The sequence below is a fragment of the Ictidomys tridecemlineatus genome, chromosome 15 (assembly GCF_052094955.1).
Source record: "Ictidomys tridecemlineatus isolate mIctTri1 chromosome 15, mIctTri1.hap1, whole genome shotgun sequence".
NCBI classification, from domain to species: domain Eukaryota; kingdom Metazoa; phylum Chordata; class Mammalia; order Rodentia; family Sciuridae; genus Ictidomys; species Ictidomys tridecemlineatus.
This window is the reverse complement of record NC_135491.1, coordinates 3,777,699-3,849,558: the sequence shown is the minus strand read 5'-3', so window position 1 is coordinate 3,849,558 and position 71,860 is coordinate 3,777,699. Positions and strand designations below refer to the sequence as shown.

Sequence of the window (71,860 nt, the reverse complement as noted above, 5' to 3'; positions counted from 1 at the left end):
GTTCTACTTTAGTAACTCTGTGGTTGACATCTGCAAAGCAAAGGCTTTGCTCTCACAAGGGACACATTCTAACTGGCACAATGGCACACACCTGGCATGGTGGTGCACGCCTGTAATCCAGCTATTCAGGAGACTGAGGCAGGAGGATCCCAAGGTCAAAGCCAGCCTCAGCACCTAAGGTAAACTTAGTGAGATCTGGTCTCAAACAAAAAGCTTGGAAGATTTAGGTCAAAGGTAAATCGCCCCTGGGTTATATCACCTGTACCAAGACTTTCTTTCCTGTGGGCAGCACTATTTTTTCCCAGATGTAAGCCTTTCTAAGATTAAAGTGGACCCTCTTTTTATTCTGTTTAGCTCCATGGGCTTCACATGGAGAGGATCCATGAGTGAGCTGCAAGCCCAGTGGAAACAGGGCACTGATGGAAGGAGGAATGGATTACTGACCTCTGACCTGCCAGTGGCCCCCAACTCCTGACCTCCTGAAGTGCACCCCACTTCCCCCCTTAGGTTCTGTCCATTCTGTAGACTCAATGAGACCACCTTCCAGACCTGCACTTGCAACATCCCCTCCCACCTCCACCTGATGCTTCAAGGCCTCCACACCAGCTCTGCAGCACCCTTTGGTTCTCTCCTTTTGCCACACCTGTGCCCATGCACTTCAGGCATCCCTGGTGGGTACTCCTTGCCTTCCATCACCTCCTCCTCTTTTCTCCCCATGGCTCCATATCCACCTTCATTCCAGTGTCCTCAATCCAATTCCTGGTCCTCGGAGGTCCTCTTCAATGTCTAAGCCCTCAAATGCTGTCTCTTTCCCCACTCAATACCCGTTTCTTTCCTCTGGGTCACTGATTCTCTGACCCTATTTCTGTCCCTCTCTGGCCCTTACAAATGCTGGACATACTCACATGATCACACTGCTGCCTGGGTTTTGTCAGTTAGATACAAAATGTAGATTTCCAGGGGAAAATGCTCACTTTTCTGTAAGGGAGCCTTTAGCAGAGACCAGGAGGTGGTCTGAAGTGGAAAACTAGCTTACCTAAGTGAGGTCAGTCCTTTTCCTTCAGCTACTGGGCAGCGGTCTCCAGGCATTGAAATGCGATTTTTGAAGGAAGTGGATTTATTTGCCTGGGGCCTGGCCACCAGACGCTCTAATGATGTGACTGTGCTGGTTTGTGGTCCTTCAGTAAAGGTCAGCCCCACAAGAACTGAGGCTAAATTCAGCTATGGGGACAGGCTCTAGGAACAGCTCTGGGCACCAAGGCCCAGGTGAGCTTGGATATCCAGAAGTGTCTCAATAGTGGGGAAGCAGTGCCACTGTGACCCCACAGGGAGGATGATGGGAACTCCACCCTGGGCACCTCTCCTGGACTCTCCCCATCAGCGTCTGCCCTGGGCTGACTGTAACTTGCATCCCTTCCCTGTAGTGAACCATAACCAGGAGCCTAACAGACTTCTGTGTTTCATGAATTCCCAGAGTTACAAATGGTCAGAAGGGATGGTGAACCTGTGTGGCCTGTGCCCCTCAAACCCACTAGTTGACAATGATAGAGGATAGAGGTCATCCCTGCAGAAGCAAAGGACTGAGCTTGGACCATTGCATTTTATATTTATTCATTATTTACATAGCCTATGTGTTCTCCTTAGTTCCTTAGCAATCACAAGTGCAGATAGTTTGGATAACCATTCATTGCTGTTGGGTTGAGGAGGCAGCATTTCCTAACATGATGCTCCTTGCTGAGCACTTGAATCCCATAGTCAAACCCCCACCCACAACCCTGTCATCCCTCATTAGGAGAAAGGGAAAAGGGCTCACCTGGGAATCCTCAGAATCCAAGCTGTGCACCTGCAGACCCAGTGGAGCCTGCACACTTAAGGTGGCTGAACAGAGATGGGCTTGGCACAGAGGCCAATCTTCCCCTAAGGGCTACCAACCAGGGACACTGACTGGGCTCATAGTGACATCTTAGGTTTTGGTTCCACACTTATCACTTGTTCTGGATGTCAGACCCCAGAGCTGCCCGTTAATGCTGCTTGGAATCATCAGGAAGCCTGCTCTGGTTTCCTGCTTTTTTTTTTTATTGGTTGTTCACAACATTACAAAGCTCTTGACATATCATATTTCATGCATTAGATTGAAGTGGGTTATGAATTCCCAATTTTACCCCAAATGCAGATTGCAGAATCACATTGGTTATACATCCACAATTTTACATAATGCCCAATTAGTAATTGTTGTATTCTGCTAACTTTCCTATCCCCTACTATCCCCCCTCCCCTCCCCTCCCCTCCTTTCTTCTCTCTCTACCCCATCTACTGTAATTCATTACTCTCCTTGTTTATTTTCCCATTCCCCTCACAACCTCTTATATGTAATTTTGTATAGCAAATTATAACTTATTCTAATCAGAATCCTGTTCTTCCTGTTGTCCATGATGTAGAATTTCACAGGTTGAGTTCATATATAGACATAAGAAAGTTATCTTCTATTCATCTACTCTTCTATTTCCACCCCTCCCTTCCTTTTATTCCCCTTTGTAGAATCTAATAAAATTCTATACTTCTCTCCCCTCTCACATGGTGTGTTAGTGACCATATATCAGAACATTCAGCCTGTGGTTGTCAGGAAATGGCTTATTTAACTTACCAAGATAGTGACCAGGTCCATCCACCCTTGGCAAATGCTGACATTTCATTCTTCTTTATGGTTAGGTAATGTTCCATTGTGTGTACATACCACATTTTCTTTATCCATTCATCTGTTGAAGGGCACTTCCTATGCAAAATAAATAAATAAAGAGTGAAGACATTCCCACCCAGACTGACAATTTACAGACATTTTAAGGGGGAAAATACTGGAAAAAAAAAACAGAAATATGGGCTTCTCCCCTGAAAGGCTGATCAAAGGGCTTCAGTACCCTTCAGTGCTAGAACAGCAGAGAGATGAGTGACTCCAGCTCAGCCGAGGCATCAAGGAGACTGGGGACTCAAGGCCCAGCTACTCAGGGCTTTCCTGGTGTCCCTCTCTTCCTGAGAGCTGATCCAGATCTCTTGTATCCTCTGTACCCCATGCAAACTATGACAAGCCCTGGCTCCTGCACCATGTAATCACCCACAGGCTGGTTGTCACAGGCCCTTGGGACAGCAGCTTGCTTGCCAGGGATGCATGTGGCCACATAGTTCTCGTAGTATGGCCTGTTCATCTGTCTTGTCTCTCTAGTGGGGCCAGAATCTGAGACCAGGGTGTTCCTGTGAATTTTCAATCAGCTCATTGACAATAGAAGAAGGACAGCCACTGTCACCAGGACACACTTTATCACAGCCTTGGGTTCCAGATTACCCTCACCAGGGACACTATGGTCAGCTGCAGGGAACAGCCCTCCAGGAACCCCTTGTATTCCACCCTCCCCTGCAGGTATGAGGGTTGCCCACATGTATGCTGGATGGTTGCTTCTGCTGGGCCAGCTGCTATCTATGCTCAGAAGATGTGTCCCCAGCTCGGCCACATGTGTCCTCTGCTGCTGTTCCATGGAGCACAGGTGTTTCATGCAGTCATGATTTATCAGCTCATCTGTGGGCATCTCCAGGCTGCACTGGCTCCTTAAGACTCCATAAAACATATGAAGAAGGCCTTGGTGCACATCCTCTGGGAGCAGGATACTGCACACTCCATACCTCATCACTGAAACCCACGTCCTTCCCAGTGCTGGGGGTAGGTGTCCTGTTCCCAAGCCTCCACCTTCTCCATATGCCCCTCAGCATATGGTTCAAGTGACCCATCCTGTTGGCTACTTTCTGAGTCTTCTTACCTGTGACATGATCCATTGCCAAGAAATGGATGTGATGCCACCATCAGATGTCACAAACAGGAGCACTTACCTTGGTCTACACTCTCCATACCCCAGCCTGCCTGGAGCTAAGGCCACAGAACCACAGGATAGACCCAGTTCCAGGTCCCAGCCTATTCCCAGAAGAAAAGAGAATGGGAAAGAATGGGACAGAAGCCAGAATTAGCAAGATGTGGGGTCAGGAACTCTGGGAACTCACAAGTCCAGTGAGACACACAAACCCTCTGTGGTCACTCAGAGGTCCCACCTCAATATTTCCTGAACCTTCCACAGGAGACACCATCAGCCTTCAGGGAACATGGAAAAGCAACAGCCTCTCCCAAAGTCCTTGACACTTATTTTGAAGTTACTAACAAGGAACTGATAATTGCCTTAGTAATTGTCAAGTATGGAGAAACTTTTTTCAGCCTTGTCCTGGGTTCCCCAGACCTGCACTGTCAGTGCCTCTTCAGGTGAGGTAATAATTGCAGCCCCAAGGGGAAGTGAGGTCACAGGAGTGAAAAACCTTTATCTCAGGGTGCAACTGCCTCCTCCCTGTGCTGCTGTCAGGACCTCACACTGAGCTCAACTCCTTGTTCACAAGAAGCAAGGTGAGTATTTTCTACTTCAGCATCAACAGTCAGGAAAAGAAGTCTGAGGACGTGGTCATGTCTGCAGAGGGGTTTGGGGGTAGAAACTGATTCAGTGAAAAGGTGGACAAGAAAAAGAAATAAACCCTTCACTATGAGCTCAGTAGTATAAGGAGAAGTGTCCCTGACCTGATGCCAAGTCTTCCTGCTGTTATGTTATTTAATAAAATATACCCTGAGGAGGTTTACAGGTGAATAATACCATTGTTAGTGGGGTTTTATTTGAGATGAGCCTAAGGACTGAAGTTAGTCACTAATCTCTTCTTCTCATTACTGTATAAATCATAGAGCATATTTTGAAGTGCTCCATGGCTATTTGTAGTGTCGTCCTGCCCATAGTAAAGGTGACAATGGAACTGTAACACTCACCTCACCCTGTGCAGAGAACACCTGGGACTGTGTCAGAAATAAAAGTGTTGTGTTTTTCCTAACACTACATTACCATCCGCCTAGTGCAGACAGGAATCGTACCTCCCTGAACCCTGTGCTGTGATGGCTGAGGCGAGACTTCTCTCCCTGATGCACACACAAGAGAAGGCTCATTGTAGGGACAGGAACTGCACAGTGGTTGCTGGAATAAATTTATCTGTGGTATTTCCTCTGGTTTAATAATATTTCATCATTAATCACAAATTCATGGCAGTTTCCTCTGTTTTTTTACTTCATTCAGCAAAATATTCACAAGCTCCAGCTTCTACTGACATGTCTCTTGTACTGAAATGTCCTCGGCAAATCCTGCTTCATCACTGACGGTTGCAGTAATGTAGCTGTCATGCCCAGGAGCTCTTAGCCTGATATCAGTGAGGACTCCATTTCTATCCTAAACTATTTATCAGAGATTAGTGTTCCATGTTCCGTTATTCAGGACCAAATAATAATTCTGAATATTTCCTTTTGAAATTCTACTGTCCTTTATTTCTGCAATGACAACAATTGAGTATTTCTGCTCTGGAATTAAACCTTTGTTTACAATGGATATTCTTCCACTTATTTATTTTAAATTTAAAAAGTACATAATTTTGTAACTTTTAGACTGATTCCTCAAAAACAGTTTTTGTTCATTTAATTTTCAATTTATTTTTTAGAGCATTAGAGTTACACAAAATACTAGGCTCATTGGACCCTTTGTTCCACTTCAGCACCCACTACTTTCCTTTCAGTCACCTCATCGCCCCCATTTCCCCTGTTTCCTGTGGAACTGAACATTGGGTCAGTCTTGAATTTACCAACATGGACACTGGCAAACCTGAAGGACTGCATGATCATTTGTCTTATTGGAATTGCTGACCATAGAGGTCAGGATCATATATCTCATCCACTAAGTGGACCCCATCATTTGGCCAAATGTTTGCACCAATTTTAACACCCCATTGCCAGTTCTTGAGATTGCTGGCCTATCTTCATCCTTCCAATTGCAGTATTTCCTAAGATTTTATTTTAGATTCTGGTTGGTGTGCACTTGTACTGAGGAGCTGTTTAAATAACGACGTGAAACTCTCTCCTCCATATTTATTATTTATTTATTCAGTGATGATTTTGCTTTGAAATACCTTTTAAAAATGTTCACCTATCTTTTCTTCTATTATGCATTCTGTAAGATGTATCAGTACTGTATACACCAAACTCACCCAGTGTGTGGCACTTGATGATCAGTAGCCCTCAATTTAACATATCCTAGCATGTCATTTCAACCATATGCTTCATGTGTTTGTGCTGTTTAATATTCATTTTCTAACTAAGACCACAGAAATATTCTTTTTGTTATTATCAATGTCCTAATGCTCACTTTTAAAGTTAGTTCAGAAATTCTCTGAGATCAGTTTTTGTGTAGGGTGTGAGTGGCAATTGAAGTTCTTTTTCCAATGTGACTAGCAAATATCAGTTTTTTCTGAAACTTTAAGTATTAAATTCTTTCTATGAATTGTTCTCACTTTTTATTGCCTCTCCCAGGTGAGCATCACCTGATGGTCAAGGCTCATTTTTCTACACTGCACACTGTTAAATCTCCCCATCAACCTGTGCATCTTGAGGGCTTTGCGATCCCACAGGTTCATGCAATGGAAGTTACTCTTGGCATCAAACATGATTTGAAGATGTAGATCTCATTATGTTGCTCAGACTGGCTTTAAACTTCTGGGATCAAGTGATTCTCCTCCTTCATCCCCACAGCTAGCAAGCAGATACAGGTGCTTCCCCCTGTGCTTGGGCACAACTATTTTCAATGAGTCTTTTTGCTCAGAGGAATGACTGTTGCCATAATGTAAAGGACATTGTGTGAATGACAAAATGACCTCCAGGAATGTGGCAATAGGACTGATGTTCTTATCACAGGTTGCTGTTGGAATTCTGGGAAATTTCTCTCTGCTTTATGATTATTTAGTCCATTCCTGGAATGACTGTACATTGAGGTCCACAGATATGATTATCAAGCACCTGATGATAGCCAACTCCTTGGTCATTCTCTCTAAAGGAATTCCCCAGACAATCACAGCTTTTGGCTTGAAATATTTTCTCAGTGATTTTGGTTGCAAACTTATTTTGTATATTCAGCGAGTGGGCAGGAGTGTGTCCATTTTCATCACCTGCCTCTTGAGCGTCTTCCAGAAAATCACCATCAGCCCCTTGAACTCCTGTTGGAAGGATCTCAAAGGAAAAACTCCAAAGTACATTGGCTTCTCCATTTCCCTCTGCTGGATCCTTTACATGGTGGTGAATTCCATTTTTCCTCTCTATGTGCTTACCAAATGGAGTAGGAAAAACACAACAGAGAAAAGAGATCATGGGTACTGTTATGTAGGTCGTGACAAAATCACAGAATCATTATATGCAGCCTTATGTGTATTTCCTGAGGTTGTCTTTTCCATGCTCATGATCTGGTCCAGTGGCTCCATGGTTCTCCTTCTGTACAGGCACAAGCAGAGGGTTCAGCACATTCACAGCATCAAAGTTTCCCCCAGAAACTCCCCTGAGTCCAGAGCCACCCAGAGAATCCTTGTCCTGGTGGGCACCTTTGTGACTTTCCACACCCTCTCCTCCCTATTAAGTGTTCATATTGCTCTATTTTCCAAACCTACAGGGTGGTTGGTGAACACCAATGAGCTAATTTTAGTGTGTTTTCCCATGGTCAGCCCCTTTATTCTCATGAGCCGTGAGTCCACTGCCTGCACTCTATCCAGGCTCTGCTTTGTCTGTATAAAAACCACAAAATCTTGCTGGGTGCTGTGGAAAACATCTATTATGCCAGGAACCTGGAAGACTGAAACAAGTTGAAGGCCAGGCTCAACTATTTAACAACACCCTGTCTCAAAAATAAGGCTGAAGATGAAGCTCAGTAGCAAAGCATCCATGGGCTTAATCCCCAGTATTAAAATATAGGTAAAATGTAGCCTAATCTTACTATCAGTATATATATATTGCATGTTTTTATATGATGTTTCATCATTTTTGACACTCAATGCACCAATATAAAAATGGATGGGAAAGTCACATGACTTTCTGACCCTAAAAGGCAGTGTGGCCTTCAGCTGGTAGTGGCACCCATGTGGCCATGGTGGAGGGGAGCAGAGCTGGTGATTCTCACCCTATGCAGAGCATCCTACAGGCAGCAATCCTAGTTCATGTTCTTGAGGGAAACAGAATGGAGTCATTCCCAGTTCTTCCTGTGCAGCATCCACCTGGGCCACTCCACACACCCAGACTGCACTTGGCAGGAGAGAGGAAGGCTGGTGGGCAACAGTGCTCCTGCTGCCTGCTGTGTCATGAGAAGGAGCCCTGGCTTATCACCTAGGAATCACACCTCTCCTGCTGGGATGTGTACAAGAGTTGTAGCATAATGTCACACTCAGATTTGGTGAAAAATGGAAAGATAGTTGATCACATCTCTATTTCACTCTTATGAAGTACCAGTTATCACAGCTCAATGGTTATAAATTTGTGTATTTAGGCTAGATTGTATTCTTGTTGGTGCAGGCAGGGTCCTGAGAAGTGCAGGAGCAGGTCCCACTGAAAAATCAACCTGTACCTCAGAGCAAAGCCTGTCCAAGGAGGGGAGTGTGTCTCTTGTCCTTGGAAAGACCCACAGAGCACGCCTAGGCACACACCCACCCTCCTGAGTTTTTGCAAATAACAATAGAGAACTGCAGAACCAGGTGTCATTGACTCTGTCAGGCTAGGTGAGGACCCATAGCAACCTCCCAGAAACCACCAATTTTCATGAGACAGGGAAAATACCTGGGATGCCAGATGACCCTCCCAGGAGTTTATGGTGATTGATAACATGTTGGGAAACCATGTAGTTCAGCACGTACTACACCCCTTGGTGGTTTAAACCAATCAGTTCAAATGAATCCTGCTCTTATACTAACCAATCACCCCTACCCAACTTGTTCCCGCCAGTGAATGTGCTAATCATGTTTTAGAGTTGTTATTTGATTTTCCCGTGGTGTGTGATGATTTGCTAAGAGATGCTATGATGTATGTGAAGTCCCTGCCTTCCCCAAAGAGTGTATAAAACTGCTGCAAACCCTGGGCTTAGGGCCTCTCAGCATCACCAGTTGCTGTGTGCACGTGGAGGACTGAGCTAGCTCGCAATAAACACCTCTTTGCTGCTTACATCGATCTTGGTCTCTGGTGGTCTTTGGGGGTCCCGAACTAGAGCATAACACCACAGGCTGAGTGCCGCAGTCTGGCTGGGCACAAGATCATGAACCACTCACACCTTGGTAGATTCAAACATCAATCCTTTATTCCCGAACTCGCACCAGCCCTCTACAAACACATTCTGGGGAAATCCAAGTTCTGCTGCACAATTCACGTCCCAAATACTTTCTGAATTCCAGGAGAACTCAATGGGAACTCAGGCAGCAGGATATGCCCTATTCCCAGCAGGAATAACCTTAAACCTGGAACTGCCCTAAACCCAGATTGTCTTAAACCGGGAATGCCCTAAACTTGTCTTAAACCAGGAACGCCCTAAACCCAAGGAGCGGGATACTTCCTAAAACCTGCAGGATACACCCTAAACCTGGATCCACCCTGGTCCTTGAGCAGGGTCACCTTTCTCAAACACACATGCAATGTCACAGCGAATGTCCAAGGCAAGTCCATTTCCACGAGTCCTTCCTCTAAGCAACATGGGGTACGCTGGCAAGGAAATTTCGATGCATCATTCCTACTTGGCAATGGCCCTAAGCAGCTGAGAACTGCAGTGGGGGAGGGGAAGATACACAGGGCTTCCTGGGAGCATTCCCCAGGAAATAGCATCGTGGAGGGGCTGTGGGGAAAAGTGATTACTATAGGACATTAGTCTCTTTGCCCTCAGTTGCCCTAGTATCTGTGTTCCTCTGCCACCCATATGCTATCTTCTCAAAGGCCTCATGAGTAGCTGAGGTTTCACTGTGAAAGTGGATTCTTTTAGGAATGTTTGAAGGTGCTTGAGTTTTAAGGCTTTGCTTATTTAAGGCAAAGTCTAATTTTCTGGAGAAGGTAAGACGATTACAGAGGAGCTTCTGATAGGGGAAACCCCTCAGGTATTATCCCAAGGAGTGGAAGTGACTTGGTAAGTACTTGATTTTCAAGGTGTGAAACTAAACCCAGCTAGTATCTGGGTACCTGTGGAATGAACAGACCCTCCCCAACAAAGGACTTTCATGTGATGAGAACAGAGATGAAATAAAGGGAGGCCCAGGGATGAGGAGAGAAGTGGAGCTGGCCCTGCACATCCTGGGGAATGCTCACTCTGGAACCTGCCTGGAGGCTTGCTGAGAGGCCCAGGCCTCACCTTCCTCCAGTGGCTGCCTCAGCACTCCCTCACCTGTGAGCCCTGGCACTCAAGGGCATTTACTAAAAACACCCAGAGCCACTGTTAACAGTGAAGTGTTGAGGGAGGGACAGAGCTCGGCTGTGTGATGGACAAGAGTGAGCACAGGACACAGAGAAATGGATGACAGATGTGAGATGGTGGAGCAGTGAGCCTGGTGCATGAGGTCCAAAGAGCGTGGGCAGGAGAAGCTCCTGGGAAAAAGGCAACAGCATGTGACATCTTGCTCCAGGTTAAGGCCCATGCCAGGCTATGACTTCACAGGACAGAGTGAGCCAGGAAGTCATGGCAAGACAAGAACAGAAGGACAGGTCGTCCAGACAGTCAGATGATGGGGTGGGGCTGGGAAGACTGAGCTGGTGCCAAAGGACAGGAAATGCTAACTCCTGCAGAACACTCCTCCTCCTCACCTGTGGCCAATGTCACCTGCCTCCAGGGAACTGGTCCTTCCAGCAAGGAGTTGTTGGTGAACACCCCTTGGGCATCTCCCCTGTTGGCTTTCTGGGCAGATGTGGGAAATAGGGAGAGGTGCCTCCTGGAGGGCTCTCTCCCTGCCCTTTTGTTCACCAGGTAGGCAGGGTGAAAGAGGGGGCCGGAGAAGAATGGAACTCTGAAATCTATAAAAGGAGCTACAGAAAATGGAAACTTAAAACCCCAAGATTGTGAGGCCTGGGAAAATGAAAAAGAAAGCAATACATTGACAGCTTTCATCCCTCCTAAGATAAAACCTTCCAGATGCTGGCCACAGGAGAAGAGAGAGTGTTCCAGCAATTCTAGAATCATAGCCTCTAGGAAACACTTATCTTCTCCAGGACAATTCCTCTCCAGGTGCTGGCCACTGACCCCCAACCGAACATCTCAGATTCCTGATTGCCCACCCTGACAGGCTCCTAAATCACCTCTGAGTATAACCCCTGTAAGCCTGGTCCCTTTCTTTGTTTAGTGGCTCATTTCCACCAAGAAAGTGGGTCCAACAGATGACCCCATCCCTGCAAACCCTGTTCCTGGTGACTATGTTCCTGAATAAAAGATCTGAATGATTCCTGAAGTTTGCATACATCTGGCTCTTTATTGCCCTTAGGAACAAGACCTGCCCCCCCTCAAGAATCAGCTCTGGACTCCCTTCTCTCTGGAGGAATCTCTCTCTCTCTCTCTCTCTCTCTCTCTCTCTCTCTCTCTCTCTCTCTCTCTCTCTCTCTCTCTCCACCACCCCATTGTTCTATGCTTTTAAAATATGTTTTGCTCTTGCCTTGTCATTTCTTAGATATTTAGTCTTCAACAGTGTGGGAATGAGGACTTGATCCAGATTTTGAAGACTCGTTTCAACAGGCATAAAATCACTGGGTTCCCAGTGGATGGATGGCAAGGTGACAGGAACAAGGGTGTGATTCCAACCCACAGTCACTGGCTAACAGTCTGTGGTCAGGAAAGCATGTGATGGAGACCTGCTGTGGGCAAAGGAGTAGGAGAGGAGGCGTCCACCTTGGTGGACAGTGACTGAGGTGGATCCAGAGTGTAAGCAAAGGACGTGGAGCCTGGGGAGGGGACAGACATGGGGAGGGAGGAAGGATGTGCAGAGGAAGGGAGGGAGCCTGAGGGAGGGGACCCTGGTTGTGAGTGCACTGAAGCACCAGGAGCAAGGGGCAGGGCTGCAGGGTGGTGGGTAGTGGTGAGGGGCAGCATGCACTTCACAGAGGAGCAGAGGTGCCTGGAGGTTGAGCACTGTCTCAGCCTAGACAGTACTTATGCTAATCTCTACTTCTATGACACCCACACTCTTATCTTCCCATTTTCCATATGTGAGAACATATGGGTGTTCCTTTTGGTGATTTATTTCACTTATATGATACCCACTAGTTAAATCTAAAAGAGGAAGAATGTATAATATGTGAAATGTATTCACCTTTATAGCTGGATAATAATATTCTGTTGACTTTTTAAACCATGAGGCAAAAAAAAGACCACCGACTCCAATTTAAATCAAATTAAAGCAAGCTTGTGATTCCAACCAGCCGGGGCTGTGTCTTCTCAAACCTGTGGGAATAGAAGACAGACCTGCAGCTCTCTAGGAGCACAGCTTTATAGCACAGAAATTTACAAAAGGAGGTGGGGGTGCCTTGAGAACTTACAGATAACAGAATTTTGACAAGCAAAACATAAAGGTAGGTGTAGGTTAATGGTCTAAATGCTTTAGCACATGGGGAGTAAATGTAGATCCCAACATCAGAATTCATGAAGCACCACTAGAGTTTCAGAGAGGGTTGTTATCTGGCCAGAAAAGCCAGGCATGGGTGAGTTCAAGGCACTGGCAGGCATTCCAAGCTCTTAGGTGCACGGCAGGCTGAACTAACTTGTCTGCAGGGCAGACTGGATGAATGTTAGCTACAGGATAACCCATGCACTCAAACTCCACTCTCTCTGGTCCTTTCTCACCTGTTGGCTTCAAGTCTGAACACTCAACCCCACTCAAGGCACAGGAAGGGGATTATAGTTCACAATAATTTAAAACTAAAAATGGATTTTTAATGTTCTTAAAGCAAATAAATGATGAATGGTTTAAATAAATAAATGGAATACGCCTCACTGGCAGAGCAGCAAGAGCTGTACTCAAAGCATGAGGTGGACCACTGTTATGGTGTGGTGTTTGAGGGTGTTGGGCTCAGAGGATCCAGGGAATGGGACTACATAGGTAGATAGGGTAAGGGTAGAAAGCAACAGATGCTGGAATTTGCAGGAGGGACTCAGGTGAGTGTTAAGGTAGCTGGTGCAAATATCCACAAGAAACTTAGCTCTAAGTTCAAACAAAGGATTATTGACAGAATATCTGACAGGTTGCCCTTCTGTAAGGTACAGCAACCTACTGGGGAAAAATTCTTTATAAACTAGAGAGTCACGTAAAATGGAGGAGTTAAAAAATAACTCTGTGGTTGTTATTCTGCACCTTTGCTGTGATCTTGATGGTTAGGAACTCTTTCCATGTGGGCCTAATGGGAAGGTCATGCCTGGGTGGACAGACACTGATTTTCAAAATAAAGTTTCTTTGGCCTGAGGACTTAATAGTGAGGAGGATCAGACTTTGGTCTCTGGAATAAGGGGAAAAGGGTAATTTTCTTGTTGTTTTTTCAAAAGGTCACAGAGTCAGTCAACTAATATAGAGTATAAATATTTAGTGAGAGTGAGGAATATTGGAGATTTTATGGATGGAGGGATAGAGGATATAGCAGGGTTCATTAAGGAAATAAACCTCCTGGTCTCCTGGCCCATTTCCACCCAGGGCCTGACTCTAGTGCACACATGCTCACTCTGCAAACAACCTCTGCTTTAGCTCAGCACCAATTGCTCTGACTACACCTGCAGTGGCCCAGGCACAGAGGAGGAGAGACTGCCAATCACTCTGAGGGTCTGTACAGATACCAGCCAAATTCCATTTTAATATTGGAAGCCATGTCATCACAAAGTCATGAAAAGTTAATTTCTGTTTTACTATAAATTACTGTAATTTCTAAACTTGTTTGGAATTCCTACCTGTGCCTTGAATTCACTCATTCCTGGCTTTCCTTGAGAAGAAAACAACCCTCTCTAAAACCTTACTGGCACTTCATAAATCCTGGCTTCCCCTGACCAGATATCAACCCTCTCTGAAACCTCAGCGGTGCCTCATAAATTCTAATGTTGGGATCTAAATTCATTCCCTACCTTGAAATGTTAAGCCATGTAGATCATTAACCTACTATCTGTTTTTGTATTATGCTTGTCAAAATCCTGTTAGCTATAAGTTCTCCAGACATCCCCCTTTGCAACTTGTTGTGCTATAAAACCTTGTTCCTGGAAAGCTGGGGAGCGGGGGTCTGTAGCCACTGATCAGCTCTCTTTGTGTGCACAAACAATCTTGCTTAAATTTGATTTAAAATTGGAGTTGGTGGTCTTTTCTTTGTGTTGGGGTTCAACAAAAACATGCTTTGAGTTTTCATTATGCTTCAGGGCCAGTACCTGTTTGGAAGAGGCCTCCTGACTCAGCCTCTCGAGCCACTGGGAAATATTATTATTATAGTGTCATCTCATGGGAAATTTCCGATGACCGATGGCAGAATTCAGCAATTCCGCATCCAAAGTCAACCACTCCTCCCGCCACTCCTCTCAGGTCACACACAAACAACTGCATAAAACTCAAAGATGAAATCCTTCATGTATAATTCCCATGTGTGGACAGATAATGGAGGAGGATAAATCCATGCTCTTTGTATGTGTTAAACTCTGATGCAGCAAAGAAAAGACCACCAACTCCAATTGTAAACAAATTAAAGCAAGTTTATATTTTGTGTACACAAAGGAAGCTGATCAGTGGCTGACTGTCCTAACATGGGCTAGAGACCAGCAGCCCTAGCTCCCCAAAGAAGAGATTTTATAGCTCAAAAAGTTGCAAAATAAGAGGGGGGGTCTTGAGAACTTACAGCTAACAGGATTTTGACAAGCATAATTCAAAAGCAGAGAGTAGGTTAATGATCTAAACTGCACAACATTTCAAGTTAGGGAGTAAATTCAGATCCCAACACCAGGATTTATGAGACGCTGCTGAGATGTCAGAGAGGGTTGTTATCTGGTCAGGGAAAGCCAGGTGTGGGTGAGTTCAAGGCCTGGCCAGGCATTCCAAGCAAGTTTAAAACATCAAAATAGGGCCAGGCCAAATAGACATCCTAATATTTGACAGAAAACAGAAATGAACTTTTTGTTACTTTTACAAGATGGCTCCAATCTTAAGAGGGAATTAGGATGGGTTTATCTGTGTACACCTATGAGCCTCCTCTAAAGACTTTACATTGAGAAGAAGAAATTTCAGTTTTTGTAATCTTCAGATTTTTTCACAGCCTCTGGGAGGGTTTGAGGGGGATCTGGCAGACCCCAGGGTCAAACCAGAAAGACCCGTAACTTTCAGTACTCCATCCACTCCACTCTTTATTTCTACATTGATGCTGAAAAAAGAGGAATGAGGCACTGACAATCCAATCTCACTCCAGTGTCTTGAGAAACATGGCAGAAATATATTATTATAGGTAAAATATTACATATTTTACTTTTAACTTAGCTCTTGTTTCTTTGGTGTTATTCATTTTTAACATAGAGAATATTATTTCTTTTTTTCCATTAATACAGGTAAACACTTGTGATCTTTAATTGTTTATTCATTCAGGAGTCTACTAGGGAAGGGGCCAGAATCTTGCCTCCTGGTGCATGAAACTCCAGGGCTTCCTGAGGCCAGAGCTTCCTCTTTCCCATGTGAGCAGAGACTTCCCTAGTCTCTGTGTTGCTTTTCAGGTCAGCACTGTCAGGGAGGTTTCGCCCAGAAGTCTTGGTGTGGAAGGCACATGAGTTGACTCTCTTCTGTGAGGAGCCTGCCTCCACTGATGCTCTGTGCAAAGCCATGGACATACTCTGTTATCTGCCCCCAGAAGCCATCCACCACACAGAGGGATCCTGAATTCTGCACAAGCCTCAGCCCACCTTAATGCCTGCGTGCTCAAACTCCTGTCTTCAAAAGATCATGATATGCACATCCTCGGAGTCTCCATCTCAATGTGTTTTTTATTCCAACAAAATCCATTAAAAAGGGGGAAGAGGAACAAGTAAGGGAGGGTCATACTTGAGGCAGTTCTAGAGTTCCCTTACCTGACTTATTCCCTTGAACTTTGTGGAAATATTGATATAAATAAAATCATGTATTTGTCGCAGAGAAACAAAACAAGCCCCACTTGGTAGAGAGAAAGTGAAATGCATGCTGCATGTCACTTGGGTAGAGCTCCTCTCTGGGCCACTAAGTCTCTTCAGAAGGAAGGGAGAGCTCTCCTTACCTGCAGCAGGTGGGTCTCAGGCCGCCTTCTGTGCGAAGGCAGGTTCCCTCAAACATTTCATGCTGCACTGCAGAGGTATCTAGAGCCCCAAAGGGTCCTGAAGGGTGGGAAAATGAGAAAAGGAAAGGTGCACTCACAGGCCTGTCATAATGCCTTGTCTGATGCTACCTACCATTTTACCTGCAGCAGATAATCTTCTCTGTTCTCCATCACAGCACAATCCATTCATTGTATCTACACATGCAGTTTAGAATATCTATCTCACTATTCTATACGTGACCCAAGTACCATCTGCCTTTCTTCACCCACAGAAATTTTGACACTGATACTAAAGCCACAGTCTTGAAAACCTGAAGTTTTCCCAGGTACTTAATTTCTTGGTATCCTCACTGTGTTAACATAAGGCCTCCCTCCAAAGTTTGTCTTTGCTCATATCAACACAGATAGAACTCAGTCCGTGCCCATTAGATCACAAAGTCCATGTATATAAGTAAAGTTTCAGGGTGCCCCACTTAAGACAAGAGCCACGTGGAGCCAGAAAGTCTACCTCAGGCAGTAGATGTGGTCAAGACATGTCCATTAACTCTAACATTTTTCTTGGAAACTTGAATTTTTGCCAGAGCCAATCTGTTTTGTTGTTGTTGTTGTTGTTGTTGTTGTTGAATACACTATTTGTAGTTGGCAAGAAATACGGAGGAAAATTGAAAACGTTATTAGTAGAATTTCAGTTGACATATCTTAACATGTGAATATCAGATCAGAGTCACAGGGCTCAGACTTCTCTTAAGACAGGATCTCAGTAGAAAGTTAATAGCTGACTTTCAAAACAATGTGTTAGCCTGGGGTTATATTTGAGTGGTGGAGAACTTGCCTAGAATGTACAAGGCCCTGGATTCCATCCCCAGTGACAGGGACACAAACAAACAGGGTAACTACATGTGTCTGGTTTCTCAGAAGTCAACATCCTTAGGGGCATCTCTGGGTTAATGATGTTTGCCAGACTCCAAAATGTGAAGCCATAAATCCAAGATTTCTTCACCATATGAAATATGAAAAACCATAATTTGAGAGGAGTTACCACTTGAGTCAGACCTCACCAGACTGAAGGTTCTGTCTGGTCAGCAGAGCATCATCTATATGCTGAGAATATTGGACTTAGAAGGCAGAGATCCACGTGCAAAATACTGATTTGCCCCTCATGCTCAATGCAGGCAGTTTATGTCACTTTTTATGGAGAGAGTGGTGTTTTTCTCCTCCCTGTACCTCACTGAGATAAGAAGGAGATAATGTAAAACTTGAAATTAATCTTTGGTTATTCCTGACAGACAATTTATTATTTGTTCCATGGCCATGATCCAATCACCCCAGATATTCATGTCAGGGTTTTAAGGTTCAAATATGAGTTATCCTACAAATCTTCTGTGTTACTGAGGGAGTGTGCACAGGTGAAATAATTGGATAATCAGAGCTCTAACCGAATAGGTCCCTCCACATTTGAGTGGACTAAATGTGGCAACTCTAGGCATTGTGGACAAGGGCTGGGGGAATGACATCACTGGGACTGGCTTTGAAGATTCCCAAGTCACCCTGCCAATCAGCACCCGCCACATCGCCAAAGCAACCCTTCTTAAGCTGAGGCTGCTGCTCTCTTCCTCTCCTTTTCTTTCCCTTCAGGCAGCCCCCAATAAAATCTCTTGGTTGAATCTCCATCTCAGTTGAATCACTCGCCTTCCATCCCTCTCCTCAGATCCACAGCAATGGAGTTGGCCAAGCACAAACTAAATTTCTGAAACCATGAACCAACATAAATGTTTCATCTTGGTAGTTTCCAGGTATTTTGGTCTCAGCAATGAGAAGCTGGTACTGAGAAGTGGGACAGAAATTGGAACTGAGAAGTGGGACAGAAATTGGTACTGAGAAGTGGGGTCCATGCTGTGACTGGTAAAACCATGTCATTCACAAGACACTAGAACTGCTACATGTAAGGAGTTTGGAAAAGATTGGAGACATAGCATTGTCACAAGGCATCCATGGGCTGTGTGTGTGAACTATGATGCATAGTAGCAAAATGAGGGCATAGGCCTGGTTCTGCAAAATCTGTCAGGGTGTGATTCTGTGATGCATGCGTGCCTCCACCCTGCTCTGCCTAACATCCCACCCAGCACCTGAGATGGGTGTGGCTTGCCAAGATGTCAATCAATCTGCTGACCACAAGACATCAGGAAGCCAACCTCCACCCTTGAATCCTTATCCCTGCCTCTGATGTCCCTGCTATAGAATAAAGAAAACATGGGTTCACACTGTCTTTCCAGTGTGAAAGCTGACCCTTAAGGTCACAGAGCCATCCCAACCTGGTTTAAAAACTAAAAATCAAAGGCCAAATGTTTTCTTTGATATGAGGATGCTGACTCATTATGGTGATGGAGGTGGGGGAGCATGCAAGGAATGGAGAGTCTTTAAATAGGACAAAGGATAGGGAGGAGAAGAAGGGGGAAAGAGAGTAGGAATGGTGGTGGAAGGAGTTAGACATCACTACAATAAGTACACTTATGAAGACACGAATGGTGTGAAAATGCTTTGTGTACAGCCACTGACTTGAAAAATTGTGCTCTATAGATGTGATATGAAATGAATTGCATTCTGCCATCATGTATAACAAATTAGAATGAATAAATAATTTAATAAAAATAAACTCAGTTAAAACAAAACAAGACAAACAGAAAACTGTTCTCTGTGTTGTGTGATTTTTTGCCACTTTCTTAGCTTAATGTTGCAGCCAGCTCTTTTAAACCCAGTTAATCTCATCTGTGCAGATCGTGGTGGAGACAGAATGGAGGTGAAAAATGGTTATAAATGGAGCTGCATGGGAGCTTCTGGTGCAAACTCAGAAGATCAGCATACTGCTAAGAGTGCAACTTAAGGACTGTGTGCATGAAACCTCGAAGGGGAATAAAGAGTGGAAATTTGGCTGGAAGGCAGGTGTGTTACATTCTGTTCATGTCCTGAGTCTTTGTGTGGAGCCAAATTTTATGACGATGTACTATTGAAATTGGTGGGGAGCGTTTCCAGGCACCACAACATTCAGGCATTGGCAAGGGTGTGGCAGACTGGGAGAAGCAGGAGCAGAAAGTAGAATGGAAGGATTTTTAAAACTTGCAGTTTTGTCAGAAAAGCACATGTAAAATTGACACCAGTGAAAATGTGGGTATTGAAGAGATTACTGCCAATAAAGAGAAATTAAGTACTTTGCCAAAAGATAATGAGGAAATTTCTTGAGGGCCTCTTAGGGATTAGTGGGACCCATTCACCATAGGCTCAGGGGTGTGCAAAAGAAAATTATTAAGAAGAGACCATAGGGGGCTGGGGATGGGGCTCAAGCGGTAGCGCGCTCGCCTGGCATGCATGTGGCCCGGGTTCGATCCTCAGCACCACATACAAAGATGTTGTGTCTGCCAAAAACTAAAAAAAATAAATAAATATTAAAATTCTCTCTCTCTTTCTCTCTCTCTTTAAAAAAAAAGAGAGCTTAGGGACAATGTTCACATGTAGGGATTTTTAGGAAGTCATTTTCACAGGATTTTATTCACCATGTTCACTTGTACACATATTTAGAGGCCGTAGCAGCCACAGTCCAATGGGGCCTATCTAAGGCTTGACCTGTTGGAAAAGTTTGGTGTCATCCAAGGGAGAAAGCATGGTAGGAATGCAAGGTGATGGAATTGAGAGATCATGGAGGCACTTACTGAGATTGAAAAGGAAGATATGGGAGGACAGGAAAAGTGTAGCAGGGCTGGAAACCACTGAGGCAGCCCCTGATAGGGCAATGCACTAAGCTGTAAAACTAAGCTGAAGTTGGACTGAAGATCCCTGGATTAGGGGCTGGGGATGTGGCTCAGTGGTACAGCACAACGAAAAAAAAAATATTTAAAAAAATAGGTCCCTGGATTTAGAGACGCCAGTAATGTGCAATGTCTGCTGAGATAAGCTGCTAGCTATGGACAGAGCAGTCTAAGAGAGATCACGTCATCTACAAATGGCAGGTCCCCAAGAACAGAGCTACACCAACCCTTTGAAGATAACCTTTCACTTCCATGTGCCTCAGATACAGAGAAAATGCTTGCCACCTGTGTTTTACTCTCATCCCTTCTTTTTATTGCTGATTTATCCCTTTGGAATGGAAAAGTTTACTATGTGCCATTATATAGTCAACGAATAGGACTTCCTTTTGATTTTCACAGGGGCTCATTGCCACGAGCTGGTCTTGAGTCTGGGATGAGATTGTAGACTTGGATTTTTGATGGTGCTGAAGCTGCTGATTATGGAAACTCTTGGAGGTGAGTTAAATGCACTTTATATTGTGACATGGACATGAGCTCATGAGGGCCAGAGGTGGAATGCTTTTGACTGGATATGAGGCATCTCCCAAGATCTCCTGTGTTAAAGCAGAGGTACTTTAGGGTGAAATGATGAGATTACAAAACCTCTAACCTAATCAGTGCATCCTAATTTTAAACAATTGAGTAGTAACTATTGGGGCTTAGCTGGAGGAAGGAGGTCACTGAGGCATGACTTTGGGCTTCATATTTTGTCCCTGGCACCTTTATCATTCTCTTCTTCTTGACTTCCATTAGACAAGCTCTTTCCTCACCATGCTCCAATATCATGATCATCTGCCTCATCTCTGGCTCACAGCAAAAGAACTGGCCAGCCATGGACTGGACCTCTCACACAGTGAGACCCAAATATATATTTCCTACTGGAAGTTGTTCCTGTCAGGTTTTGTGGTTACATATACCAAAAAAACTGTAGATTAAGGATTATAAGGATATAGGTCTAAATCCACACACACTAATTTAGACTGTCAGAAATGCAGATATGTGTATGCAGGAATCCACACTCAAATACACATATACACTCACATGTTTATGTTCATATAGTCCCTCACATACACAAAGTCACTAGCATGTTCAATCATTTATGCAGACACTTGGCACATACACCCTCACCACTCATATTCACAATACCCCCAATGATATTCACATTCACATTCTTATAACTTATGTAGTCATCAGGCATGTGTCTTGATCACCTGTCCATATACAGAAGAGTTACATAACTACAACTCTGGGTGATAAAGCCCCTGACATCATTTTAATCCTTCTACCCATAAAAAAGTCCTATGGGAATAAAGTAGGACATAACTCTGTTTATCAACTTTCCCTCCCTGTGATGAAGTCCCTGAGATAATCAACTCAAAAAGGGAAAATGGTCATTTTGGCTCATAACTCTGGAAGGTCCATTCCCTGTCCCATAGGTGCCATTACTTTGGCACTGTGACAAGGTGGCACATGATGGTGAGAGTTTATGGCAAAGCAAAACCATTCACCTCAGCAGGCAGGAAGCAGATAGAAAGAGGAAGTGCCAGAATACCACAGTCTTCCTCATGGGCAGAAGCCAGGGACTGAGGACTTCCCACTGGGTCTCCCATCTTAAAGAGTCCACCCCCAGACTCAGGCCTTTAATACACTAATCTGTGGGGACATTCAACATCCAAATTCAGAGATAGCCTTAAAAACTGGTATGAGTGTGAGCACCTAACACCAAGAAATCTGGTGAGAAGGCTGCAGTGATTGCAGGCGAAATACTGCTTTGGTGGAGGACAGTGGAATCCAGAAGGGTAAAGGGACAGTGTGAGTCTGACAGTCTGTGGTATGGCAGCATAGAGAGCAGGAGAGGATCTGAAAGGAAAAGAGATGGTGTTGCATGAAGCTGAGGGGTCAATGTGCATTACAGGGAATGAGGACATGGGGCAAAGTGCAGGGAGGTGACTTAAGGGCATGGAGCACTGCAGATGCTAAGGAGAGGAGGGCAAGATTTTGTGAGAGTGAAGGAGGAAGTGGGGATGGGAGATATTGGGCAAAAGGGTGAAAGTCAGTGGTTTGTAGAAGTCACAGCAGAAGTCCCATGAGGGGTTTAGGGAACAAGGTGTTGCTGGGGTGAGTAGCATATTTGGGGCAAGAAGATCGTGGAAGTAGGCAGTGGTCCAAGGAGGTTAAAACTGTGGGAGGGGGAGATTGAGACAGAGGGAGAGAAGAGACCTGGGCAAGGGGCAACAGGGCAGAGGATAGAGAAGACTCTAGGGGGACAGTGGGCAGGAGTCACCAAGGAAACCAAGAAGGGACTAGGATCACAGAGGTGGTGAATAACAGGTGTTCCACTACTCACCTGTGTCCCTGCCCTGGGTAAATAAAACAACAACAAAGACATAAGAATCAAGGTAAATATATCAAGCTGTATAGTTTAAAATTAAGATTTTTTTATGAAATGTGTACATGGATTTTATAAAAATGATTGGAAGCATTTGGTGGAAATGAGGAGAAATCAACCTTTGTATACGTGCAAGCTGGAGACCCAACTCTTCCAACACTGACACCCAACAAAAAGCCCTGCTGTGTCTCCAACATGAGGTAGACCTTTCATGGCAAGACTATCCACGAGGCCCCAAATTGAAGCCTCACCTTGGCATCAAGGGAGGGATGATTCATTGCTGGAGACCCCCACAGTGGAATCCTGTCACTAACTGTGAAAATGAAGAGATGGTAACAGGCATATGGAAGTTTAAAAGTCAAACACTAAAGAAGTCATGCTGCATGGATCCATCTATACAGATTGCAAAGGGAAAAAAGTGACCATGTAGTTATCTGTCACATCATGGTCACCCAGGGACAGTGACTGGAGAGGAAAGAGGAGGCACGAGTGAGGGGTACCTTGCTTCTTTTGGACATTGGAGCTCCCTGCATAGCTGCAGTCACTTAGTGAAACTCACTGAGCAGACCAATCATGATCCATGTATAAAATTATTTTAAAGACACAGGAGCAATTAAAAGTACATTGAAAGAAGGTAAACAGATTAATATACAACAGTCTTAAATTGTTAAGGAAGAGGCCAAACATTCTAAATATCTTTACGGGGTGACTATCCACATGTGGACTATCATTACTAGGCTGATCTAAGATATACTCAATACACATCATGAAATAAAAAGGGAGAAGTATGGAATTATGAGAACAAATTGCAGAAAAGGAATCAATACAGATATTTAAACATAGAACAAGTGTCATGAAGAGCACAAGGTTTCTTAATAAATCCTTCCCAGGTGTGTCCATGATTGTATCACCTTGAAGACTAACTGTGATTTTAGTCAAATTTAGTTGAGTAAACATATCTGATCATTTTTTTTCCAAGAAAAAATTCGGAGATAAGAAGGTGCCCAGGCACAGCAGTAGCACATCTGAATCCAGAAATAGCTAAGACCAAAGAATTGAATTAGGTTAAAATATATATATATATATATATATATCTCCATGGCATTTTAACCAGTTAACCAACTAGAATGGCAAGACAAACATACAATAAATAAACATTGTATTAAAGCACATTGTCATTATCAAATGAGCATTATTTTACAATCTTGAATTTGTACAACGTACATAAAATGTTCTAATATTGTTTTATGCATAATAAACATCATCTGAATGTGGTCAGACATACTCAGGTAGATGCAGAGACACACATTATAACACACTATGCAAACGTATGTGCGTGTGTTGCACTCTTACACTGTGACTGCTTTATCACTAAGAGTCTGTGGAGATGAGATAGTACAAAACTAAATGATGTATATTTTTCTCACATGATTGGCATTCTTTCTATTCTGCACCCAGGCAGAGTGCATCCTGGATGCACTGGAGTCTCTGCTCATGAGCAGAAAGGGGCTGACAGCTGGGAAACACCCAGAGATGATTGCAGCCGTGCTCACCACAAACCAGTTGGGATTATAAACAACAGCTAAACTAACTTGGAACATGCAGGAAAGTGTGTAAAAGGAGACAAAGGTGCTCACCAGGAGGAGGATGGTTTTGGTGGCTCTGGACTCAGGGGAAGACCTGGGGGAGCTGGACTTATGAACATGCTGCATTCTCCGCTTGTGTCTGTGCAGGATGAGCACCATGGAGCTGCTGGCCCAGAGCATGAGCCCCACACACATGACATCAGGGAATGTTAGCAATGCTGCATGCAGTGAGTGTGTGGTTGAGTCCTGACGAACACCAGAACAGAATCCAAAATCTGTTAGGATTGTGATGTTTTTGTTGCTTCTTCTCCCAGTCATGTACATAAGAAAAATAACATTCACAAGGAGGCACAGGACCCAGCTCAGGTATATGGAGGAGCCAATGTACTTGGGAATATTTAGTTTAAGCTCTGAACAGCTGGAGTCCTCAGGACTAATCTTAATGGCCTGGAAGACACTCAGGAGGCAGGTGCTGCCAATGGACACGCCCCTGCCCACCCTGTGAAGATAGAAAAGCAGCTTGCATCCAGCATCACTGAGGAAAATTTTCACTCCAAAAGCTGCCACTGTCTGGGGAACTCCTCTACACAGGAGAGTTAACAAGTTGGCCACAATCAAGTGCTGAAGAATCAAGTCTGTGTGTCTTACCTTGAACCCAGTGAAGTAAAGGACCAGGTAATGGAGGAGAAGAGAGGAATTGCCCAGAACTCCAACCACAATCTGTGACAAGAAGATGATTCCTAGAGCCACATCACTAGCTGCCATCCTGCCAGTTTCCTACTGTCCCATCCAGAGGGTCCTGCAGGGGACAGGAGGCCTGTACTGCATGTGTCCTTTCAAACAGAACCCAGCATTGCCCACTCCCCAGAGTTCCCACTGTGAAAGCTTTCTTAATGTTTTATTTTCACTACCAGGTTGCAATGAGCCTGGAGTGACTAGCTGAGGCATGAAATGTGTATAAATCCCGGCTGTGAAGGCAGCACATGGTGATTCTGGAGTCTTCACAACATGAGGCAGGAGCTGAGATGACTTTGCTGATGACCAGGAGAACTTGGGCACACCAATTCATCACTGATCCAGGGCAGTAAGGAGCCTTGAAACTGGCTGAGGCTATGTGAACCACCAAGCTTCCCTAAAGCTAGTGAGCAGGGTTCTTCTACCAATCAGTTCATGTAAACTTCTGCTTTTCTGTATTGCTAGTGTCTTCTGAATGAGTGATACTTTAAAGTTCTTATTAGGAAAATGTTTCCACTTGCTTATAAAGATTTATTCTACATGTAATATCAGTTATAAATGAACATTTAGATAGTTTAATAACTGCAGATGCAGTGAAGGGACTTTAGTACTGCAGGCCCTTGTCCCCTGGTGTGTCACAAGCAATGAGGCAGGACAGGCTCCCCATCAGGACAGCTACCCCATGACTCACTTGGGGGTGTATTTGGAGCCCAAGTACAATGATGACTATCATAGGAATTGTGCCACATTCCCAAGCCAGGTCCGGATATTGGGACATAAGGCATCAATATGTGATAATAGAATTTAGAGTGGAAACAAAATATTCACTGGTTTTTAAAGAGATAAATGTAAATGACTTAATTAATATCCAGTTAAAAAACTATTTCAAGGAAGAGAGATGGGTGACGTCATCACACTAGGAGCCTCCAATGCTAACTGGCTTATGTGGCATGAGAACATGTTTATTTTAACATTGAAATGTCAAAATTTCTGAGGTCCTTTGACTGCATAATTTAACAGAGTTCATTATTTGGAGAAATTTAGGTTCACAGAAACTGGAGCAGGGAGGAAAGAGATTTCGTCTACCCCTAGCACTGCATTCTGCTCCACTATAGAATCTTGGCACAGATGCTGAGTTCCCTACAATCAGAAAATTATGGACAGGCATAGATGCACATCTGACAGGTGGTGTTGAAACCTGTAATAATCATGTCCACTTTTCCCCTACTTGTTGTTTCCACATCAGAGAGAAATGGCCTCATTCTCCTGAAATCTGAGGCTTTCAGGATTGGTACAATTACTGTCCCCATTGGCTGCACCATGCTCAGAGTCAGAGAAAACCTTCTGCTCAAGCATCACCATCAGCTCTCTCTCTGCATAGAACTAGAGGATTCCTGTGAGCTGCTCCTACTCCACACAACAGGCAGAGAGAGACTATAGGTCCAGCACTAGAAATCACAGACATTTAGGGTGGAATTCCCTATAACAGAAACGGAGCATGAGTGAATTTCAAACAACATCCTTGCACATTATGAAAAATCACATTTGTTCTTCCCTTGGATTAAACCATAGCAGTCATTGTCAATGAGGATCACATTAAGTTAAATTAGGATCCATCATGGTTTGGCATTGAGGCTGGACCCCATTCATCTTTACTACCTGGACCCCATTCTTCATCAGTTTTTCTACTCCCTTTGTGGCTCTGGCTTCCACAGGTTCCATCCACCCCCACCACCACCACTTTTCTGATGTGATCACTTACCCTGACTCCTGAGCTGGGTCTTCCCTCCCAGATGCTGCTCTCACACTGATTGTGCATTACTCCTCAGGCTCTTTCTCTTTACCAGGATGATGATCCTAGTGCACAGAGCTCTGTGACCAGGAGATGTGCTGCAGGGAGGTGGCCATGTCCTGAGATATGGGTCTGTGACTCTGTGACCTCACCTCCCCTGAGACCTGCAATTATCACTGTGCCTGTAGCAGCAATGGGCATGCAGGCTGGGGACCTGAGGACACTGCTGAACACTCTCTCCCCAGGTGACACGTAGCAAAACAACAATAGGTTTCTTCATAACATGTCTTAAGGGGACTCTGGAGTTTTTGGTCCCTGGAGGGAACAGGAAGTACTGAGGCCTGTCATGTGAAGGACTGGCAGTGAGCTATGCATGTCCCATGGCATTCCTTGCTTCCATGAGAAGTTTCTACCACAAGTCTAGTTGGTTCCTGTTCTTCATTTCAACAAGTGGCAGCATCATTGAAGGTATCATCAGAGAAATGGGGAGAGAAACCTATAGGAAGGATATTAACACAGGAACCAGGAAAAGGAAGAATGTGGTGCTAGTTGTTCACCTTGAAAGACACTGGATTCCTCTGCACAAATGAGAGCCAGTTAATTGGACTCACTTGCTCAATCCAATTGTAACTGATGTCCTCTAGTGTGGATACATGTATTCTCCCAATACTGACCCCCAATCCTGACAGGAGGAGAAACAGACCAACATCCACAGAAGGACTGGAGCAGGTTCTAAATGGGTTCCTCCCCAAAGACAGTGGAAGAACTAGATGGCCTCTCAGGCCACATCTAGCATTTATGCAAATATCCAATGGGCCTGAGGTTTGTCCACCAGGGATTTTGTCTTGGAAGCCTGGTGTCCACTGTGGCCATGTTAGGAGGTGGTGAGGTCTTTATCAGGTGAGGCCTGGTAGAGACAGGTCACTGGGTCGTTCCCAATGAAATGACCAACGTGGATCTCATGGGATCTGGCTAGTTCTCAAGAGGGTTGTTATGAAAGAGAAGACTGGCCCCAGCCTGTCTCTGGCTTTCAAACTCACCTTGTCATCTGACCCTCTCACAGAGAGTCCCATGCCATCTGCTATCCTGAGGACCACAGAGAAACTGATGGTGGTGTCATGCTCAAAACCGCTGAAAGTGGATTTGAGTTAGGGCTCAGAAGTAGAGCGCTTACCTAGCATGCATGAGGCACTGGGTTCTATCTTAGCACCACATTTAAAAATAATAATAATAAAATAAACATTGTGTCCACCTATAAATGAAAAAATATTTTTTAAAAAAAACCCTGAAAGTGAAATAAATAACCATCTGTGCTGTATACTGTATCCAACCTCTGGGGTTTTGTCATAGAAGGACAACTGCTAATACCCAAGTTTTTCAGCTTTACCCATGTGAGTTGAAGTGAAATTTCCCTCTGGGTTGAGAGGCACAATTTCCATATTCCCTCCTTGATGCTCTACTGAATTCAGTATCCTAAGGTCTTCTCTCCATTCAATATGGAATGATTCTTATTCTGGATTTCTGAAGCCTAATGTTTTGGGGCACAGGGATCAAAACATCTGTCCATTATGACATTTACATGGACACACAGCCCCTGAAGTTGTCACGTGTCCAGCAAGCCCAGTCTGGGGATGAGGCAGTGAGATATCACAGGAAACATTATCTGGGACATTGTCATTAGAGTGGGACAAGGTTAGAGTTGGCTTTATCATGCAGTCCTGAGGAGGAGGTTTTTAGGAAGAGAACTCTCCAGGATACTGGCCACCTGTGTGCAGGGTGGAGTGAGCATGGCGTGGTGAATGGAGCCCTTAGATGGCCCATCCCTCACGTCCCTGTGAAGGCTTTATACCTCACTCTCAAGGCTGTTCTCTGTGTAGGTTCAGGATCTGGGGATACCTCCTGCACAGCTTTTCCATGGATCTCCATAACCCTTGATGTGTTGGGAGTTGGTCTTTCCTTCCTGGAGTCTCATTTCCCTCTGTACTAAATAAACATGTTTCTATCCCGTGGTTGATGATGTCTTATAACCCAAAGCTCTCTATCAGGATAAATAAGCACGAACAGAAACAGCACATCCATCCTCCCAGGGGATGTCCACATGCATGGAAAGCCAGAGAGATTTGTCTCAGACCAAGGTCCACTGCCCATTCCTTTCTGTGTCCACTTTTGGTGAATCTTTCCAAGAGCAAACCTCTGATGGAAATGCTTTAATTGCTCAAGTGCTGTCGTAGGACTGATGCGTTTAATTTCTTCAGTCCACATTTGAAGAAGAGTGAAGTGAGGAGGCTTCTGCAAACCAGAGTGAGGCCAGCAGGCTTTATTTACCTCCTGCATTTCTAGGCAGGTCCAACAGGCAACCGCTTATGGTACTTACACGTCTCCCATAGAAGGATCTCTCTTATACATACATTTCTGTATTGGCTTTTACAGAATAATGAGAAAGAAGAAAACTGAAATTTATGCAAAAACAGAGAACATAACATATCTGAAAACAGAGAGATAGGTAGGGAGGAATCTTGGGAGAGTAGCAAGGGGCTCAGAGTGAGAAAACATACAGAAAATGGGGCAGCACATTCACCATACTATCCCCAGCTGGCCAGGCTGGTGATATGAACAGGATTCAAAGGAGCTGGCTGTATCCATAACTAAGAAAATGGTGAAGAAACCACGCAGCACAGGAATGTAAATTTCTAAGGCAGGACAGCTTGGGGACCCAAGGTTCAGCTCTAGCACTGGAAGGAGTAAGAGAACCAGCACCCAGATCCTCTTTATTATTATAGGGGACACAGTGAATGTTCGGTGGAATGTTCTCTCCAAATTGGGCAGGGGAATCAGGTTTCAAGGGGTTGCCCATCCCCACTAGGTGACTCCCAGGTAGGGCTTGAAGCAGGCTTCCTTGCCTAGGGAGGGTAAAGGCCACTTGCCCTACACAGCTTTCACATGTGTGCCAGACCAACATCCCCGCTGCTCAAGAGCAGGGGGAGCAAGCTCAGCCCAGGGGCCACAGGCAGCTCCCGACACCAAACACCACCAGAGACTAAAATGAGCCATGGAAAAGGGAAAGAGGAAGAGGGTGGAAACTGATCCAAAGGTGTTCACCAGAACAAGGGTCCTCTGGGTGGCTCTGCACTCAGGGGACGTGGGAGAAACTGTGCCATGAGTGTTGGATCCATGTGGTGTCAGGATGGAAATGTTAGTAATAAGGATCCCCCCTAAATCCTAGAAGGAAAGCAGGCTCACCAAAATCCTCAGAGCTCAGGGGTTTACAGCACACGATAATCACTGTCTTTTATGTGCCTCACATATGCAGAGTTAGGTTTTCTAAATCCTTTTTGATTGGGAAATAATCTCACATACACAGTTTCTACATAGCCTTAGGCAGATCATGTAGTCCCATCCTACTATCTCATAAGAATGAAGGCAAGATAAACATAGCACCCTTCATCCTCTCAAACTGCCCTTCATTCATGGTATTTTATGTAACCAACAGATAAATTTCACTACTATAATCTTAAGCATCTGAAATCTCATGTCACCATCACTGGGGTGATTGATCATCTCTCCTTCTCAGTGAGAAGTTCATGAATTTATAGTGGGATCCCTGAGGGGCTGCTGTAAGGTCTTGGGCCCTCACATCTCTTACTATCTGCTCAGATGGACAAGGGATATTTTCCCCTGAATCGCTTTTCCAGATGTGAGCACATGTCACACTGACTTTTCTTGCTGACTCTGTCTCTCAGGCTAAACTACAAAACAGAGGGAGCACATTTTGCATCAGCCACCCTCACTCCTGACACCAACTGCACGTTCAAGGATTCCCAAATTACACTCCAGTTCAGCAGTTCCCCAGTAGGGCTCAGGGACAGTTGAATGGTATTGTGCTCCCACTTATGACTTATTACAGGAGAAGGTCACAGGGTGAAATCAGCTGAGGGAAGGAGCAGGCGGGCAGCATCCAGAAAAGGACCCAAGATGAAGCCTCTCAGTGTCCTCCCTGGAGAGTCCCAGACTCGTTGTTCTCCTGGCACTGACACAAGACAATACTTGTCAAGTATGATGATTTTCAAGGAGGAACAGGTCACTCAGGCCTGGTCCCTGGGGATTCCAGGGCCTGGTCAGGTATTCTGCCTGGATGGCCTTCAGGTTCCATCCCTCCCAGCAGTTCAGGCTGGAGGGTCTGGAGAGGGAAGCCAGTGTTGTGTCTGTGTCCTTCAGGTGTTTGGAATCAAAATGAAGTGTGACAAAGCCACTGCCATGGAACAAAATGTCAGAACATTCCAGCCTCCACTTTTAAGAGATGGACCATACCAAGGTTCTGGAAATCACCTGGGATAGGGGTGACAAAGGAGGCCTAGAGGCAGACCTCTACAGGGTCTTTGGAGCTAAAACTATGATTACACAGGGATCCAAATTTCATTTCCTCTGATTGCCCTGGTAACTCTTTCCATTACCCATTTAATATCCTCAAAAAATCCCACATGAGACATAGGTTTTCTGTGAATCTGAATCCTCTGGGGAATATTTGAGAGACCTAGAAATTCTTTTTTTTTCTCTTGGCTTATAAGAAAGTCTAATTTTATATGAAAATTTGATTTGAGTACAGAAGAGATTCAGATATAGGAAAATTTTTAGATATTGGGATAAATTCCTGGAAAAGCTGTAGCATTTCAAAGCTGTCAAAGTGATGTGGCAAAAAGAACATCAAGGAGTGAATCTCGATCTAGAAAGTAGCTGGGATCAAGGTGGAATAAATAGATTTCCCCCAAAGCATACCTTATACATAATTAGAGAATGGAGAAGAATGAAGGGAGGCCCAGGGAAGAGCAGGTAGGTGGGGCTGCCTGCAGGCTCTAGAGGGTGGTGGGTAGGGGTCAGGGGTACACATGCTGTTCATGGAGGAGCTGAGGTACCTGAAGGTTAAGCACCATGGGACAGAGGGTGTTGTGCAGCCAACACAGGGAATGGCTAAGTGTTGGATCTTGGAGTAGATATAGGGCACGGGAATGCCAGACACAGGATATGGAATTTGTGGGGGCAGGTGGAGGTGAGCCAGGTGATTCATTTGAGGTGTACAACAGGAAACTTGATGTGAAGTACACTGCACAGAGATCACCACAGTCGTGTTAGTTAATATACCACCACCTCCATGGCTACCTAGTGTGTGGTGAGGACACTCAGGATCTCAGCAAATTGCAAGAACACAACACAGTTCTACTAGTGCAGGATCCATGCTGTGTAACGGATCCCCAGAGCTCATTTATGTCATAATGGAACTTTGGCCAACCCCCATATCCCTTACTACCCACCTCTTTTCAACCCTCAATCCACTCTGTTTCTGTGGAGTTCTCTACAAGAGTGAGGTCATAGGGCACTTGTATTTAAATAAGGTCACCTCCTGCACCACCCCCAGGTTCATTTATGTCCTGTCAGTGCAGTATTTCCCTATTTAGGAGGCTCAATGATGTTCGCAACATTTTCTGTACCCCCACATCCCCTGGTGGACATGTAGGTGACTTCTATGTTTGGGCTATTATGAATAGTGCTGCAAGGAACAGGTACTGGCAGTTGTCCCTTTGAGATAGGAATTATTTCCCTTCAGTCACACTCCCAGACATGAGATTGCTGCACCACATACATGTTTCATCCTCAATTTTCAGAGAGATCTTTGTGTTCCATGGTGGCTCTACCAGTTCACGTAGTCTCCTACAGGGGACGAGGTGCTCTGTTCTCCATGTGTTTCCCAGTTCTTGTTTTCTCGCCTTTTGGAATCATTCATTCTAACATGTGTGAGGTAACATCTCTGCATGGCTTTGTATATTTCCCTGGTGATTGGAGATTCTGAGCATCTTATTATGGATGTCCTTTTTGCATATCTTCTTTAGAATAGATATCTACCAAGATGTGCTGTCCAATATCTGAAACAAGTAAGTTCTCCTGTGTGTGTCATGGTAGACAATGTGACACCTTAAGGTGCATGGCAAAGTGGTTACTGGGTTGAATGAATTATCTCTCTCAAAGATTTCCATATGCCCCACTTTGACAAAAACAGTTCTAATCTACTTATTGGCAAAATAATAACTAAAATATACTACCATCATGCCAGGTGCAGGGGTGTCCAGCTATAATCCCAGCAACATGGGACGCTGAGGCAGGTGGATTGCAAGTTGAAGACCAGCCTCAGCAACTTAGCATGGCCCTAAACAACTTAGTAAGAACCTGTCACAACAGTTTTTAAAAAGGACTGTGGATGTGGCTCAGTGGTTGAGTCCTACAGTTTAATCACCAGTAACCCCACTCCTCAGAAAAAGAGAAAAAAACTAAACTATACTATCTTCAATGATAACCTCTTGGACCTTAGATCTTCTGAACTAGTTATCTTATATATGTGCCCTTTGGCATGTTTTACATACAGGTCAGGACAGGTGAACTTTCATACAAATCACGGGTTCTGGGAGCCCAATTTTATCTCTAGAATTTGCTTGTTGTAAGTCCAGTCTTCCCCAATGGGTAAGGCCACCCGTCAGCACCAAAACTGCAAAAAACAAGAATTTAGAGCAACCAAAATGAATCCTCTGATTCACAGCTGGCAAAGAGCCTCACACAGAACCTGAATTGAAGGCTACACTGTTAGAAGAGAGCTTATCAGAGAAACCTTCAGGTGGCGAAGCATAGAGCAGAGGGTGGATTCTTTGTCTAACAAATTCAAGGAATGAGATCCACACCCACGGAGGTGGGAGCAAAGCAACAGGGTTTAATAGAGAAACAGAAAGCAAGCAGAGCTCCCAAAGTGGAAGGGTCCTGGGAGGGGTACAGGAGACTGGCTGCTGTCCTGGGGTTGATACAGTCTCACTTAAGGCAGCTGGCTTCCAACCCCATCCTGGGTAAGGCACACAGTGTCCACAGCTCCTCATGGTCCAATCTGGTTACTGGGCCTTTTTTGTGGGGGTGGGTACCAGGCAGTAGATGTCTCACTATCAGGTAGTTCTTTGTGATTTTCCTCTGTTTCCACAGGAGTTGGCCTGGCCTTGCTGGGGCCTGGCTTGTGTCTGTACTTTCTCAGCTCCACTGCATGCAGTCCTGACCTCCAAAGAGCTCAATGAAAATGTCAGTCTTCACCCACATCACACATACGCCAATTGTGAGTGGACTTCCACAGTAAATAATTAAGAAAACATAAACAGTTTTAGAAAAGTCTAATTCAGTGTTCTAAAAATAAGAAAATATTGCATACAAAACACTAACAATGCACAAAATAACAAATTAGATTGTATGAAAACTATGGAGTATTAAAAAAGACACACTTACATACAAGGAGAGACACCCAGATAAAAAGAGTCAGACAAAGACACATAGTAAGAGATAAAGGGAAACAGAGATGCAAAAATGATAGGAAACTAGATGAATGCAAATAATAATACCTGGATCCCGAGATCAGATCTTCCTTTTACTACAGAAGTTGGTTGGTTGATATCTCTCTCTCTCTCTCTCTCTCTCTCTCTCTCTCTCTCTCTCTCTCTCTCTCTCTCTCTCTCTCTCCCGTTGTATTCTCTCTGTATAACAGATGGGGTGGACCTGAGGTGTCAACTTAAGGACTTTCAGTCCCACCTGGGACAGTGCCTTGCTCTGTGCTTGAACAATGAAGGTCTAAATTCTATGTTATATGCAAGTGCTCTAGAATAAGATACAAGTGGAGAATGGGAAAACAGGATCAGATAATGAAAAAGAAAAAGAGACAGTGGCCTTTTGAATTGCAGGTGAGAAAAGAAAGCATATTGTAATGCCTGGGGTGGGTGTGACCTGGCTGCCTGCCTATCAGCAGCTGGGAGAATAACTTGTCAACCAGCAATGACAGCACAGGTCCCTAGTGGACACACAGGGTTCCCATAGCCCAGCCTGTCCTCTACAAGGTGAGGGCAGGCTGCGGAGGAGCCCATACGCAAGGCTGATGACTCGGGGGAGCTGGGCAGTGGGATGTGTGGATGCTGCTGTCCAAGATCCAAAAAAAAACTGAAATTAATTTCCGTGTCCACTCAAGCTGTGTCCTGGAGTGTCAAGCCCTCAGTGTCCTCCAGACAGTTACTGGAGAATCATCCCTTCCCACATCTGTGACTGTGCTGTTGTTGTCTGTGGGGAGACAGAGAGCTGGGGCTCCTACCCACAGTCTTCTCAGGATCCTCTCCCACTGAGGACTTTACACTCCAGGTCTAACCTTGAATGTGTGGTGCCCAGACATTGATAGGACTGAGGGAGTCAGGAGAGGGGGAAGGAGGAGCCTGGACAGGAGTCAGCTCAGAAAGGAAGGGGTGTCATCCTGCGTGAAGCAGTGACAGGTGAAGACAGAGCATCAAAACAACATTCTCAGAACATGTTGAAATGTTTTGTTTACTTTGTAAAACACTAAATCACTACGAATGTATGTAACAAGTAGAATCAGAATGGATTCCTGGTGTAAAATTTAGAGGTATAAGTTGAAGTCTGATTAAAAGAGAGAGAACCCCTTAGAGTCAGGTGTCATGGCAGAAAAAAAAATAAAGAAAACCAGGCCACTCAACATTCTCTTGTTATGCATAGGAACGCCTGGCACCCCTCTGGGTTCCGGCCCCTGGGTGGCCCTCCTCCCACCAACAGGTCCAGGGAGTGGCTTCTCCCACATTTTGCAGGCCACATGCTGTCCCCAGCTCCAGGGCTGTTGCAGTAATTGAGAAGGTCCTTCACAGTAGCATCCAGACACTTGATTCCACGTGACAAGGAAGGTGAAGAGTGCCTATACACACACAGGAAGAGGAGAACCAGCAGGATGTCCATCTTTTCAGAAAACAGGCTGAAGAAGGTGCCACCTGTATAGCGCTGTTCTATCCCCTGCAGCATCTGGGAAAGGGGTAGGTGGCCTACAAGCAGCATCCAGAGCTTGGCAGAGAACGTGAGCTGGCAGATGTCTCTGGATCTGAAGACCACGGTGCTCACCCAGCCTCAGAGCCACATGGGCACTGTACCACTCACAGCTGGCATGGAACCAGAGTTCCTTGGAGAGGGTGTCCAAGCCATCAGGAAGTGGAGAGGCTGGAGTGAAGGTGGAGGGCTGCTCTTCAGGGAGTGCAGAGGCACAGGATGCAGAAGAAGCCATTCCTGAATTCTTGATGCTCATTTGATACCAGGATTAACACAAAGTGCAGAGGAAGAGTAATCTAGAACGTTGCCAACAGCCTTGAACCGAGGACCTCTCGATTCTGGCAGATGTTACCTGAGAGCCAGGGCTGCAGGGGAAGCAGATGGGCACGTAGCTGTGCTGGGCGGACCTGGTGATACAGGTTCACAGAAGAGGGGGACCTTTTATGGCCTGGTGCCATCTGCAGCACAGGCTCCCGCCTCCTTGACACAGAGCTGGGTGTCCAGGGAGGACCATGCTGCACCTCACACATGTCCCCTCAGTGTCTAGCTTTATTCTACTGGTAAATTAGCTCACCTATTTACACAAACACTTGCAAGTTCATATGTGTGTATGCTTTCCTGGGCTCAGAAGTGGAAAAAGTTCTTCAGGTCAGTGAAAACAAAACTTAAAATTGCTTTATATGTACAAATTTTTGAGACCATAACTTCCAGCCTTATTCACAGAAAACATTGGTTGGTTTAAGAAATTTCTAGGACTGGGACTATAGCTCAGTTGGTAGAGTGCTTGCTTTGCATGCACAAAGCCCTGGGTTCAAGCCTCAGCACCACAAAAGAAAAAAGAAATTTCTAAAGTGAAGATCAAAATATCAAATATGTTGGAGTCATCGAGTTGCATACAAAAATAGAAAGGTAGTTTTGAGAAATTACACAGAAGACTGCTATTTTAAATATTAAAAATCTTCAGAAACACTTTTGATAATAATTCGTTTCCTTGGTTCGTTACAACTTAAAAGACTTGCAATGGCTGCATTCCATATTTGCCTCCCTGGGTGAAAAAGACAAAGGCATTCATCTCTGCTTTGGGAGTATAAAAATGAGAAAGAAATCTAATTGGATCTTGAGCAATCCAGTATCTATTACTTCAGGAGAAATGTGCTGATGGTCTGGCGCCCACAGCCAGACGAGTCTCTCAATGAAAAGGAGCCCTGAGGTAGCGGCTCCAGTAGAAACAGTCTCACTACCTAACCACTCAGCCCTCTGCCGCTGGCCCCTTACCACCTGGTATTTGGTGGTTGCCTTTCTAACTGTCTTAGCAATGTTGAGCAAATGATATTCCAGCTTGTATGATTGTGTCGAAGGATACCCCAACAGTATGTGTAACTGTAACCCACTAAAGAAAAGTGTTACAAAGCTGTAGAAGTCAAACAACAAGAAATGGGCATAAAAATAAAAGAGTATCCGTTAATTGCTCTTTACTGTTTTTTGACAATTCTGCTAAAATTACTCCACAACACCAAGAATGGTCATGATGAAAATGGAGTTTTTGAGATGAATCTTGATTCACCTCAATGGGGTTTGTGCAGCTGCAGGCCTCACCAATTCCTTATGTTTTTTTTTTCTTACAAATTTGAAAAACAAAACCCATAGACCATAATGAAGAGGAAAAGTGAGCAGAATGAGATTTAAGTGAGAAGAGACAGAATGCCTACACTGTGGGAGGGGATCTGATGGTATTACAGGGTGGGGGTCTTCCAGGAAACTGAGGCCACTGTGGGAGGGGATCCGATGGTATTACAGAGTAGGGGTCATCTGGGAAACTGAGGCAGCATGAAGACCTCCTCTGTTGAGGGCCACACCAAGTCAAGATGGCACCTGGCAGTTTGCTAGGAGGAATGGTTTGTGAGGCAATGCCACCGAGCCATTAAGATGGTGAGGATTCCTTATTGGCTGATTGCTATATCTAGATGATTCTAATTGAGTCAAGCTGTGTGTAATCAGTTAGGTATATATACCTCTGCTGTTCCGCAATAAAGCGGCTCTTGCTACCTTGAGTACCCACTCAGTTCCTGCTGAGCTCCCCCGCAATAAAGCAGTTCCCGCTTCAACCTTCAAGTTGCTTGTCACCTCCCAGTTATTTTGCCCAGCCGGACTGTGGCACTCCTCAAGCCCCAGTTCTTCTACTTAAGTCAGAACCATTTCTGACATGTCAGTCCAGGAGAGAGTGGGTCCTCTCAGAGAGGAAGAAGAGAGCCTGCTTCTCCTGCTCCCCACTTTCATTGGGGATTCCAGAGAAGTTTCCAGAGAGTTATACCAGCTCCATCCTTGACATTTGACTGACAGCAGGATGACATCAGACTTTTAAGTCCCCTTTGCCATGACAACTCTAGGTCACCTTGGCCCAAGTTAACCAGTTCTAATTGGATCTCTAACTATGCATTCTTACAGATTTTATGGTTAGGAGGAATAAGCCTTATCTCCTGAATTTCAGGATCTGAGGTGTGAAAAGAGTCACCAAAGGCTCCCCCTTCATTGTAGTTTGGGTTCCTTTTATGCACATTACTTCAAGTCTAAATTTCTCCTACAGATAATAGGTAGTGTGCTGAGGAATGTAATGTATCCTTTTCACCTAAGCCAGGAAGGGCTGCTGGTGAATTTCTTCTTGGAAAATAAACCATAAGGGGGTCAGCAGAGTGAGCCCATTTATGGAATTATTCCCTTAACTTTGTGTTCCCATCACTCACATCTGTCGGCCCCTATCAACAATGTGTGACATTTTCTTCACAAATAAATGTGAGAAATATAATTTTATAACAGCATTACACATTCTAGTTGAATTAAAATAGGATTTCATGTTAATTGCATGGTATGATTAATAAAAGAATCTTCTTCCTTAAAAATAAAAACAGAAGCACCTAATGGGTTGAAACTCATATAAACACTCAGTAACATCATTGGCAGTATATCCTAAAGCTGAGTGTGTGTCAACTCTGACCTACAAGGGCACCACTCCATGTACACCCCACAGAAACTCCTGCAAGTGTCATCAAATCATGTTGCAGATCCCACGTGTCAATGCAGATCATGATGCTGTAAACTGAAAGGCACTCATGTGTCGTATTGATTTGTTTCTCCTGCATAACCAAATGCCTATGCAACACCTGGTAAAGAAAATCAATGCATTGATCTACAGCTCTGGAGATTAAAGAATATGGTGTCAGCATCTGCTCAGCTCGGATGAGTCCCTCACAGCAGATGGAATCACAGTGGTGGGAGCACATGCAGAAGAGACCACAGGGCAGGACAGGGAGCAAGACCATGGAGACACCGGCACTTGCTGTAGGACCATCCATTAGTGTGTAAAATGATCTCCATACCCCAGGAGATCAGCATTTCTCCCTCCAAGGGTGACTGCTCCATTACCCAAGCCCCTTCTTCTTGCCTTCACTTTTCAAAGGCTCCACACCCAACACATCACACTGGGGCAAATCTTCCAACACATGGAACTTGGGGAAAAAAACAAAAAAATCATAACCAAAGCAAAGCACATGTGCATCAGGAGAGGAACACTGGGGTTAAGTGATATTCCTGCACTTAATTCTAACACCAACAGGGAAAAATATGTTCTTTAAACTCTTGGAATTTTCAAAGTCAATATACAAGAGTCCATATTGCACTTGTTTGTCTATATAAACTATGAAAGAGGTGAATGTGATCTACCTGTCAGATGTCACCTGTGAGTCACTCTTGGTGATACTTATGGAAGAGGAAAGACAAGGCATATTAGAGAATGAGGATGCTGTTTTCCACACAGGAGCTCCACACTGGGGAGTATGTTTAGTTTCTGTAAGGTAACTGAGGCATACCCATCTTGTACAGAAATTTTACCCATCTTTTACATGTATTTTAAAGATACATGTCAGTGACTTAAAAATCAGCTATAACCAAAATATATTAGTTTTCAATGTCATACATTCTCAAGTGGACAATAAATATATTACATAAATTTACATTCTTATCAATGTAAATTGATAAGATGAAATGCAGCATTATAAAAATTACACAGAAGAAATAGAAAAATTAAAACATCTTAAAATAGACCACTACTAGACCATTGATACCCATTGTGCAAGGGAAAATACTCTTTGAAAATGCTTGCATCGACATTATCATCAAGAGACATAGTTCAAACATAAACATAAGAATAGATAAATGAAAAACACATTCCACATGTTTAAACAAGTTAATCAGTCAAAAGAGTTGGAAAACATGAGTCAATTTTATGGTGAAGGATTTTGCCAACTTGTAGTTTTATATTTAAATCTAAAATTTATATTTGTTATATCTATTGATCCAGAAATATTGCTTGATGTCTGATAAACTTAATCCTAGTGATATGCATGAACATAAGCGTGCACACACAAACACATACACATAGAGTTATAATACACAAATAAATATTTATAAGTCACCATTCTTATGGTATATGACTTTGGATTACTGTTCTTACAATTTTGTGGGTAAGAACAAATAAACAACCTTTAGCAAATGAAACAAGATCATGTGATGAGAGAGAGGAGAAGCCAAGGCATTACGGATTTCAGAGATTACACTCCTGAGTTAATTAACACCTGACTTAAATGCAACTATCTCAAGGAAGCAAGATTGGTGAATGATATCTCAAGAAACCTGGTGCAGTCTGGCACATGTGGAGCATGATGTTGTGCTTTTAAAAATTCAAATGCCAGATTATCACCTGTCATTCAAATGCACATATTTCAGAATTTTCACTTAGAGCCAATTTAGAATCACAGAAAAACTGAGCAGAAGGTGATGTGATTTCCTAACTTCCTCCTTCACTATCAAACTCCTAGACCTAATGTTATTGTGCAAAAGCTTACAATTTACATATTCCTCGTGATATCAGAGGTTTTCCTATTCCTTACCCATGCAAGGCAGAGCCTGGGTGCACTGGAGTTCCTATGCATGAGCAAGAAGGGGCTGACAGCTGGGAAACACCCAGCAAATATTGTGGCTGTGTTCACCAGGAACAAGTTGGGATTGGACATAATACCCACATAAATCTGAAAGATGCATGAAAGTGTGTAAAATGAGACAAAGGTGCCCACCAGGAGGAGGATGGTTTTGGTGGCTCTGGACTCAGGGGAGGACCTGGAGGAACTGGTCTTTTGAAGGTACTGCATTCTCTGCTTGTGCCTGTACAGGATGAGCACCATGGAGCTGCTGGCCCAGAGCATGAGCCCCATGCACAGGGCATCAGGGAATGATACCAATGCTGCAAATAGTGATTGTATAGTTACGTTGTACTGAATGGTAGAACAGTATCCCAAATCTTTCAGGCTTGTGCTGTTTTTGTTGTTTCTGTTCCCAGTCGTGTACATAAGAACAACAATATTTAGAAGCAGGTACAGGAGCCAGCTCAGGTACACAGAAGAGTCAACATACTTGCAAATGGACATTTTAAGTTCTGCCCACCTGGAGTTCCTAGAACTAATCTTCATGGCCTGAAAGATGCTCAGGAGGCAGGTGCTGCCAATGGACACACCCCTGCCCACCCTGTGAAGATAAAAAAGCAGCTTGCATCCAACATCACTGAGGAAATATTTCAAACTAAAAGCTGCCACTGTCTGGGGAACTCCTCTACTCAGAAGGGTTAACAAGTTGGCCACAATCAAGTGCTGAAGAATCAAGTCTGTGTGTCTTACCCTGCACCCAGTGAAGTAAAGGCCCAGGTAATGGAGGAGAAGACAGGAATTGCCCAGAGCTCCAACCACAGTCTGTGCCAGGAAGAAGATGCCTATAGCCATATCACTGGCTGCCATCCTGCCAGTTCCCTGCTGTGCCATCCTGAGAGTCCTGCAGGGGAAGAGGAGGCCTGGGCTGCATGTGTCCTGTCAACCAAAACCCAGCATTGCCCACACTGCAGAGTTCCCACTGTGAACATATGCTTCATGTTTTTGTTTTTCTAGATTGGTCTAATAAGTTTTGTGTAAGTAGTTAAAAGCATGAGGCGTGGGTCAATCCCTGCTGTGCAGGTAGAACATGGTGACTTCTTCAGTCCTCACAATCATGAGGCAAGTGCTGAGATGACATTGAATAATTACAAGAATTCAGGCATGCAGAGGTTAGGTATTTGCCTAAATTCACACTGGCTCAGGGCAGAGAGCTCTTGGAACTTGTTCAGTGGTAACAGAGACAGTACAGTGGAACATCAGACCTCCCTGAAGCCATCAAGGGGGTTTGCAAACAACACAGTTCTAGATTTACTTTTTTTTTAACATTACAATTACCATCTAAGCTAGTGGCATGTATACATTTTTTGTTGTAACAAGTTCCCATTCTCTTGAAAAGATTCATTTTATCAGCCAGTCTATCTTATGAGGGAACATTTACACGTTCTCTTGAAGGCAGGTGAAGTGAGGGAACAAGATCACCGCAGGCACCTGACTGGTTATGTGCATGAGGCCACACTGGCTCCACTTCAGGACCACTCTGGGGGTTAGGAACCAAGTACAATGGCATCTACCACAGGACTGGCCCAAGAACCACAATCCACACCAAGAGCTTTAGCACATGTAACCAGATCACGTGATGAGAGAGAGGAGAAGCCAAGGCATTACGGATTTCAGAGGTGACACTCCTGAGTTAATTAACACCCGATTCAAGTGCAACTATTTCAAGGAAGCAAGATTGTTGAGTGATATCAGAAGAAACCTGGTGCAGTCTGGCACATGTGGAGCCTGATGTTGTGCTTTTAAAAATTCAAATACCAGATTATCACCTGTCGTTCAAATGCACATATTTCAGAATTTTCACTTAGAGCCAATTTAGAATCACAGAAAAACTGAGCAGAAGGTGATGCGATCTCCCATCTGAGCCCTGCACACTCGCTGCCTCCTTCACTATCAAACTCCTAGACCTGATGTTACGTATGCTGCAATCAGGGGGATATGATTAAACCAGTGAAAGCAAGAAGATATTATGTCTGAAAGGTGGTGTTGGAAACCCACAATATTTATGATCCATTTTCGATACATGTTTCTTATCACATTAAGAGGGAAACAGTGTCATGATAATCATAGACTGCTGATGACAGCAAGATTGGTACAGTCACCAAATCCACTAATGATATCAGCCCAGAGTGGATGAAAAATTCCTGCTCAAACAATCACTAGTCAGATGCATTTTCTACCCAGGATGAGGGAGGATTCCCGTCAATTCTTTCTACTCTGTACATCAGGCGTGGGGAGACTAAGGATCAGCTCCAGCAATCCTGAAGGTTTCAGGTAGAAACCTTCTTCTGGAGGCTGAGCAGCACACCGACTGAAGATTCATACACTTTAAAAGTCACACTTCATTTTCACATGGAAAATATGAATCTAACTTAATGTGATGCTCAGTGAATCACATTAAGTTAGATTAGGAGCCATGAGAGACTAGGAATATGGCTGGAACTCCATGCACCTTCACCATCTGATCTGCTCCCACAGAACTGATCTGCTTCCTGGGTGGCTCTGGCATTCTATTGGGATCCAACCAGAATGCCAGAAAGAGGCATTCTGGTTGGATGCCAATAGAATGCCTCTTTCTGACACAACCACTTACCCAGATTCTTGAAGGGGGTGTTCCCTCTCAGACTCTGCTGCAGGCTGACGTTGGATAATACACTGGATTCCTTATTTTACCAGGATGCAGAGCCGCTCTGACTAGGTGGACAGCTCCTGAGATATGAGTTCTTGACTCTGTGACCTCACCTCCCCTGGGACCTGCAATTATCACTGTGCCTGTGGCAGCAATGGGTGTGCAGGCTGGGGGAGCTGAGGACACTGCTGGAAACTTCCTCCCCCAGGTGACACTGATCAAAAACAATTACAAGTTCTCCCTAACTTATCTTAAGGGAATTCTGGAGTGTTTGGAGAGGACCTTATTTATCCCTGGTCCCTGGAGGGAGACAGGGTCTCCAAGGAAGTAGAAGACCCTGTGTCTTGTCAAGTGCAGAATGGGCAGTGAGCTGTGCACATCCCACTCTGTTCCTTGCTTCCCTGAGAGGTTTCTACTTCAAGGGTAGTAAATTACTATTCTTCATTTCCTTTAGTAGCACCATCAGTTACATCATTATCAGGGAGATGGAAAGAGACTAAATACCTGGGGAAAAAAATTTACCAGATACAACTTAAAAAAAATGTGATGGTCATAATTCACCTTGAAGTCATTGGACTCGTTGGCACAAATTCAAGTCAGTGAATTTGGACTCATTGGCACAACTCATTGCCAATCCATGCCAAAATTTTGTGGATAAATATATTCTACCAATACCAATCTCCATTATTGACAGTGGGCAGACCCAGCACATCAGTACAAGATACAGAATTCTAAATGAGTCCATAATCAACAGCAGCAGCAGGAACTGATTGCTGGACAGGACAAAGCTACCCCTTCTATTGTAAGGGTCCAGCGAAACATTGGAGTAAGAGACCACAAGAGACTGTCTTATGCAACAGCAGAAGGGTGGGTTTATTTGGGGACCAGCATGCTGGGGCCCGAGCTCTCTATAGCAAAGAGAGATAGAGCCCTGAGAACAGCTTGAGCAGAGCTTATATACTTTCCCTGGAGAGGGCAGCAAGAGAAGTTACATTTTGTAGTTTGGCAGTTGGGGACAGCTCATTCTGGGAACAAGATTAGCAGACAGTCCACAGTTAGGGACAGCACATTCTGGGAACAAGATTAGCAGACAATTCTTAAGATTTCAACAGTGTTTTGTTAAGCATATAGAGAAACGGAGTGACAAGTACCTATTTTATTAGCCTTTCATTCCCCACTTCTTCTTCTGGTTACTTTTAATCATAAAAAGTGATCATTGGGGGGTGTCACATTCCATGTCTGCTAGTGGGGTATATTGTTGTCTGATTACCATAAGTTTGATTTGTCCAATTTGGGCCTGGAGAAAGGAAACTACACGGTTGAGCAAACAGGGTCCTAATGTTAGCAAAAATATAAGAATTATTAGAGGACTGGCCAAGGCTGATAAAAGTGTAGTTAACCAGGGGGACTGTGAGAACCAAGACTCATACCACCCTTTTTGGGTCTCTCTCTCTCTTTGATGCTCTTCAAGGCGTCTTCTTAGTTTACTCATTGATTCTTTTACAACTCCAGTATGGTCGGCATAAAAACAACATTCTTCCCTTAATGCAGCACAAAGGTTCTCTTCTCTCATGAAGAGGAGGTCCAACCCTCTCCTGTTCTGTAAGACAACTTCAGAGAGAGAGGTTAAAGATTCCTGTAAAGCTGTGATGGAGGTTTCTAATATCTTTAAGTTTTGATCCATTGCTATTTCTAATTGGGTCATTTGTTGTGTCCCACGGACCAGGGTAGTAGTCCCTGTGCCCACCCCTGCAGCAATTTCCATTCCTAATAAGATGGCTAAAGTGAGGGATACAGGTTCTCGGCAAAACCGGGTTGTATGTTCCTCTATTTGATCTTCAAATGAATCTGCGTCATGATAGAGCACTCTGGGAAACATCTGCACCATTACACAATAATTTACAGAGTTGTTAAATATCTGGGCTGAAATGCAAAGAGTCAACCCTGTGTCACATGCCCACAAAGTTCCATTATCAGGAGTAAGGAAACCCTGTGTGATGCCAATATTTTTTGTCTGGATACATAAATGTTGTTTACTTTTAGGTGGAGACCCTATACATAAGCCTGCCCCAGTTACTTCTGGGAGGGTTAACTTAGGATTTTCACCCCAATTACAGGAGGAACTCTGCGCTTCTACTGCATAAGTCCCATCAATTGCTATCCCTTCATAGTAAGGAGGAGCAGAGGAGAGACAGAGCCAACAAGACTGAGTGAGATCTGATTGTGTGAAATTCAGCACAGCAAAGGTTCCTTCAATTAGCCTCCAGGAGAAGGGGTTGACTTCACTCTGAATTGGGGAAGTAAATGAAGGTGAAACTTGAGGAGTATGGGAAAGTGAAAGGTCCCTAGTAGGTTTAGGTTCGGGTGGTCTATGAGGCCCAATTTCTGGCTTGATGGGATTGGTTCCTATTGCCAAGAGAATTTCTTTTCTCTCCAACCTGATAGTGAACCAAAGGCCAAAATCATATCCTGTGGTGTAAAATCACATTCCATAGGTTTTTCCTGAAAGCCATGCCCAGACATTTTGGTTTCTTCCTTTGGAGGAGAAGGTTATATTTAGGGGGTTGCATAGGCTATTTGTGTTACATGGAGTAGGGTCAACTAGTCCAGAAGTTTCCGCTTGGGGGCTCCGTTTAAATGGGAGACATTGTTTGGGATTTAATTTGGTATTATTTCTTCCTACCCGAACCAGACTGTCAGGGGAGTCTGGGTTCCACTAGACAGCCCCTGTATGCTCACATCCCCATGACTTACAGAAGAAGTCGGCTTTTCCCCCACACAGCCGTGACTGTTTGCAGCTTCGATAGTCCTCCGGGCAAACATAGTAATCCAGGCTAGCCAACCTACATCTAGCTTGTATGTCCCTACATCCATAATGTTTGTTTCCATTATCTATGATATGGAGGGGATTTAATGGAATTTTAGTGGGATCTTTTTCATCAGGGATATCCCAGTAGGAAAGACCTATAGCCAGCTGACAAATATCCAGGTGGAGAGATGGCCACCAGGTCCCTAAGGGGGCTGTGTGCGAGACAGACCATACTTCCTGTCCAGTAGGATTTATGATCAGCCATCGCTGCTGAACGGGCTGATGAGGATTAGGACTACTTATGGTCAAGGGGAGGATCCATAGCCCTATCTACACGTCGAATACGCAATTTGAGAGGGTCTTTTCCAATTTCCAGCCAGAGTCTGGACAGGGAGCAGGCTTGAGATAAGAGGCATGGATCCAGGAAGTGATTCTGTCTACCTTTACTGCTGTAGGTGTTATAAGTAGCACCTGGTATGGTCCTTTCCAGCGGGGTTCTAGGGATGACACCTGATGTCGTCTTATGTAGATGAAGCCTCCTACTTGATATCGGTGTGGAGTTCCTTCATCCCCAGGTTGGTAGGCAGTGGCCAGCTGTTTCCACAGGTATCGCTGGGTTCTTTCAAGAGCTTTTAGTCTGTCAAGCAAGGGGATGTGAAAGGAATCGTTAGGTCTTAGAGTTGGGGTCAGGTCCCTTACTGGAGGAGGGGCACCATAGAGAATTTCATAGGGGGTAAGGTTACACAAAGAAACAGAGGGAGTATTTCTTGCATGAAACAGTGCATAAGGCAGGAGCATAGTCCAATCTTTTATGCCGGTCTCTAAGCTTAATTTCGTTAAGGTCTCTTTAATGGTTCTATTCATTCTTTCTACCTGTGCTGAGCTCTGGGGTCTATAAGCACAATGTAACTTCCAATTAATCCCCAGGGTCCTGGTTAACCCCTGACTTACCTGGGCCACGAACGCCAGTCCATTATCGAACCCTATTACCTTAGGCAGGCCATATCTTGGAAAAATATCTTCCAGGATCTTCTTGACCACCATTTGCGCCATTTCTTTTTTTGCGGGGAAGTCTTCAATCCATCCTGAAAATGTATCTACAAAGATTAGGAGATATTTAAGTCCATACCTTGCTGGCTTAATTTCAGTAAAGTCCACTTCCCAGAATTGTCCTGGTCTAATTCCTTGAAGGCGCCTTCCTATAGGAAGCTTGGAGGGGTAAGCATTAACCAATTGACAGACCCGACAGGCTTTCGTTACTCGTTCAGCTATTTTCTTTCGCTGTGAGCCGGTTAGTGGAAAACTCTGTTCTTGATCTTTTAGGAATGCCTGCAGTTTCTTTGAACCAAGGTGAGTGAGTTGATGTACATTCTTAACGTAGTGTAGGGCTTTCTGAAATTGCAAGTTGGGTTCAGTGTTGTCAAGGAGTTCAGTGTCAGTGTCCTCAGATGTTAAGTTGACGGGGTGCTCCGATGTAGTTAAATCTCTTGACTCATATTTAACCGTATGGAAAGTGTTAACATGGTTACTCTGTTTAGAGCTGCCAATTTAGCCTCTTTATCTGCCCTCCTGTTCCCTACCACTACGGGATCGTTTCCTTTCTGGTGTCCTGGACAGTGCACTATAGCTAGTTCTTTAGGGCTTTGTATTACTGAGAGGAGGTGGAGGATCTCATCTTTGTTCTTTATTTCTTTTCCCGCCAAGGTTAATAGTCCCCTTTGCTGGTAGATAACCCCATGTATATGAGCGGTAGCGAAGGCATAGTGGCTATCTGTGTATATGGTGGCCTTTTTGCCTGCTGCTAGCTCTAATGCCTTCGTGAGGGCGATCAGCTCTGCCTTTTGAGCCAATGTTCCCTCCGGGAGGCTAGAGGACCAGATGACTTTAGTTCTGCTAACAATTGCTGCCCTAGCCCACCGCTTACCGTCCTGGAGAAAGCTGCTGCCATCAGTGAACCATATGACCTCAGAGTGGGGCAGTGGCTGATCCTTTAAATCCCGTAGTATATTGGTTTCTTCTGCCAGTATATGTTGACAGTCATGAGTGATGGGTTCTGATGATTGTTCAGGTAGTAGTGTAGCCAGGTTAAGCGGGGCGGGGGGTCCCAATATTATTCTGTCCTTGTCAAGCAACAGGCTCTGATAGTGTGTTATTCTAGAGTTTGATAGCCATCTGTCTGGTGGCTGGCAGATGATGCTCTCTAGGGCATGGGGGGCTATAACGGTTAGCTTCTGCCCCAGCGTTAACTTATCAGCATCTTTGATTAGTAGGGCTGCCGCTGCTATAGCTTTTAGGCAATGAGGCCATCCACTAGCCACTGGATCCAGCTTTTTAGATAAGTAGGCTATAGGCCTTTTCCAAGGTCCTAAAGTTTGAGTAAGCACTCCTCGTGCTATTCCTTTCTTTTCCTCAATGTAGAGAGTAAAGGGTTTTTCTACATCTGGGAGTGCTAAGGCTGGAGCAGATAGCAGCGCTCTTTTGATGTTATCAAAAGCTTGTTGGTGTTCAGGGTTCCATTGGAATTGGGCATTTCCCTTTAACAACAGGTATAAAGGAGCAGCTAAGGTTGCAAACCCAGGTATCCATAACCTGCAAAAGCCAGCAGTCCCAAGAAACTCTCTGAGTTGCCTCTTATTAGATGGGGGTGGTATCTGCACAACAGTTTGTTTTCTGGGCTCAGTGAGCCATCGTTTACCGCCCCTAAGGGAATAGCCCAGGAAGATTACTTCTTGCTGGCAAATTTGGGCCTTTTTGACAGAAGCTCTATACCCGAGTTGAGCAAGCTCAGATAGTAGTGCTTGGGTCCCAGACTCACAGTTTTCCCTGGTGTCTGCTGCCAGTAGCAGGTCATCCACATATTGGAGTAGGGTGACTTCAGGGTGCATGGTTCTGAAGTTATTGAGATCTCTGTGGAGGGCTTCATCAAAAATAGTGGGGGAGTTCTTGAACCCCTGTGGAAGTCTGGTCCAAGTTAGTTGACCAGATGTTCCGGTTTCTGGGTCTACCCACTCGAAAGCAAACAGCAATTGACTATCTTTATGCAGAGGCAAGCAAAAGAAAGCATCTTTTAAGTCTAGGACAGTATACCGTTTTCACTCGGGGTTAAGGGTGCTAAGCAGATTGTACAGATTAGGTACTGTGGGGTGAATGTCCTGCACTCTGTTGTTGATTTCTATTAGGTCTTGAACGGGGCAATAGTCCCCGGTTCCTGGCTTTTTTACTGTTAGCAGGGGAGTGTTCCAGGCCGATTGACAGGGCCTTAGGACCCCTAAGGCCAGATATTTCTGAATATGGGGCCTTATCCCATCTTTAGCTTCTTTGCTCAGAGGGTATTGTTTAATATTAATTGGGGAGGCTGAGGTTTTTAACTCCACCATTATTGGAGGTTGTTTTGTGGCTAGGCCTAACCCAGCAGTTTCTGCCCAGGTATCTGGGTAATCTGTTATCCATTTCTGGGATAGCTTGCCTGTTTGATCAGTCTTTTGCTTCTTTCATCCTCCCTTTGCTCCCTTTCTTTCTCCCTCCATTGTTCCTTCTCTTCCTCAGTTTCTCTCTTATAATATACCTTCTCAGTTCTCTGACCAAATCTCTCAAAGTCATATCTTGTAATCCATCTAAGTGTTGTAACTTTCTTTTAATATCCAGGGCAGCTTGCCCAATAAAGGCCATCGTGACAGATGCCTTTTGATCCTCTGCCTGAGGATCAAAAGGAGTATATCTCCTATATGCCTCCATAATTCTCTCCAGAAACATAGAGAGTGATTCATTAGGCCCCTGAATAATCTCTCTTACCTTGGTCAAATTAGTTGGCCGTCTAGCGGCTGCTCGGAGACCCGCTATTAGAGCCCGGCGGTAAGTGGACAGATGCTCCCTACCTTCAAAGGTGTTGGGGTCCCAGTTAGGTCGGTTCAAGGGGAAGTGAGCTTTGATTATGTTGGGAAGTTGTGTCAGTCGCCCATCTGGTCCAAGGATATTTTTTCTTGCTTCCAGGAGGATTCTCTCTCGTTCTTCTGTCGTGAAGAGAGTGCCTAAGAGTTGTTGGCAGTCATCCCAAGTAGGCTGGTGTGAAAACATCAATGACTTGATCAGACCTGTGAGCCGGGTGGGGTCCTCGGAAAAAGGGGGATTGTTATTTTTCCAGTTATATAGATCTGAAGAGGAGAAAGGCCAATACTGGTAGACTTGCATTTCTCCACCATGGCCATCCTCTATCATTGACCCATGAGGACGGAGGGGAAGTATCATGGGGGCTTCAGGGTTTTTAATCATTCGCTGCCGGTGAGTTCCTTTAGCCGGGCCAGCTTCCTCCAGGGGAGGAGGGGCTATGTGTGCCATGGGGGAGTTATCTGGAGGGCACTGAGCTGGCTTAACCTCCTCCAGTGGTGGAGAAGCTGAGTCAGCAGCAGGGGAATCACTTAGAGGGTGTTGGGGGTTGGGGAACAGAGGCAGGGGATAAGAAAAGAGAGGAGAGTCCAACAGAGTCAAATCTTGAGACTCAGGGAGAACAAAGGGTGGAGGAGGAGGAAGAGCAGAGGGTTTGAGAGACAGAATCGTGGGGGAAGGAGTAGGAGCAGGGGTAGGGACAAGCAAAAGCTTCACTCATGGAGGAGGAGATTCACAGAGGTCCTGCCAAGTTAAGATATATGGCTGTTGATCTGGGTGGCTATGTGGTCCCAGCTGAAAGACAAAGACAATATCTCTGACTTTTCAAATTAGTGGGGAGTAGAAAGATCCTTCTGGAGGCCATCCAATTCCAAAGGCGGGCCATTCTGAGGCACAGAGAGTCTGATAGGTCTGGTGTTTTACTGAAAAAGAAAGATTCTGAGCCCTTAAGTGGACTTCAGTCCAGTGAATGACTCTGTCCCATAATGAAAGTTACTTGAACAAAGACAGGGACAATACAAACGTGACACAAACACAGACACACAGTAAACAGTAAACGTGTAACACAAGTTTAGAGGCAAAGATTAAAAACAGACAGTGAATTCAACTTGAGAGAAAGAATTGCCAGCAAGACCAGACGGGTTGGCAGCAGAATACAGATGAGGCCACCTCCATTCCTCCCAGATGGGGGCACCTCCGTCCCCCCCCAGAGTCTTTCAAAGCGTCCCTTGAAAAACCGTGGCCTGTGGCTTCTTGACATGTCTGTCACCACCGCCAGGGGGAGTTTACACTCTCCACTAGCAACCACATTCTGCCAACCCAAACCGAAAAACCAGAAACTCTAAGAGCTTTCGCTCTTCTCTGAGCCAAAAAACAGAAGCTGAGCGATCGCAAAGGAAAAACAAGGAGGAGAAGAAGGAGGAGGAGAAGAAGAAGATAAGGCGCCTTACTTACCCCCCTAAAGGAGTCTTGTTGAGGTCTCCCTGTCCGGCAATGCGCAGTTCCCGGCCAATGCACCAAATGTAAGGGCCCGGCGAAATGTCGGAGTAAGAGACCACAAGAGCTGGTCTCCAAATAAACCCACCCTTCTGCTTTTGCATAAGACAGTCTCTTGCGGTCTCTGACTCCAACGTTTCGCCGGACTCTTACACTATAACCACAAGATCTGCCACTGCTACTCAGTAATTCAAGGGCCTCAAGAAGAAAAGGAGCTCCACTGCCTTTTTCTGTAATCCCTCTCAACCTCCTAGGTCCACGTTTATAGTAAATCGTCTTAATAACTGCTGTGATAAGTACCACGGAGGTCAAGACCAACGGAGGTCAAGACCAACTGGAGCATTCTGGATGGCGACACTACCTAGGTGTCTGAGATGGAACTGCTAAGCTAGGGAATGACAGAGGACAAGGGGAAGGAGGGCATGGGGACAAGCTGGGATGCTGTGGAAAGACAGGGCAAAACAGAGAAGGTGGGGGGAGCAAATCTCCTTAAATACCCAGAAACAGCTAATGATTATGGTGGAGTTTGGGCACACAGCGGGCAAAGAGGTAGGGACACTAAGGACAAGTTCCTATCAGACAATAGAGTCATGGGTACATGGTGACACAGGAATGAATGGGTATCTGGAGACTGGGAGCGAGTGTGAACAAAGGTGAGGGTCACTGCTTGGTGAAAGTCATAGAAGATTCATGTCTCGGAGGCATCAATGTATACCTGTGGTGGAAAATTGTGACTTTACATGGGGTGGGGTGTCCTGAGTGTATGTATTGATCCAAAGGAGACCTAGAGTGTCAGAAAAGGAGGGTAAGGCTGGAGAGAGCTAATGGGCCTTCATGGTGACAAATTAGAGACAGGGCAATGAGGAAGCTGGTGGAGATACTGGGCAGAGAGAGCAAAGGAGGTCAGGACTCCCCAGATAGCAAGAGAAACAGGAAAATCCAGAGAAAGACGCCTGCTCCTAGATTCCAAAACTTTCTTGGAGGCCACAGTTTTAACAACATGGCAGAGCTGGAGGACATGCAAAGACACCAGTGGAAACACAGTGAATTAAAACACACATCCCTACAAGAAGTAAGACAAAGCGGTGTCACCAAGGAGAAAAGTGGAGGAGGATGGGATTGATCTAGGGTTTGAATTGGAAGTGGAGGATGGTGAGAGTTGCACCTTGGACATTGGTTTGTGTAGGAAACAGAGGTTATGAAGAGGGACCAAGATATTAGAATCGGGAATGGATAAAAGACAATAGAAAGGAGGACTCTGGTGATGGGTCTTTTTGAGGTAATGGCGGGTAGAAGGGCTGTCCTGAGGCCCCTGGGACAGGAATCACAGAAGAGTGAATGTAAGTCACAGGATGCAGGGATATATGGGGCTGATGTGGGTCTCAAATGGATTCATTGATGAGGGAGGTTGGTGGAGTTTCAGCCTTGGCTCCAGCTCACAGGGTGGAGAACTGAGCCCATCTTTGTGATCTGGGGAAAATGCTTACAGATTCCCTCCCACCTGCCCTGCTTCTTTAAAGTATGACTGAGAAACAAAGGTGTGTGCATTGAATGTGTACCAAGGCAGACCTGATATGTGCATATATTGTATATATTGCACACTGATTGACACAATTCATTAACATATTGACACAGCTCATTAACATATCTATGATGTCACATAGTTATCTCAGTATGTGTGTGTGCTGAGGACACTTGAGATGCCATAAAAATGTGAAGAACACAACACTGTCTCACTAATGCGGTCTCTACGCTGGGCAGTGGGTCCCAGAGTTCATTCATGTGGTAATGGAACTTTGTGCACTTTGACCAACCCCACATGTCCCTCACTACCTTCCTCTTCGTAACCCTCTTTCCACTCTGTTTCTGAGGCATTGACTACTGTAGATTCCACATCTGGGTGAGACACAGGGCTTCTCTTTGATTTATGTCACCTCCTGCTCTGCCCTCCAGGTTCACTCCTGTCCTCACGGTGGCAGTAGTTCCCGACCTAGGAGGCCCCATCATGCTCCCTTACATGAAGAGACCCCATGCACACAGGCCTGGTGGACACCTGGGCTGCTGGCATGTCCTGCCCACTGTGGACAGTGCAGCTCTCTCTTTGAGGCACTGGATTCTTTCCCTTTCGACACTCACCCAGAAGGGAGATGGCTTCACTTTCAATTTTCAGAGGGAGCCTCTCACTGCTTTCCATGGTGGCTCTGCCAGTTCCCGTGGTCTCCTACAGGGCACCGGGTCCTCTGTACTCCATATAGTTCCTAGTGTTCCTTTAATTTTCTGTGCAAAACAATGTTTTAATAATTCTCCAAATTATTGAGTGCTGTTGGATAAGATGGAACCATTTGCTTCTATGATACTTAAGAAATATGACATGATTTTCTGGCGGATCCTCTAATGCTGTTAATTTTAATTGTGAGAGAGTGTTATAAGCGTCTCTCTTCTAGTGATAATGTTCTGATTAGACTTCCTATGAGTGCTGGGGTCATATTCATTAAGTAATTTTTACTAAAATATTTCATATCATCATTTCCAAATTAATTTGCATTCAATTTCACAAGTGAGTTCAGGATTTTGTAATGTAAATTGTGACATTATGTTTTTCCTTTTCCTTTTACCTCATTAAACATCCTTCTCAAATGATTTCTCCCTGCTTATTCACTTATTTATTTTGATTTGTTTTCTTGTTTTTTATAATAATGAGCCTCAAATATCAGAATATTAATAATTAATAATATTGGACATAGAAGAACTCAGGGATTTCTGAAGTCCAGTAAGATGAACAAACACTTGGCCCCAGGGTCACACCTTAATATTTCCTGAATCTTCCATGTAAGACCCTGTCAGCCTGCAGGGATCAGGGAAAAGCAAAAAATTCCTCAACACTCACTCTAAAGTTACTAACAAGGAACTCATAATTGCCTTATTAATTAGCAAGTGTGGAGAAAGTTTTTCAGCCTTGTCCTGGGCTCCCCAGGCCTGCACTGTCATTGCCTCTCCAGGTGAAGTGATAATTGCAGCCCTGAGGGGAAGTGAGGTCACAGGAGCACAGACCTTTATCTCAGGGCCCAGCTGCCTCCCTCCCTCCATGCTGGCTGTCAGGACCTCATACTGAGCCCCGCACCCTGCACACAAGAAGCACAGTGAGTGTTCTCTGTTTCTGACATAGAGGCAGAATGGGTAAGAAAATAAGTCTGAGGAAATGCTCATTTCTGAAAAAGGATTTGGTGTAAAAATAGATCCAGTGCCCATGTAGTCAAGGGAGAGAAACAATTGTTTTGTTATGAACTGAGTTAGTAAAAGCAGTTGTGTCCCTGGCCTGATGCCAGATAGTGATGACTCCAAATAGAATGTAATAAAGTCCTCACTGAGGGTGACTATGGTTAATAATCCCAGTTGTTGATACTGAAACCTGGTTGTGGAGGTGCTGAAGCATTGTGGTAATTAAAGCATCCTGCTGTCCACATTACATGAATCATAGAATAAGTCATCAGTATCATTGTAGCTGAGTTTATAATGCCTTCATCCCTACAATAAAGATAAGGATAAAACTATTAAAATCATCTCATCCTAAGCAGAAACCCAGAACAGCATCCATTTTTGATGCACTCAATGGAGATAGAAATTGTATCCCCACTGAATCACCTATGGCGTGATGCTTGTGGAGAGAATTTCTCCCCTGATGATCTTGGGAACGCACCAGGTAAGGGAAGTAACTTTATGAGTATTGGACAAGGTTGTCAGGACCAAAGATGTTGTGTTGCTTCCTCTGGTTTGTTAATATTCTCATCTTAATCCCAAACTCATTCCTTTGTGTTTCAGCTCATATAACACACAGTAATTCCTACTCTCCAGTTGTATTTAAATGTATTTTTATTCATCTTTCAAAAAATTGCTTTATTATCAGTAGTTTCACAGGTGTTGGTAAATATCTTCTTTTAGCTTAAAATTGCTAAGGACTTAATTTCTAACCTACATTATATTATCATATATTAGTGTTTTATGTGTCATGGTTTGGGGACACAGCAATATCATTCAAAAATTGTTTTATACATCTCACCATATTTATGTTCTTATAATAACAAAAATAATCATTTTTTGCTTTTATTAGTACATTAATATTATTCAGTATAATAGTGGACTCATTTTGACATATTCATATATGCATGAAATTTATTTTGCTCCATATCAGTCCCCAGTACTTCTTCTTTCTCTCCCCTCCTCCCTCTCTTTATTCTACTTTCCTTACTTTACTGGTTTTCCTTCTATTTATTGATTTCCATTGGCTCTTTATAGGTATGCAGAAAGATGGAAATCACTGTGGCATATTTATACATGGGCATAGAATGATATTGTAAAATTCACTTAATATTTCCTCCCTTTTTCCCCTTTACATTGCACTAGCTTCCACCTATGAGAGAACCATTCAACACTTGATTTTCTGAGTGTCTTATTTCACTGAGCATGATGCTCTCCAGTTCCACCCACTAACTGACAATCGCCATAATTTCATTTTTATGATTGAGTAGAACTTCATTTTGGATATAGGCCACACATTCTCAATACATTCATCTCCTGATGGACACCTGGTCTGATCCATAACCTGGCTATGAAGAATAGCAAGCAGTACACTAAATATTGATGTGCCTGCAGCACTCTAGTATGGTCAGTTTTGTTCTTTTGGATAAATACCAAGGAGTGGGATAGCTGGGTCATATGGTGGTTCCATTTCTAATCTTTTGAGAAATCTTTATGCAGCTTTCCAAAGTGGTTGTACTAATTTAGTCACACTAACAATGAGTGAACCTTCTTCCCCACATCCTTGACAGCACTCAATTATCAGACGACTGTAACTCTGTGACTTTCTCTCTGTGTCTTCTATTCTATTTCACTGGTATTCGTGTCTTTTTGATGCCAATAATCTCTTCTTGTTCTACTATAGCTCTGTAATATAATTTGAGGTACAGTATTGTGACTCCTCTAGCATTGCTCCCTGACTCAGGATTGCTTTGGCTATTCTGGGTCTTATATTTTTCCAAATGAATTTTAGAACTGTGTTTCTAGTTCTGTGAAGAAAGTCAGTTGGTATTGTGTTTGGGATTGCAAGGAATCTGCATAATGCCTTTAGAAACAGCCATTTTGACAAAATTAATTCTGCCTATCCAAGAATATTGAGAGTCCTTTTCATCTTCTAAGGCCTTTTTAGATTTCTTTCTTCAGGGTTTTGTATCTTTGATTATACAGATCCTTCACCTCCTTGGTTGAATTCATTCCCAATTATTTTTTCCTGAGGTTATTGTGAATGGGATTGTTTTCCTGATTTCTTTCCCAGCAGATTCACTCCTGGAATACAGGAAAGCTATTGATTTCTGAACATTGCACTTATATTCTGCTACTTTGCTGAGTTTGTTTATCAACTCTAAAAATCCTCTGCTGGAATTTCGGATTTCTAAAAAAGATGTAGGATCATGTCATCACCAAACAGATAACTTGACTTCTTCATTTCCTATTTGTATTTCTTTAATTTCCTTCTCTTGAAATAATTCCAGAGTTTCAAGAATTACATTGAATAGGAGTGGTGATAATGGACATCCTTGTCTTGTTCCTGATTTTAGAGGACATGTTTTCAGTTTTCCTCCATACAAAGTGATGCTGGCTTTTACTTTGTCATATTGTCAACTTAACTTTATTAAATTGAATCAAGATGCTTCTACCCCTAGTTTCTCCAGTGTTTTTAACTTGAATGCGTGCTGGATTTTATCAAAGGTTCTTATCTGCTCCTCTTAAGATGACCATGTGATTATTGTCCTTAATTTTCTTTTATGTGGGGAATTACATTTATTGATTTGCATACGTAAATCAAATTTGAATCTCTGGGATAAAATGCATTTGTTCATGGTATATTATCTTCTTCATGAGTTTTTGAAGGCAATTTGCTAACACTTTATTAAGTATTTTTACATCTATTTTCATTAAGGATATTGGTCTACAGATTTCTTTCCTTGGTGTTTCTTTGTATCTTATTGTTACCAACATTATGAAGGCTTAAAAGAATATAAAGTCCCCTTCTTTTATACTTCGTGGAATAATTTGAGGAAGTCTGGAGTTAGTTGGTCTTTAATAGTATAGTAGAACTCAGCTGAGAATCTATCTGGTCATGGGCCTTTAATTATTGAAAATATTTTAATAGCTGATTCAATTTCCTTACTTGATATTGGTATGTTTAGGTTTTCTGTCTTCCTGATTCATTTTAAGCAAGTCATATATGTCCAGAAATTTGACAATGTTGTGGATATTTTTTAGTTTAATAGAGTATAACAGCTGGATGAAGTAGTGCATACCCTTAACACTAGTGACTCAGAGACTGAGTCAGGAGAATTGCAAGTTCAAGGTCAGCTCCAGCAATTTAGCAAGGCCCTAAGCAACTTACTCATACTCTGACTCAAAATAAAAAGGCCTGGAAAGGGTTGGGAATTCAATGATATAGTGCCACTCTGTTATATCCCGAGAGAGAGAGAGAGAGAGAGAGAGAGAGAGAGAGAGAGAGATACATAGACAGAGAATATATCCTCAAACTAGTATCTAGTCATCCTCTGGATTCCAGAAGTATGGTAGTGATGTTTTCTTTTTCATCTCTAATTTTGTTGATTTGGATTTTCTCTCATTCTTTTGGTTAGATGGCTAAAGGTTTATAAATCTTGTTTATATTTTCAAACAATCATCTCCTTTGTTCTATTGGTCCTTTGTATTTTTTAAATTTTATTATTATTATTGTACCAGAGATCGAATCATGAGGTGCTTAACCACTGAGCCACATCCCCAGCCTCACTGAGTTGCTGATGCTGGCTTCTGCCTCCCAAGCCTTCTGCCTCAGCCTCCCAAGCCCCAGGGATTATCGGCATGCACCACTATGCCTGGCTGTATTGCTTTTTTTAAATCTCCATTTCATTAATTTTGGCTCTAATCTTTATCATTTTATGTCTTCTACTGATTTCTTCATGAGCACCTCAATATTTAGCATTACATTATTTGTTTAGGATCTTTCTGGTATTTTTTAGTATAAGCATTCAGTGCTATGAACTTACTTCTTAGAATTGACTTCACACTTTCCCAGGGATTTTGATATGTCATATCTCTGTTTTCATTTATTCTTAAAATTTCTTGATTTCTTCTCTCATTTTTTGTGTGCTCCATCCCTCTTTCAGAAATATATTTTTCAACCTCCACATATTTGTTTGCTTTCTATGTATCAAGCTGTTGTTCCGGTTTCATTGCACTCTGATCTGGATTCACAGGATAACATCAAATTCTTTTGTTTTGCCAAGACTTCCATTGCGACCTAGAATATGGTCTATTGAAGAAAAATTGTCCTAGAGTGATCTGTATTGAGACCCTTTCATAGTTGTGGTGTCCACAGCCTGTTTCAGCTATAACAATGTATGTCCATAGGCAGGACCTAGGGGCCCACCCCTAGCTGTTTCTACTTGGGGCCTGGTCATTAGTTTGGGTTTTTGACTCTTCTATTCTTTGTATTAAGGGATAGCTGAAGATTGAGGGTCATTCCTTTGTGTTTTGAACAAAGTGTGCCGTCTTTTGACTGAATTTAGTTCAGCAGCAGAGTTTCTATCCTGTGAACCTGTAGCATCCCTATAGTTTCCAGCACTTCACAGAATAGGAGGAAACAAACAATAAGCAACAACCTAGGTGAACAATATACAGCATTAAACTAAATACTTGGTTTCCTACTATGCACCTACAATGTGAATTGTGACAAAAAACAGAAATGGTAAGGGCAGTGATTGTTTCCAGAAAAAAAAAAACAAGTATCCATTAACTGTATCTGGCATTAAAGCAAACAAGAGGTGTCAAGAATGGCATCCACAGCAGAAATAATTGCAAAAGCATTAATGATGGGGTCAGGAGTTATATAAACCAATTAGTGCTAAAAGATGGTAAGAACAGAGTCAACTAAAAGAAAAGAATGTGTGATAAAAAGGTAGAAATGAGTTTATAATTTTAAAAATTTAATGGAGAGGGAAGAGGATGTGGCTCAAGCGGTAGCGTGCTCGCCTGGTGTGCGTGCGGCCCAGATTCGATCCTCAGCACCACATACCAACAAAGATGTTGTGTCCGCCGAGAACTAAGAAAAAATAAATAAATGTTAAAATTCTCTCTCTCTTCTCTCTCTCTCTCTTTCACTCTCTCTTAAAAAAATTAATGGAGAGAATACAGAAGAGATGCAGCATGTGATGATTATAAGGAAGGAGAAGAAAAAACAGACATAAAAAGTAAAGGGAGAATGAAAGAGAGAACGATAGAATTTGTCACCAGAAGAAAAGGGAGAAAGAGAAACAATAGAAAACAAAATCAAAAATACTATTCAAAAACCCCAACCCTCAAGACAGAAAGCAGAAAATGTTAAAATGCTAAAAATTAGGAAAGAAAAACCATATGCGTGTGTATCCATGAAACAATAAGCACAGCAAAACACACACCAAAAAGGAAGATAATTAATGAAAAAATAAGGAATCATTTCTATTGAAGTGCTCAACACAGACCTCTTATTCAAAATGACTATCAAATATCAGTTTATGCTGCAAATATTGAATCATGCTTTCTGTCCACTGATCTCACTTTCCATTGCTTCCTCCAGGTTATCATCAACTGATTTTTAAAGTTGACTTTCTTATTAAAATCTGGGAACTTCCCCTATTCCTTGGTACATCTTGATGTTTTTTAATCCAACCCATGTACACAGTAAAAGTTATCCCTGGTGTAAAAAATATATTTTGAGACAAGTGTTGCAATGTTTCCTAGGCTGAGTTTTAATCCTTGGCTCAAACCACACTTCTGCCTCAGCCGCTTGATTAGCTGGTACCTACAGATATATACCACTGTGCTTCACTACAAAAATTTTCATGAGTCATTTTTTTGATCATAGCAAGGAGTTGCTATCATTCAAAGGAAAATGTGCTAAATGAGAGGATGGACTCCAGAGATGTGGCCATGGGACTGATGTTCTTATCACAGACTGCTGTTGGAATTCTGGGAAATTTCTCTCTGCTTTTTTATCATTCAGTCCATTTCTGCAATGAGCACAATTTAAGGTCCACAGATTTGATTCTCAGGCACTTGATCATAGCAAATTCCTTGGTCATTCTCTCTAAAGGAATCCCTCAGGCAATGACAATGCTTGGGCTGAAACATTACTTCAATGACCTAGGATGCAAACTTCTTTTGTATATTCAGAGACTGAGCAGGAGTATGTCCATTGCCATCACCTGCCTCTTGAGTGTCTTCCAGAACATCACCATTAGCCCTGTGAACTCCTGTTGGAAGGATCTCAAAAGAAAAGTTCCAAAGTACATTGGCTTCTCCATTTCCCTCTGCTGGATCCTGTACCTGGTGGTGAATTCCATTTTTCCTCTCTATGTGTTTAGCAAATGGAATAGCAAAAATGTGACAGAGAAAAGAGATTATGTTTACTGCTCTATTGCAGGGCATGACAAAATCACAGACTCATTATACACCACACTGTTTGTATTTCCTGAAGTTGTCTTTTCCGTGCTCATGATCTGGTCCAGTGGCTCTATGGTTCTCCTTCTGTACAGGCACAAGCAGAGGGTTCAGCACATTCACAGCGTCAAAGTTTCCCCCAGATCCTGCCCTGAGTCCAGAGCCACCCAGAGAATCCTTGTCCTGGTGGGCACCTTTGTGACTTTCCACACTCTTTCCTCCTTGTTAAATGTTTGTGTTATAATGGTCTTTAATCCCAGTTGGTGGTTGGTGAACACTAATGCACTGCTCTCCATGTGTTTTCCCACTGTGAGCCCCTTTCTTCTCATGAGCTGTGAGACCATTCTATCCAGGCACTGCTTCTAAAGAGCAAATATTCTTAAATTTGATCATAATTATATGAGTCATATGTTTTTAACAATGTGCAATTGTGAAGTCATTCTTCATGCTCAAAACACCAATAGAAAAACTTATAGGAGAGTCACCTGTGTTTCTATTGTAAACTCCAAAGGGCATTGGGGTTCTCGGCTGGCTGAATGCAAGATTTTCATGGCCATGGTGATGGGAAATAAAGTTGGTTTTCCTCATGTTGATACACAGCATCCTGTAGACAGTAGGCTGAATTTATACAGCTGAAGGCCAAATGAGTGAGCAGCTTCACCTCCAAAGTCAGTTTAATCACAATGCCTGAACAAGTTAGTTACTCCTGAAAATGTCTGCTGGAGACATACAGTGGAGAAATGAGTGGTGGGTATTGCAGTATAATAATTCTCCATAATTATCTTATATGTTCCTATCTTATGGAGAGCTTTTCTTGAAAGGTGAAACCAGATCCAGAAAGTACCTAAAATATATGCAAATTAATAGGATTTGTTTCCAAAATTGTGCCGTTAGTGTGATTAGCAAATGAAGATGAAATAAAGGGAGGCCCAGAAAAGAGTAGTTAGATGGTGGTGGCCCTGCAGGTTGGAATCTGGTGCACTGCAAAGTGGAGCATTTTCATGCAGGCATCCTGCCTTATGCAGTGTAATGGACTCCAAGATCCCTGATGCATTTCTGAATCCATGCATACTATTGCATATTATGGTAGTTTGGAGGCCCCAACTAAAACCAATGTGGTTCTACATCTAGAGCAGCCAAGTAGGTGTAAGAGAGACTCCTGTCATTAATCCTATCTCCAATCTCCATCTCCATCTCTAAGGCTGCCCTGAAAGCAACCACTATTCAACAATAGCCTACTGAAAATCAACACGGCAGCAGAGCCTGGAGGAATGTGACATGCCTCTGAAAGATTCTAGAAAGCACATCCACAGAGAACTTTTACTCCTTCACTTGTCTGATAAACTCATTTCTCATAATTTTTCTCCATTTGACCTGCCTCAGAATTTGATCACTGTGCACACACTCCAACTCTTGGGGCACATGTCAGCAATAACCAGCAGCAATTGTTTGATAGTGGAGCATTTAGAAGAGGGAGACTGTCTGGCTGTGTGACAGATGAGAGTGACAGAGGACACAGGGAAATGGGATGACAGAGTTAATATGGTGGAGTGGAGACCCTGGGGGGCGGGTTCACAAAGTGCTGGGGAAGAGCAGAAGGTGGAGAGTGAGAAGACAGGAGGATACCACATGTTGCTCAGGGGCTCAAGTCAGTGCTGGGCTTAGGTCACAAAGACAGCATGTGTGTGAGCAAGTTAAGGATATTGGGTTCTGGAGGGGAGGAGGATGGTAACAGAGGGTAAAATGACAATGTGTGGTTCAAAGGCAAAAGGGGATCGAGGTTCCAGGGAAACATGATGAAGTATGCTGTGGGGAAGGAACACATGAGAGGAGCAGACAGAGCTGGGTGGGCAATAGACAAGGGCACCTACAGGGGGTAAATAAAGGAAGTGGAGCCGGGGGGCACGATAGACATGGGGAGGGGGGAAGTGTAGGGAGCCTGAAGGAGGAGGGAATCTTGAGCATGAGTGGGCAAACACACCCAGGACCAAAGGGCAGGGCCATGAGGTTATGGTGAGTGGGTCAAGGTCACACATTTCATGGAGGAGCTGGGGTGCCTGAAAGTCGAGCGCCGTGGCTTTCCCCCTCACATGTTGTGCATTCCCAGCAAACACCAGAGCCTGTTTAAATGCTGCATGTGGACAGGCTGTCCTGGTGGGACATAAAGATCAGACAAGGCCACTCTCTATGGCATTCACAGGCCTGTAGGTAAGCACAAATGCACACACACACACACACAAGGTACTGAGACACACAATGAATATAAATGTGTGATTATGTGTTAGTGAAACATGACGGTTGTATCGGTGTCTGCATTGTGAGTATTTGTCTGTTACAGTATGGGAATGACTGTATGGATATGATTCAGTATGCCTGAGTATGGGTGTGTATACTGGGTAATGAAATTATGCACATGGTGTTGACACTAGGCCTACCAGATGATTCAAAAAGAATCAATGCTTAAATATTCACCCAGACTGGAGCAATTAAGAGAAAGAAGCTCACTAAATGGTGCCTTTCAGAAAAGTAGAAGACATAAAAATCCATCCATCCATGTAGAAATGCATACAATATGAAAAAGCAAGGGAACAAGCCCCCTTCAATTAGCCCATGACAATGAAAAAAACGATCCTATTTACATCACATTGGAGGAAATATCAGAGAATTTAGAAAGCTCCTTCTTGGAAAAAAAAAAAGAAGGAACTAAGAAATAAAATATCCAAATGAAAGGTTATTTCAGTAAAGAGAGAGAGGTTCTAAAAAAGAACCAAATTAAAGACTGAATAAATCAAAGTTAAAATTTCATAGAAAGCATCACCAATGTATTATATCAAAAAGCAGAAAGTTTTGGGGGGCCAAAAGATAAAATGTATAATCTAGAAAATTTTTAAAAAGTTACTAAAACATCATAACCAGAAAAATTCAAGAAATAAGAGATAATATCAAGAGACAAATCTAAAAATCATTGGCATAGATGAAGACTCCAAGATACTTATGCTAACACACAACAAGGGAAGGTAGGGGAAGAATAGAAATTCAGTGGATTAGATAAAGGAAAAGGCAGAGAAGGGGTGGGAGATAGGAATAGGAAAGACAGTAGAAAGAATCTGACATAACAGCTATGTTCATGTATGAGACTCCACATCATGTACAACCACAAGAATGGGATCCTAATTAGAATAATTTATACTCCACCTATGCACAATGTGTAAAAATACATTCTACAGTCATGGATATCTAAAAAGAACAATTTTTTTTAATTGCATAACATTTTGAAAGAAATAGTATGAGAATTTTCCAAATCCTATAAGTGAGACACAAATCTACATACAAGAGGCATTTAAAATCCAAATAGATAATATCCAAGAAAAGTCCTCTCCATAGCACATCATAGTTAAAATTCCCAATATAGATAACATTGATAGATTTTTTGGAAGCATCATGATAAAAATGGCAGATCACATTTAGAAATAAGCTAATTAACACTTTTATGGATTTATTAGCCCAAACCTTAAAAGCCAAAAGGGTTTGAAAAATACATAGGGAGCCCTGAAAGATAACAGGTGTCAAAATTTCTACATCAAATCAAAATTGTAGTTCAGAATTGGTGATGAAATAAAAATTTCTCATGATAAGCAGAAACTAAAATAATTCATAACCACTAAACCAAGTACCAAATATGCTTAATGAAATATTTCACAAAGAACAAATGATGTCAGCAAACATGAACAAGGAAAACCAGAAACCATTCAATGATTGGAGAATAAATAATACATGCATAAACGAATAATGAGTCACAGAAGCAATCAGAAATAAAAATGACAGGAAATAAAAATCATGTCCCTGTAAGAACATGAAATGTAAATGGCGTAAATGCTTGAGTTAAAAACATAGCCTGGCAGTTTGGATTTTAAAATTCTCCAACCAGAGCCAATGCTGCCGCAGAGGTCACTGCCGAGCCTGGAGGTCTTTTCTCTGGGTGCTGCTGCCCTGGCAGCTGCAGCCACCTGCTGCTGCCTCCTCAGTCAGCTTCCCCCAACCCAGCTGTCATAGACACTGCTACTGCCCCCAGAGGTTGCCTAGGAGATGCTGCCCCCACAGCCTCAATTGCAGCCTCCACTGCAGCTGCCACTGTTTCACTACAGCTGCTGCTGACTTGCTGCCTGCTGACACCAACTCCCACCACTACCGCTGCTACCACCACCCAGAGGTCTGCTGTAAGAGTCCTGTGTTTGGGATTGGGGTCTCTGATAGCCTCATGATTGTGGCATGCTTGGCAGCTAGGGAATCTTCTGTGCAAAGGCACAGAATGCCTGGCTCTTAGGAAAGCTTCTGTACAAAGACAAGGAATGCCTAGCTGCTGTAGCAATGTCCTGCATAAGGAGGCTCTGTGACAGAGTTTTATCATCCTCGACCTTGATCTCATGCAACACAGCTCCTGGAAATAAAGAAACTCTCTTGTTAGACAACCACAATGTTTTACCAAGTTCCTCTGGGCCTGAACTTGTCCACATAACAGTAACTTTTTAAACAATGGACTTTCTCGAGCACTGCACAAAGGTCCTAACATTGCATATTGTAACTGTAGAATGTGACTGCAGAATAGTCAACCTTACTGACACAATAAACAGTAATGTAGCTGTGGTACTAATGACCTAATGTAACCTATTGGTATAAATAAACATGGACTCTTGGACAAGCAGCCATTTTTTTCCTGCCTCTACATCTTGTCTCTGTGCCCATTTTTTATTTTACTTACAGTCTGCTGCCAGGGAGACTCCAGGTTTGGTTGCACATGGCCACACTCATCGTGGGACACAGACCAGGGCTTGGAGGACCAGGGTACCAGCAGGTTTGCCCCTACAACCACCTCTGTCTGGGGACACTAACTGGAACTTGCAGGTCTAGTGTGGAGATGCTGGGGGTGCTGGTGGCCCCCATCTTCCTGATGCTTCTCAGGGTCACTCCTTTGCATGAGCATATCCCTGGTAGTCTCTGCAAGTTGGAGCAGCATTGACATCTTGGGACTGCAGTGTGACCAAGCCTGAAGTAGCTGAAGTCCAGATTAGTGGTATAGTGACCAGGTCTGGGAGGGCAGATCTGAGCCTGATGATCCCATGAGATGTTAGACACAAGGCTAAGAAACTTTTGAATGCTGATGGAGATGGTTCAGCTTTCCATTGATTTATTTTATTTATTTTTTATATTTTCAAAGTTGTAGATGGACAGAATGCCTTTATTTTATTTATTTTTATGTGGTGCTAACGATCAAACCCATTGCCTCATGCATGCTAGGCAAGTGCTATGCCACTGAGCTTACATCCCAGACCCAAGACTTATTTTACCTTTTTTTATTTGCTAACATCTCTACCATATTTTAATAAGGATATAGAGGAATGTTTTTTATGAATGGTGTTTTGCAGCTTTGTTGTATTCTTACATCTTTAATTTTTTTCTAAATTTATATGCATCTTCTCACTTGTCTGTTTTCTTGGATTTTCTTTCTACCTTTTCTCCAAGTAACAGCCAATCTCTGCCATATCATCTTTTTCCATTCATCTATTGAAGGACAGACACCAAAGTTGTTTCCATAGTTTACCTATCATAAATTAAGCTGCTATAAACATTGAAATGGCTGCATCACTATAGGATGCTGATTTTAAATCCTTTTGGTATAAACTGAGGAGTGGGATAGCTGGGTCAAATGGTGCTTCCATTCTGAGTTTTCTGAGGAATCTCCATACTGCTTTTTATAATGGTTTTACCAATTAGCAGTCCCACCAGCAATTATGAATGTACCTTTTCCCCACATACTCACAAAATTTATTGTTGCCTATATTTTTTATTAGTTGTTCAAAACATTACATAGCTCTTGATATATCATATTTCATACATTTGATTCAAGTGGGTTATGAACTCCCATTTTTCCCCTGTATACAGATTGCAGAATCACATCAGTTACACATCCACGTTTTTACATATTGCCATACTAGTGTCTGTTGTATTCTGCTGCCTTTTCTATCCTCTACTATCTTCCCTCCCCTCCCCTCCCATCTTCTCTCTCTACCCCATCTATTGTACTTCATTTCTCGCCCTTGTTTTTCCCCCTTTCCCTTCACCTCCTTGTGTATGTAATTTTGTATAACGATGAGGGTCTCCTTCCATTTCCTTGCAATTTCCCTTCTCTCTCCCTTTCCCTCCCACCTCTCATCCCTGTTGAATGTTAATCTTCTTCTCATGCTCTTCCTCCCTGCTCTGTTCTTAGTTGCTCTTCTTATATCAAAGATGACATTTGGCATTTGTTTTTTAGGGATTGGCTAGCTTCGCTTAGCATAATCTGCTCTAGTGCCATCCATTTCCCTGCAAATGCCATGATTTTGTTATTTTTTAGTGCTAAGTAGTACTCCATTGTGTATAAATGCCACAGTTTTTTATCCATTCATCTATTGAAGGGCATCTGGGTTGGTTCCACAGTCTAGCTATTATGAATTGTGCTGCTATGAACATCGATGTAGCAGCATCCCTATACTATGCTCTTTTAAGGTCTTTAGGAAATAGTCCAAGAAGGGAAATAGCTGGGTCAAATGGTGGTTCCATTCCCAGGTTTCCAAGGAATCTCCATACTGCTTTCCAAATTGGCCGCACCAATTTGCAGTCCCACTAGCAATGTACAAGTGTACCCTTTTCCCCACATCCTCGCCAGCACTTCTTGTTATTTGACTTCATAATGGCTGCCAATCTTACTGGAGTGAGATGGTATCTTAGGGTGGTTTTGATTTGCATGTCTCTGACTGCTAGAGATGGTGAGCATTTTTTCATGTACTTGTTGATTGATTGTATGTCCTCCTCTGAGAAGTGTCTATTCAGGTCCTTGGCCCATTTGTTGATTGGGTTATTTGTTATCTTATTCTTTAATTTTTTGAGTTCTTTGAATAATCTGGATATTAGGGCTCTATCTGAAGTGTGAAGAGTAAAAATTTGTTCCCAGGATGTAGGCTCCCTATTTACCTCTCTTATTGTTTCTCTTGCTGAGAAAAAACTTTTTAGTTTGAGTAAGTCCCATTTGTTGATTCTTGTTATTAACTCTTGTGCTATGGGTGTCCTATTAAGGAATTTGGAGCCTGACCCCACAATATGTAAATCGAAGCCAACTTTTTCTTCTATCAGATGCAGAGTCTCTGATTTGATATCAAGCTCCTTGATCCATTTTGAGTTAACTTTTGTGCATGGCGAGAGAAAGGGATTCAGTTTCATTTTGTTGCATATGGATTTCCAGTATTCCCAGCACCATTTGTTGAAGATGTTATCCTTCCTCCATTGCATGCTTTTAGCCCCTTTATCAAATATGAGAAAGTTGTAATTTTGTGGATTGGTCTCTGTGTCCTCTATTCTGTACCATTGGTTCACCTGCCTGTTTTGGTACCAGTACCATGCTGTTTTTGTTACTGTTGCTCTGTAGTATAGTTTGAAATCTGGTATTGCTATACTACCTGATTCACACTTCCTGCTTAGAATTTCTTTTGCTACTCTGGGTCTTTTTTTTTCATATGAATTTCATGATTGCTTTATCTATTTCTACAAGAAATGCTGTTGGGATTTTGATTGGCATTGCATTAAACCTATAGAGAACTTTGGGTAATATCGCCATTTTGTTGATGTTAGTTCTGCCTATCCATGAACAGGGTATGTTTTTCCATCTTCTAAGATCTTCTTCTATTTCTCTCTTTAGGGCTCTGTAGTTTTCATTGTATAAATCTTTCACCTCTTTTGTTAGGTTGATTCCCAAGTATTTTTTTTTTTGAGGATATTGTGAATGGGGTGGTTGTCCTCATTTCCATTTCAGAAGATTTGTCACTGATACACAGGAATGCCTTTGATTTATGTGTGTTGATTTTATATCCTGCCACTTTGCTGAATTCATTTATTAGCTCTAGTAGTTTCTTTGTAGACCTTTTTGGGTCTTCTAGGTGTAGAATCTTGTCATCCACAAATAGTGATAATTTAAGTTCTTCTTCTCCTATTTTTATGCCTTTAATTTCTTTTGTCTGTCTAATTGATCTGGCCAGTATTTCGAGAACTAAATTGAATAGAAGTGGTGAGAGAGGGCATCCCTGTCTTATTCCAGATTTTAGAGGGAATGCCTTCAGTTTTTCTCCATTTAGAATGATGCTAGCCTGAGGCTTAGCATAGATAGCTTTTACAATGTTGAGGTAAGTTCCTGTTATCCCTAGTTTTTCTAGTGTTTTGAACATAAAGGGATGCTTTTTCTGCATCTATCGAGATGATCATGTGGTTCTTATCTTTAAGTCTATTGATGTGGTGAATAACATTTATTGATTTCCATATATTGAACCAGCCTTGCATCCCAGGGATGAATCCTACTTGATCATGGTGCACAATTTTTTTGATATGCTTTTGTATCCAATTCACCGGAATTTTATTGAGGATTTTTGCATCTAGGTTCATTAGAGATATTGGTCTGTAGTTTTCTTTCTTTGAGGTGTTTTTGTCTGGTTTTGGGATCAGGGTGATGTTGGCCTCATAGAATGAATTTGGAAGAGCTCCTTCTTTTTCTATTTCCTGAAATAACTTGAAAAGTATTGGTATTAATTCTTATTTGAAGGTTTTGTAAAACTCTGCTGTATACCCATCCAGTCCAGGGATTTTCTTGGTTAGTAGTCTTTTGATGTCTTCTTCTATTTCCTCCTTTGTTTTTGGTCTGTTTAAATTGTGTGCATCTTCCTGACTCAATCTGGGCAAATCATATGACTAAAGAAATTAATCAATATCTTCACTATCTTCTATTTTATTGGAGTATAAGGTTTCAAAATAATTTCTAATTGTCTTCTGTATTTCTGTAGTGTCTGTTGTGATACTGCCTTTTTCATCCCGTATGTTAGTAATTTGAGTTCTCTCTCTTCTTCTCTTCATTAGCATGGCTAAGGGTCTGTCGATCTTATTTATTTTTTCAAAGAACCAAAACTTTTAGTTTTATCAATTTTTTCAATGGTTTCTTTTGTTTCAATTTTGTTGATTTCTGCTCTGATTTTAATTATTTCTTGCCTTCTGCTACATTTGCTGTTGTTTTGCTCTTCCTTTTCTAGGGTTTTTAGATGAAGTGTGAGCTCATTTATTTGTAGTTGTTTTTATGTTTTGAGGAATGAACTCCAGGCAATGAATTTCCCTCATAAAACTGCTTTCATTGTGTCCCATAGATTCCGATATGTTGTGTCTTTATCTCTAAGAATTTTTTTATTTTCTCCTTTATGTCTTCTGTAACCCATTGATCATTCAGTGACATATTGTTCATTTTCCAGGTGATGCAGGATTTTTCCTTCCTTCATTTATCATTGATTTCCAGTTTCATTCCATTATGATCAGATAAGATATATGGTATTATCTCCACACCTTTATATTTACGAAGGGTTGCCCTATGGCATAATATATGGTCTATCTTTGAGAAGGATCCATGTGCTGCTGAGAAGAATGTATATCCAGTGGATGATGGTTGATATATTCTATATATGTCAGTTAAGTCTAGGTTATTGATTGTATTATTGAGTTCTATAGTTTCTTTATTCAACTTTTGTCTGGAGGATCTGTCCAATGGTGAGAGTGGTGTGTTGAAGTCACCCATAATAATTGTGTTGTGGTCTATTTGATTCTTGAACTTGAGAGAATTTGTTTTATGAACATTGCAGCACCATTATTTGGTAAATACATATTGATAATTGTTATGTCTTGTTGGTGAATGGTTCCTTTTAACAGTATATAGTGTCCTTCTTTATCCCTTTTGATTAACTTAGGTTTGAAGTTGATTTTATTCGATATGAGTATGGCCACTCCTGCTTGCTTCTGAGGATCATATGAGTGGTATAATTTTTCCCAACCTTTCACCTTCAGCCTGTGTATGTCTTTTCCTATCATATGAGTCTCCTGAAGGCAGCATATTGTTGGATCTGCTTTTTTAATCCAGATTATGAGCCTATGTCGCTTGATTGGTGAGTTTAAGCCATTAACATTTAGGGTTACTATTGATATATGGTTTGTACTTCCAGTCATGTTTATTTATTTATTTATTTATTTTGGCTTGTTTTTACTCTTTGGTTATTTTCCCCCCTTTACTGAATTACCTCCCACTGTTAGTTTTGGGTGCTGTTTTTCATTTCCTCTTCTTGTAGTGTTTTGCTCAAAATGCTTTGCAGTGCTGGTTTTCTGGCTGCAAATTCATTTAACTTTTGTTTATCGTGAAATATTTTAATTTCATTGTCAAACCTGAAGCTTAGTTTTGCTATATATAGTATTCTTGGTTGGAATCCATTATTTTTCAGCATATAAAATATGTTGTTCCAGGATCAGCTGCTAACCTAATTGGTTTACCCCTGAATGTAATCTGACTCCTTTCTCTTGTAGCTTTTAATATTCTCTCCTTGTTCTGTATGTTGGATATCATCATAATAATGTGTCTTGGAGTTGGTCTATTACGGTTTTGTATATTTGGGGTCCTATAGGCTTCCAGGATTTGGCAATCCATTCCATCTTTCATAGCTGGAAAGTTTTCTAAGATTATTTCATTCAACAAATTGTTCATTCCTTTGGTTTGGACCTCTATACCTTCTTCTAGCCGAATGACTCTTAAGTGTTTTTTTTTTTTTTATGACATCCCATATTTCTTGGATGTTTTGCTCATGGTTTTTTACCAGCCTTTCTGTGTTGACTATTTTTTTTTTCAAGTTCATAAACTTTGTCTTCATTATCTGATGTTCTGACTTCTATTTGATCTACTCTATTTGTAATATTCTCATTTGAGTTTTTGATTTAGTTTATGGTTTCCTGCATTTCTCGGATTACTGTTTGATTTTTTTTAAACCTCTATCTCCAGGTAGAGATCATTTTTTGCTACTTTAATCTGCGTATGTAATTCATTTTCAAAGTATTCTTTCATTGTTTGGACTTGCTGTCTAATGACTTCTTTAAGATTCCATTCCATCTGAGTCAGATATGCCTTGATTCTTTCTCTGTCCACTTTTCTGATGCCTCTAGGTTCTCCTGTAAATTTAAGTTGTCCTGCATTGTTTGTAATCCTTTTTTCC

General features: G+C 43.0%; 4 protein-coding genes across 4 annotated transcripts; 2 read left to right on the top strand and 2 right to left on the bottom strand.

Annotated features, from left to right (window-relative positions):
* The first annotated feature begins 6,760 nt into the window (after nt 1-6,760).
* On the top strand, nt 6,761-7,744 carry LOC144371096 (vomeronasal type-1 receptor 4-like). The gene has a single exon (XM_078033309.1). It carries the CDS (start codon nt 6,761-6,763, stop codon nt 7,742-7,744), a length of 984 nt encoding a protein of 327 aa, XP_077889435.1.
* A 16,064-nt stretch (nt 7,745-23,808) lies between these two features.
* On the bottom strand, nt 23,809-24,756 carry LOC101973133 (vomeronasal type-1 receptor 4). Its single transcript, XM_005341794.2, has one exon. It carries the CDS (start codon nt 24,754-24,756, stop codon nt 23,809-23,811), a length of 948 nt encoding a protein of 315 aa, XP_005341851.2.
* Nucleotides 24,757-34,353: 9,597 nt separating this feature from the next.
* Nucleotides 34,354-41,247, bottom strand: LOC101972842 (vomeronasal type-1 receptor 4). The gene is made up of 5 exons (XM_005341793.2): nt 40,351-41,247; nt 38,828-38,910; nt 35,760-35,814; nt 35,141-35,386; nt 34,354-34,503 (listed from the first exon to the last, which is right to left on the bottom strand). The coding sequence occupies exons 1-5, from the start codon at nt 41,245-41,247 to the stop codon at nt 34,354-34,356; spliced, it is 1,431 nt and encodes a 476-aa protein (XP_005341850.2).
* An 18,983-nt stretch (nt 41,248-60,230) lies between these two features.
* Nucleotides 60,231-61,133, top strand: LOC101972554 (vomeronasal type-1 receptor 4). Its single transcript, XM_005341792.3, has one exon. It carries the CDS (start codon nt 60,237-60,239, stop codon nt 61,131-61,133), a length of 897 nt encoding a protein of 298 aa, XP_005341849.1. The 5' UTR covers nt 60,231-60,236.
* The last annotated feature ends 10,727 nt before the right edge of the window (nt 61,134-71,860 follow it).

What these genes read in the sequence shown, in the direction of transcription:
- LOC101973133 (XM_005341794.2), bottom strand. Translation starts at nt 24,756, where the DNA reads ATGGCAGCTAGTGATGTGGCTCTAGGAATCATCTTCTTGTCACAGATT.
- LOC101972554 (XM_005341792.3), top strand. Translation starts at nt 60,237, where the DNA reads ATGGACTCCAGAGATGTGGCCATGGGACTGATGTTCTTATCACAGACT.
- LOC101972842 (XM_005341793.2), bottom strand. Translation starts at nt 41,247, where the DNA reads ATGGCAGCCAGTGATATGGCTATAGGCATCTTCTTCCTGGCACAGACT. An exon ending in CCAGGCTCTGCCTTGCATGG is followed by an intron (nt 38,911 to 40,350) that starts GTAAGGAATAGG and finishes TTTTTCCCCAAG; the next exon opens with TTCCATGTGTTGGAAGATTT. An exon ending in CCTGCAGCCCTGGCTCTCAG is followed by an intron (nt 35,387 to 35,759) that starts GTAACATCTGCC and finishes CCCCTTTCCCAG; the next exon opens with ATGCTGCAGGGGATAGAACA.
- LOC144371096 (XM_078033309.1), top strand. Translation starts at nt 6,761, where the DNA reads ATGACCTCCAGGAATGTGGCAATAGGACTGATGTTCTTATCACAGGTT.